The 60,948-nt window shown below is 38.3% G+C and overlaps 1 protein-coding gene across 1 annotated transcript; it reads left to right on the top strand.

Annotated features, from left to right (window-relative positions):
* Positions 1–984: 984 nt before the first annotated feature.
* On the top strand, positions 985–24,768 carry LOC128666070 (protein phosphatase 1 regulatory subunit 12A). The gene is made up of 24 exons (XM_053720452.1): positions 985–1,309; positions 3,119–3,249; positions 4,987–5,105; positions 5,501–5,660; positions 7,730–7,874; positions 8,134–8,208; positions 8,929–9,014; positions 9,380–9,528; positions 9,725–9,801; positions 9,908–10,075; positions 10,262–10,344; positions 10,460–10,678; positions 10,853–10,927; positions 11,019–11,109; positions 11,433–11,591; positions 12,808–12,937; positions 13,781–13,911; positions 15,761–15,814; positions 16,072–16,091; positions 18,453–18,537; positions 18,851–18,955; positions 19,405–19,455; positions 19,608–19,658; positions 20,704–24,768. Exons 1-24 carry the CDS (start codon positions 1,043–1,045, stop codon positions 20,788–20,790), a joined length of 2,718 nt encoding a protein of 905 aa, XP_053576427.1. The 5' UTR covers positions 985–1,042; the 3' UTR covers positions 20,791–24,768.
* Positions 24,769–60,948: the final 36,180 nt, after the last annotated feature.

Genomic DNA, 60,948 nt, shown 5'->3' with positions numbered 1-60,948 from the left:
GGCACCCCTTCCTCTCCCTTACTCCTCCTGGCACCCCTTCCTCTCCCCTAGTCCTCCTAGCCCTCCTGGCACCCCTTCCTCTCCCGTAGTCCCCCTACCCCTCCCGTAGTCCCCCTACCCCTCCTGGCACCCCTTCCTCTCCCCTAGTCCCCCTACCCCTCCTGGCACCCCTTCCTCTCCCCTAGTCCCGCTACCCCTCCTGGCACCCCTTCCTCTCCCCTAGTCCCTCTACCCCTCCAGGCACCCCTTCCTCTCCCCTAGTCCTCCTACTCCTCCAGGCACCCCTTCCTCTCCCCTAGTCCTCCTGGCACCCCTTCCTCTCCCCTAGTCCTCCTAGCCCTCCTGGCACCCCTTCCTCTGCCCTAGTCCCTCTACCCCTCCAGGCACTCCTTCCTCTCCCCCTCCAGGCACCCCTTCCTCTACCCAAGTCCTCCTACCCCTCCAGGCAGTGCAGGCACCCCTTACTCTCCCCTAGTCCTCCTACCCCTCCAGGCACCCCTTACTCTCCGCTAGTCCCCCTACCCCTCCTGGCATCGCTTACTCTCCCCTAGTCCTCCTACCCCTCCTGGCACCCCCTTCTCTCTCCTAGTCCTCCTCCCCTAATCTTGATACCCCTACTGACACCCCAGTCTCTCCCCTAGTCTCTTGATACCCCTCCATGCACCCCTTTTTCTCCCCTAATCCTTCTACCCCTCCATGCACCCCCTTCTCTCCCCTAGTCCTTCTACCACTCCTGGCACCCCCTTCTTTCCCCTGGCACCCCCTTCTCTCCCCTAGAACCCCCTTCTCTCACCTAGCCTCTTGATACCCCTCCTGGCACCCCCTTCTCTACCTACTCCTCCTTCTCTCGTTCTCCGCACCCCCTATATCCCCTCTTCTTCCTGTCACGGTCTTTCTTTCACAGTCATCCAGCCCTTGTCTCGTTCTCTCCTCCCACCGTTCCTCTCCTCCTCTCTTTCTCCATCTCCTCCCCCGGCCTCTCCCCGGTTCCCTCCTCTTTCACTCCCGCCTCACCCCCACCTCTCCGGGCAGGACTCGGAAGATGGCGGCGGACGATCGGTGCCGGTCGGAAACGGCTAAGGAGAAGCGGCGGGAGCAACTGAACCGATGGCTGGGATCGGATACGGAGCTAAACTCTTCCTCCGGGGGCTCGGGCACCTCTCGCCGCCCGCCCCGGGTCCGTTTCGCCCAAGGAGCCGTCTTTATGGCCGCTTGTTCGGCAGGAGACCGAGACGAAGTTCGCCAACTACTTTCGGCCGGAGCCCCAATCAATGGCACTAACGTGGACGGACTGACAGCCCTGCACCAGGTACCTGACTCCGCACCCCAGTAATTCCGGGGCACAGCTGATAATGGGGTACCCACCTGCTCCTTACTATCTGTCATCCCTGACCGGCAATCGCGATATACTGGGGTACTACCCACCTCCTCCTTACCCAGTAGCTGTCATCCCTGCCTTGTAATCGCGATATACTGGGGTACCCACCTCCTCCTTCAGCAGTAGCTGTCATCCCTGCCCGGTAATCGCGATATACTGGGGTACCCACCTCCTCCTTATCCAGTAGCTGTCATCCCTGCCTTGCAATCGCGATATACTGGGGTACCCACCTCCTCCTTATCCAGTAGCTGTCATCCCTGCCTTGCAATCGCGATATACTGGGGTACCCACCTCCTCCTTCAGCAGTAGCTGTCATCCCTGCCTTGCAATCGCGATATACTGGGGTACCCACCTCCTCCTTATCCAGTAGCCGTCATCCCTGCCTCCTTGCCCATTATCTGTCCCGTTGCCTGGCACAACAGTACCGGGCACTCCTAATCAGCTGTAGCGATATATCGGGTACCCACCTCCTGCTCCTCAGTATCTGTTTCCCTGTCTGTCCCGGCAGTACCGGGCACCCCTGATAAGCAGCCTTTTTGTAATGAGATAATCCCTCATAATACCCGGTAGCCCCAGCTATGAGCAAGCAAGGTCAGCACCCAGGTATCCCCTGTCAGTAACTTTTTACACTGGGGTATTTACTGCTCACTAGAATGCACTATCCATCTGACAAGCAAATAACCTGGCACAGCCAGTCCATAGCTACACTAGTTACTTTTCCCTTAATACCACATAACCCCAAAGACCAGTTTAATGCTACCAAGTAATACCAGCTAACCACTACCAGTTTATGCCAAGGTAACCATCTCCCCACTAGAAACCTGAGCAACCCCAGTGACCAGCACTTCAGTAATACAGGACACCCCTGATCAGCAACGACACCCCTGATCAGCAAGTGCTTTATTGTACCAGCTCTAGTTCCCTAACCCAGCACCCCAGTAATATTCTAGCACCCTTTTATTTACATTATAACTTGGTTCCCATATTCCTCTTACTGCACCTCCATTTGTCCCTCTGAACCTTTGCATTGCTGTGTAACTCCTACCCTGTTATATCAGGGTACCCATCTGTCCTTTAGTGCTTCAGTAGTAGCTCCCCTGCCTGTCTCTCAGAGCCAGAAGCTGATATTTCCCAGACACAGAAGACCAGGGACTCTCAGATTAGAATGGGGGACTTTATTTGTGATAATTCATGTTTCTAGGATTCCTTCTGTATTTTATGTTAAAAGCAAGTTGGTAGTAATAGCCATACCCCATTTTACAGCTCTTATTCTTTTTCCAAGAGTCCCCCATGTTAGCAGAGGCCCAGGGCACATTCTGTAAAAGGGATTACATAAATATCACTATATAAGGAGACTGCAGAGCAGTGCTAAGGCATGATCACATACTACTAGGGAATGCACTTAAGTGCTGTGTACAAGTGATACCTTTTATACTCTACTGATGGAAGTGACAGCTTAATAATGTCATTACTGTTTATTGTCCCTCAGATGTCACTCACAAGACAACAACTTCATAGGGGTCCTACCAATAACCACAACTCCATTATCTATTACATTGTTCTCTTCATTAAACCTAAAAGATTTCTTCTTCATCTCACTCCATCACTGATGTCACTTTCTGTATTTTCATGTCACTTTCTCCTTGCCCTGTCCCTTCTGCTCGCTGTATTATGTAGTTTTGTGGTGTTACCATACAATATCTCCCTATTTCTTCACATTAATCCTCTGCGCTACCCCAGGCCTGTATTGATGAGAATATGGACATGGTTCAGTTTTTGGTGGAGAATGGCTCTAACGTGAACCAGCCGGATAATGAGGGCTGGACCCCCCTTCATGCAGCAGCGTCCTGTGGATTTGTAAGCATAGCACAGTAAGTTGTGACCTATCTACTCCCACGCATTTGCCAAGCAAGGGTCTAGTCTCTCTCTGGCCTGTTTTTATTTTCTGATACCTGGGATCTCTGTATAATTTCTTTTTTTTTTTTTCATTTCTCATTAAATACTTTTCTGTTTTCTTTTAGACACATCACATGCAATTTCATATTGCTATATTATCCCTGCCAGTTATAACTGCAGACATAATAGTGTATGTTAAAAAAAACTAAAAACACACAGTACAATGCAGTGTGACTGGAGTCCCATATTCTATATTTTGATACAGATTGTTGCATTGTCTAACGCTATTAAAGGGATATGAAACCCCAAAAATGTCTTGTGATTCAGACAGAGAATACCATTTTTTAAAAAAAAGTTTCTAATTGACTTCTATTATCAAATTTGCTTGGTTTTCCACACTATTCTTTGTTGAGGAGATACCTAGGTAGTTGTTTGGAGCTCCACATGACAGGAAATAGTGCTACCATCTAGTGCCTTTGCAAATGGAAAATATTCTTGCAAACCTGCTGTCATATAGGGCTGCAGACACGTGCACGCTTATGAGGCTGCATCCCTGCTTTTCAACAACAGATACCAAGAGAAGGAAGAAAATTAGATAATAGAAGTAAATTAGAAAGTTGTTTAAAATGTATGCTCTATCTAAATCGTGAAATAAAAGTTTTGGCTTTCAATTCCCTTTAACAAGCAGAGAAAGCTCAGTCCTGAGTTATGTTTAAAGGGGCATCTTGAAGCTGTAATGTTTGGCTCTCCCCTATTGCAGAAATTCCAGATAAGAAATTGTTTGATGGCTAAGGGAGAATGTTTGTTTAATCTATTTAAAAACTGTAGACTAAATAAATCCTTGGCATGGTTTTGTGCACATCACATGTTTTATTGAGTCCCTTAAAGGGGCATTCTGTTACAAAAAAATCAATGCTTTAATTCATTAGAGCATCTCTTTATTTTTTTTAATGACCTAATATAAATGTGTTTAAAATCCTCCCCCACAAAGACGTTAAACACATAGATAAAATCTTGCTTGGTAGCTGCAAGAACTGCAGCTTCTTAGCAGGAGACTGCTAGTGATTGGTGGGTACTTGCAGCTGATGCTCCTGATTGGCTCAACAGCAATAGTTGTGACTTCAGATGATTCCCTATGTGTTTAACCCCTTTTGTGGTGGGCAAACACATTATTAACTAGTTAGTAATGCAGACATTTTACATGCTTCAATGAATTAGATCATGTAAACTCTGCATTAGTATGTCCCTTTAAAGGGATAGTCTAGTCAAAATAAAACTTTAATGATTCAGATAGAGCAGCATTTTCAAGCAACTTTCTAATTTACTCCTATTATTAATTTTTCTTCGTTCTCATGCTATCTTTATTTTAAAAAGCTGGAATGTTAGCTTAGAAGCCAACCATTTTTAGTTCAGCACCTGTGTAGCACTTTCTGATTGGTGTCTAAATGTAGTCACCAATCAGCAAACAATACCCAAGTGCTGACCCAAAAATGGTCCGGCTCCTAAGCTTACTTTCCAGCTTTTTTAAGTTAAGATACTAAGAGAATGACTAGACTATTCCTTTAATATAAAAAGTTTCTTTCTATAACGATACTTCTACGAGTTACTGCTCAGTCTTCTTACTTCAGATGATTACATCTTGCTACAGATTGCCTCTCTTTCTAGGGGAAAAATCCTTGTTGACTCTCCCATGACTTTAACCTCTTGCCTAGGTACCTGATTTCCAAAGGAGCCAGTGTGTCTTCTGTGAACAGTGAGGGGGAACTACCAATAGATGTATCACACGAGAGTGCGATGGAAAAACTCCTGAAGAGTGAGATAAAGAAGCAAGGTGAGAGGGTCTCTATGTCAGATACAAATATGTAGCATTTACAAGTTGTCCTGACCATACACTAAGGAATTGTGTACTTTGTTTTGCTGCAGTAATAACCTGCTGGTAGTTGTGCTGTAATCCTACAGAAATGCACATAATGTTTATTCTATAAATGGGTTAGATGTGTTGGCAGATAGATGTGAAGTAAGAGACGCATTTGTTCCCACCATAACAAAAGCCAGAGGAACTATAGTTCCTCTTTAAAATAATAAGCAAAATAAGTTGGCAGAACAAGGATAACCCCATAATATTTTCAGGGATAGACCGCTTTTTACGGTGTAGCTTGGCAATGCATTGTGTTTGCTGTAGTGCTATTGGTGGATGGACTGAAGTACGTGCGTATGTTGTCTTAGGTGTGGATCTGGATGCTGCCCGTAAAGAGGAGGAGCAAGTCATGCTGCGAGATGCACAGCTTTGGCTCAGCACTGGGAAATATGAAAATGCTCGACACCCGACCACTGGCGCTACTGCTCTGCATGTGGCGGCTGCCAAAGGGTACACGGAGGTCTTAAGGTGAGGGGACAGCTTTTGGGCAGGATGAAAGAGTGACACAGACTTAAAGGCACAAGAAATCCAATTTTTCTCTCTTTCATGATTCAGATAGATACTGTAATGGTCCACAGCACTGTTATAAAATTTCCTTTATTGGCACAAAAATAAAACAAACCAGTGACATTTTGTGGTATCCCCCTTAATCATACATGATGTATGATTAAGGGGGATACCCCAGAACGTTACTGGTTTGTTTTATTTTTGTGCCAATAAAGGAAATTTCATAACATTGCTGTGGACCATTACAGTGTTTTCAAGATTTTTGGGGGTATTGGTAGCTACCCTGGTCTTCAACGTTGCACTATATGCTACTGTCTGCTGTATTATCCTGTATATGGCATGATTCAGATAGATCATACATTTTCCAATTTACGTCAGTTATCGATTTTGCTTCATTCTCTGGGTATCTTTTATTTATGAAACAACAATGTACTCCTGTGAGCTAGCTCAAACATTTGTAAGCCAATGAAAATTGGAATACACATTTAGCCACCAATCAGCAGCTAGCTCCAAGTTCCTGAGCCTATCTAGATATGCTTTTCAGCAAAGGATACCAAGAGAATGATGTCAATTGGATAATAGAAGTAAATTTGTTGAAAATTGTATGCTTTATCTGAATCATGAAATAAATGTTTTGGGTTTCATGTCCCTTTTAAAAGGGCATTGCCTTTCAAAATTCTACAATGTTTGTGAAAGTGCAGCAGCTACATGTAAAAAATTTTGTTATATGAAAAAAGGTGAAGTAAAAAGCTGTTAAAATTGAAACAAAAATGAATAGATACCTAGGTATCTACTAGCCACTGTCTTATAAAGGTAACTGCCACAAAATGTGGTTTATTACACACAGGGATATTCAGTCACCCCCCCCCCCCCTCCCCACACACACACTTCATAAAGAAAGAAAATATAAAATCTAAGCATTGCAGAACATTTTGAAACATTCTATTTTCAGTTGAACAGAGACTATTTTTGATGCAATGTCTATAACGTTACAGGCTATGGTTATGTTATCTTGGGTAACACTTTGATACAGAAGTTTTATTAATTTGCTGTGTACATTTTGTGTGCTGGGCCCTTGGATAGCTTGCTACTGAAATGCAGGTGTAACTATAAGACAATAGGATAAATAGCATCTAGATTATAAACTAATTGATCTATTATGGGGGAAAACTGTGAAATTAGCAGCTTTTGTGCACATAATAAGGTATAAGAAGTACAAGAAGATATGAGGGGGCGCTCTATCAATACTACATATGAATAAGCTGTATATATCAAATATATAACAAATGTCAAACATCAAATATGTGATAGATAACAAATATCAAACCATATAGTCTGATAGATTCAGATAATGAAAGTCCCAATTGAGGTATTGAAATGGGAACTGTGAATATGATCCAACTATGCTTGTAGAAAGGAATGGCTGCCCTCCTCCACACAGGCGTATCCGAGTGTAGCTATGAAAAAAATGAAGAACAGAGGGGCGCCTCATGTGTGCATCAGCATATCAATAGTGAATGTAACTTGGGATGTACCAGCTAATGCTATGCTAGACAGAGTACACATTGTTTATGTCCTCTGTAATCACTGCTTGTTATTTGTTTTTAGTAAACAAATTGTTTTAATACAAGCACTGTGAACGCACCTTTTTGAGTGGCATAGCCACTATTTCAAGACATCTGAATATTGGGATGAACCCGCACACCGAGTGGGTTGGACTGCACCTGTATCATCCACTTTAATCCTGGAGAGGGTTAGCTGGTACACCCCAAGTTACTGCTACATAAGTGTACTTGGATCATATGTGAGTACCCATTCGACTTGAATTTTGTTACATTCACTAATAATATGCTGATGCACACATGAGGCGCCCCTCTGTTCTGTTTTTTTCTAAGGTATAAGAAGGTTGTTTTTCTGTACCATTGATCTGAATTCATCTCTCTATTGTTGCATTTTCCCTTGGTCTTCTCACTCTTCTCTATTTGCCTTTCACCTCTTCCTATTCCCTTTTTAACCCCTTTCGGTCTCAGGCTACTACTGCAGTTGGGGATTGACGTGGACTCCCGTGACTACGATGGTTGGACTCCGCTGCACGCGGCAGCTCACTGGGGCCAGCAGGACACCTGTCGTCTGCTATGTGAGGCTCTCTGCGACATGGAAGTGCTCAACAAAGTGGTGAGGGGATCGGCGGTCTCCTCACACAATGCTCAGTACTGCTTCTGCTTCCCTGCTGGCCCTATGCACCTTTGCATTGTCTCCCGTATGTGTCTAGTCTGTACCCTCAGCGGACATCTGCCTTGCTTTTGCTTCCTTGTCATTGTGTTTGCTTCATAGAACTGCTCTGTATTGGCTGTAAGCTCCTGCGCTTTTCTTGCTGCGCCTTCCGTTTCTTTCTTTAGTATAATTTGTCCTGCAACCTCTTGCTTCCTTACAGGGTCAAACGCCGTTTGATGTGGCAGATGACAGCGTAGAATCCTTGCTAGAAGAACTAAAGAACAAACAGAGCTTGGTAAGTGTGAACGGCATTTTCATGCATGTCTTCGGATTGAATGTTTTAAAGGGACATTAAACATTTAGAGATGGTAATATAAAATTATAAATCGCATATATTTACTGTGTGTGTATGTATGTATATATGTGTATATATATATATATATATATATATATATATAAAATAATATAATATAATATAATGCATGTATATAAGTCGGTAATTTGCTTTCATTATTTATGTCCCTTTTTCCTGTAACTCCATTCTAAAATTGTGAGCTTTTCAGTTCCTGTTAGAAATGGAAGTGCAGAACACTGTTATATTCCACACAGCCATTGGCTGCACACTCTAGTGACCTATTTATAACTGTCTCTAATTGGCCACTGCAGCGAAGGTAACCTAAGTTACAACATGGCAGCTCCCTTTGCTTTATACACTATTAAACTTTACACTTATTTTGTCAATATTTAAACAGCTAATACAACTTTAAGAATAACATGTAGATGTATCTTTTAGACTAATCTTTTCTTTGAATGCATCATTCTATCTAGCATTTATTGTTTAATGTCACTTTAAGTATCTTCTTCTGGAGCTTGGGTAGCTGTTTTTCATTAATATTCTAGCATTCTCATTTGTTGTTAGTTTTTATCTTTGCTCATTAAATCTTTTCTCATTACTGCCTACACGTTATGACCCTGTATGTCTTTACTCTTATTCCTCTCTATTTCCTCTCTTTAGTTGCGTGTAGAAAAAATGAAAAATGCCACCCAAATTCTTTCTCCGACAAGTCCTTCCAACCAGAATGCTACCAGCCGGACTCGCAGGTTTGTTGGTGATGAGACCCATGTATGACGTGTGTGTGTGAACCTTTTTTGTTAATATGGAATACAGAGATAAGTGCTACATTATAAGTGTGTTGTATTTTCACATAGTCACAAATAGGCGTGGTGTGTGTTATGTGCTGTCACGTAGGATAATGCGTTTGTCACTCCTGAAGTGGGTCACTTTATGGTGTATGGTGCTGCAGTGGGACTGGTTATGCTGTGTGCTACACACAGATTTGTGTCACATTGGATTTTGTGGTACACAGTGATTTTCTTGCACAGTGTGGTGTGTTGGCCCAGGCACGCCCTGCACACCTCGCACTGATCCCTGCACGTCCCCTTCCCTTCGCCCCTTTTTCAACCAGGAGTTCTATTTCTCGCCTGAGCAGTCAAGAGAAGGTTGCGTTACGTGTGCAGGACAAAGAACGCCGTGCACAGCCTACAGCCACAACCGGAACCACCAACCCACCCATTGGATCAGGCTCTGATGAATCTGGGTCCGATGAGGAAACTGGTACGTGGACCTCACACCTCTTTCCCTTGTATTACAGCTCCTTCCAGTCTCCCTATCCTTCAACAGTGTTTCTTCTTGTTCCCATGGACCTTGTCTTTAAAGATGGTTCATATAATCCTTTCTTTGGTCTTTTCTTGCTTTTGATTTAAACTATGAGTCCTTCCACTTGCAATTTAATACTTTTCTTATTTTGCAGAAAAAGTTAAAGCTCAGGAAAGAATTAACAATTTGAATAATCAGTTGAAGAGTCTTCCAAGCACAGCGGTGAAAAAGGTGATGGATTCTAGTGGTGGAGTCATTTTGTTGTTTATTTTATGTTATTGCTCCTTTGACATCTCCCAGTTGCACCACTTACATTGTACCTTTTGCCATATTGCAGGCCCCTGTTGTGCCAGAGCCAGAGAAGACAGAACCAGCCTTGGGTTCATGGCGGGCTTCTCTGAGAAAAACCGGAAGCTCTGGCACATTAAGCTCTGCAACAAGTTTTGACGAGGGAAAAAAAGCAGCATTGCCAAAATCGGCATCAAGCTCCCAACTAGCAGATAGAGTGAGTGATGTTGTCTGTGATGTCTGAAGTACTTTTTTTTTTTTTTTTCCGTCTTATAACAAACTGCTTAGTCTTCTTGGTTTGACCATTGTCTTTTTCCTTTCTCTACAAACACTTATGTACGACATGAATGACCCTTCCAAATATCTCCACCTTTCCTTAATCCGCTGACAAATATTTTTATAGGATAAGGCAGGCTCTGAGCTCCGTTTGGCCCGAGTGCCCCCCAACCAGACTCAGAAACTTTTCAGTAACCAGGACAATGCACGGTGAGTTTTATGGGCAATACAATTTGCTAATGTAATCTAGTGAGAAGTGATGTAAACCAATTAAAACCATAGTCTTTCAGTGACTTAAACCTTACACCATTTATTTGTCCCCCAGAGACAATCAGTTTAGTCGTAGTTCATTTACTCGACGTCAAGAAGGTGATGACACATTAAACATCTTGCGCAGACAAAGGCAAGAAGCCCTTGCAGCCAAAATGGAAACTATTTTGCCAAAGAAGGAACTGCCAACAACTAAATCAGAGACTCCAGCTCCGACTTTAGACACCTTAACCACCAAAAAAGACTCCACCACTGCAGTCAATTCCCTTGGGAGGTAATGTCCTTCATTTGTCTGTTTCTGCGTGTTTCCTTAATCCTAGAAATTAGATGGAGATTTCTGTCATACAGTCTAGCTTAATCCAAGCCCAGATAAACTAGATACATGTGCCCTTGCCAAAGGGACCTGTTGTTCTGCGTACACTATAGCGCTGTTCCCCTTTTGTTCTAGACAAAAAGAAACAACCAGTACTACTGCCACAAATTCCGAGCCAGCAACCAACACTGAAACTAAAGAGAGGCGCAGGTAAGTTCAATGCTCAGCAGAGGGAATTTGAGGACTAAACTTTGGAGGGTTCTTTGTATGAACGGATTTTATCTCATTCTTTATTTACCAGATCATATCTAACACCTGTAAGAGACGAGGAAGCTGAGGCTCAACGAAAAGCAAGGTCTCGTCACGCTAGACAGTCTCGCCGATCCACTCAGGTGGGTGCAGAATCAGCCCCCTGTGCAGACAGTGTTTCATGAGCCTTCTCTTTTTAAAGGGACATTAAATACTAAATACCACCTTCTTTTTTTTAAGCATAGTATTGAGGTTATTTCCCACCTCCCTCTAGTCATGGGTGTCGCCATGTTGAAATCTAGCTCTCACTGCATTCCAGTGCTGATGTGTTTACATGTGCTGTAACTCTCCTTCAGATACCTCTAGTGTAACCTAAGTTCCAACATGGTCACCCCCATAATTGGAGAGAGGTGCATTGAATGTATTTGTGTATTGTCTCTTTAATATCACCACTCTCTTCCTCCAGGGAGTAACTCTTACGGATCTGAAAGAGGCTGAAAAGGTAATCAAAGGACAACAGGAGAACAAAGTGGCTGAGCCGGAACCTGTTAAAACACAAGAGGAGGAGAGTAGCAAAGATAACCAATCAAAAGCCAGGACTGCCCGAGGAGCAACAGATGATGGGGTAAGGTTGGTTGGGTTTTATTGAAACTGGTTCTTTTTGTGTGGGGGGTTAGTTTTAACAATACAGAGGTATCAAAGTAAACACATGACCAACAAACAAGATAATTTTCCATACACATAAATATTAATACTTAAAGGGACAGTTTACCTTAATTGTTTCTCTCCTTTAATTTGTTCCTAGTGATCCATTTTAGCTGCTGGAGTGTATTAAATAGCTTCTTCACCTTTATTTCAACATTTAAATAGATGATTTTGCCTGTGGTATCCCCACCTGTACTAAAAGTTTCTATATTTAAAGGGACAGTTTACTCAAAACATTTCTCCCCTTTAATTTGTTCCCAATGATCCACTTTACCTGCAGGAGTGTATTAAATTGTTTACAAGTATTTCCATTGCTCTTATATTGGCATTTGAAATAGTTTATGTAGCCTGTGGTATCCCCACCCATCCTTAAAGTTTTTGGCCTCGAGGCCAAGCTGTGTTAACACAGCTAGTAGAAGAAATTACCCTCCCAGTGGGGTATAAAAGAGATAAGGTAATAAAATGTTTATTTTCCATTGTTCTCTCCAAGCATTAGTGATTGGTTTATGCACAGATACAAGATAAAGAAGCAGGTATATGTACACAATGTGATAATGTATTGAGATCTGATTATACCTACAAGCTCAACCCATTTATTAGGTTGTGGCTTCAAAACACAAAATCAGCTAATTCATATACACAAATAAGCCTTAAAAAGGCAAATCTCGTGCATTTTATACTCTGCAGCTGGTAAAAAAAATAATTGGAAACACATTAAGGGAAAAACAATTTTATAGTATACTGTCTCTTTAAGTATAGGCTATTGACAAGATATGTAAACACAGCCAGCAGAAGAAATTACTCTCCCAATTGTTCTTTCTAAGTGTTGTACAGAGATAAGAAAAGGGAAGTGTTTGAGTGATAAGATAAGGATGTTTGATCTCACTATTTTGATAGATTGTGGTATCAAAGAGCAAATCCAGCTATTTAATTTACAAAAAGAAACATAAAGGGGCAATTTCGTATACATTTTTTTTTTTATACTCAACAGCTACCAATTTTACAGTAAACTGCCCCTTTAAATACATAATTTAAAAAGAAAGCTGGTTATTTTCTATTTACTTTAGGGGATGTGCAACACTGATTGGATCTGTAACAGATCACATGATCTTCTGTTTTGTTTTTAATTGGTGCAGACGGAAGTCAGCTGGAGAGCTCGTATCGCTAGTTTGCAGAAATCTGATCTTTTAGGAATTACCACTCCAGATCCACCTCCAGCCCCATCAGGATCTCACAGACGAGGAGGACAGTCATTGGATAGCAAAGGTAAGCCAGTGGATTGGAAAAGAGTTTAATGCTTTGTATAAATTTAAATAGTCCGAGAAAACACTGGAATGGATAATAATCCACTGTGCTTCATAGAGAACTAAAATGCCCCTTTAACCTTTTATCACCGTTATGACCTTCTGTTTTGTCCTAACCGTGCTGGGCTTTGGTGCTGTTAGGACAAAATAGAACGTCCTAACTGTTTGGCTGTCCTGAAGCCAACGGCGCTTCCAGGATGTGATCGCGGTCTTGAGGGCTTGCCTAGCGTCATAGGGACGCCCCCCTGACCCGTTCCCAACTTAACCCTGTCATCAAAGGGTTAAATAAAAATTAAACTTTCATGGTTCAGATAGAACATACAATTCTAAACAACTTTCTTATATACTTCCATTAACTCAATATGCATAACGGCTCCTACTGGGCATGTGCAAGAATACCCACAATATACTTATATGTATTTTGTGATTGGCTGGTGGCTGTCGCATGATGCAGGGGATGAAAACGTAAGTAACTTTTAAATGTATCATTTGAAATTCAAACAAAGTGCTTTTACATTGTCTTTGTATTATGTGTTTAATAATCATGATATTCTACTGTGTGTCTTCAAACACTTGCTATGTTATTAAAGACCTTTTTGTCCTGCCAGGAGTTTGGTCAGCAGTTAAGTAAATTTATAAAGCATGTGCACCAAATGATATGAAATCTAATTATATATAATTTAAGTACATGGTTTATGATGTAGATCTACAAATCTGCAGTTTAGATTTGTAATATGTTATAATTCTCCTGAGTTACCGATTGCAATGCATTAGAACTCAGAAGTTTATTTTTTTATTTATTTAGAGCAGCAAAAGTCCCAAGAGGAAGAGAAAGAAAGCGATGAAAAAGGTGGAAGGAATAAAGCAGGTGTGCGAGACCGAAGGAGGCCGCGAGGGAAGCGGAGGTCTACTGGCGTTCCCCTTACCACAAAAGATGTAAGATGGCGGGTTTAGCTGCTCAATAAAAGCGAGTTTGTTTGTGTGAGGGCGCAGCTGATATGCTCAGGTGTCTGTGGTTTTGGCGTTTTTTATATTTTTTTTATTTTTTTAAGATTTGAAAGTGACAAACTGAACAAGAGATTAGATGATGAGAATGGGGTTAGACTTTGGGCTTGATTTATCAAGTGATTACGGACAGGGGCGTACATATGCGCCGCTGTCCGCCCCAGCTTGCCTCTGGCGGGTAGCAATCCGATGGCGGTATTCAGCATGACCACTACTTGATAAATACTTGTGAGAACCTGCAGCCATAGCGAGGCGAAGGGCTTGATAAAGCGAGCCCTTGGAGTTTTATCTGATGAGAGAGGGCATTGTATGATGCTGTAACAGACGCCGTGTGTGGCGTAGTTTGGGGTTTACAGCTTGAGATGGTGTTGGAGTGCACTTTTAACAAAATCATAACTTTAAGGGATATGAAACCCAAAATTTACTTTTTTGATTAAATAAATTAAACAAATTTTCTAATTTGCTTCTATTATTATATTTTCTTTGTTCACTTTGTATCTTTTGTTAAAAAGCAGGGAGGTATGCTCAGGAGCGTGCACGTGTCTGCAGTACTATATGTCAGCAGTTTTGCAAGAATGTTATCCATTAGCAAGAGCACTAGAGGGCAGCACTGTTTCCTGCCATGTATGCTCCAGACACCTACCTAGGTATCTCTTCAACACAGAAAATCATGGGAACCCAAGCACATTTGATAATAGAATAAAATTTGAAAAAAAAAAAAAAAAAAAAAAAAATGGTATGCTCTGTCTGAATCACAGAAGAACATTTTTGGATTTCATATTGGTCTAAGGGACAGTCCGTTCCAAAAAAACTTTCATGTTAAACAACTTTCCAATTTACTTTTATCACCAATTTTGCTTTGTTCTCTTGGTATTCTTAGTTGAAAGCTAAACCTAGGAAGGCTCATATAATTTCTAAGCCCTTGAAGGCCGCCTCTTATCACATGCTTTTTTATTTGCTTTTCACAAGAGGGGAGAGCCATATAGATAATATTGTGATCACGCCCGTGGCTTGTGGCAGACACTGCACTAATTAACTAAAATGAAAGTCAATAGATAATAAATAAAAAGTCATGTGATCAGGGGGCTGCCAGAAGATGCTTAGATACAAGGTAATCACAGAAGCAAAAAGTATATTAACATAACTGTGTTGATTATGCAAAACTGGCGAATGGGGAATAAAGGGATTATCTAACTTTTTAAACAATAGAAATTCTGCTGTTGACTGTCCCTTTAAGTGGTTACCTCTCTGGCAGAAGTGTATATGGTGGCCAGTAAGGAAGCGGTTTTGCTAGATATGTGATTTATAAAGACTTTAGATGGATGATAAAGGGACGGTTAGGTGTTAGAAAGCTGTAAAGAAATTTTAAACAAAGTATTTTTTTAAGATCTTGTTTAAAGTGCTGAAAACAATAATGTTCTGTTTGTGTGCCATATAACTCTCCACCAGTAGAGAGATAGGCAGTGTCCTCCTCAGCCAGTAAGCATTCTGTCCCCAGTTATGGGTTGTGCAGTTTAAAAAATCTGTTTAAACTGCTTTTAATGGGGTTTTTTTTTTCTTTGAAAATGCACTTTCATATGCCTTATAGACTTTCTTTCAGTTTTTTTTATGTTCGTGTGTTGCCTAAGGGTCCTGGCCCAGTTAATTGTATGTGTGCACATGTATGAGCCAAGAGACCAGTGTGTGTGTGATCAGGAAGCGCAGGAGGCAGGTTTGGTCTGTAGCGTTGTATTTAGTCTGGCGCTCTATTGGCGGTAACGTGAATCTTCTGCTTTCACAGAGCGATGGGGAAGAATCTGAGGACGACGATGGATCGGAAGAGCAACCTGCACAGGTGCTTGACTGCAGAGGAGGGAGCAGTGTGTTTTATAGTGGGGGGGTGGGGGTGAGGACATTTGCGGTCATCTTAGAAGATCTAGTTTTGTAATCTTGCTTTATTTCTACCGTTGCTTCATGGCTACTGCTCGCATCTGCCTGTAATGGTGAGTTGCTCTATCAGTGACAGCCACTTTACTTGAGGTTTCCTGATATAAGCTTATTTCCAGCGATTCCAAGTTATGTGACGCAATATCTCTTCTTTCTTCCTCCCAGGTAGATGGGCTCAGCTCTCGGTAAGAATTGTTCTTCTTATATTATATTCTGATTTATTTGTAGAGGGCCAACAGATTCTGCAGCGCTACAAATCTTTAATATGTTGGCAAAGGCTTATTATAATCTGTAGATCCAGATAATTATCTATGATAAAGAACATTCATATGACAAACAATACGGTTTAGTTTGTCAGTGTTTGAATGTTGAAATTGGAACAAATAAAATTAAAAAAACTTTAAAAAATGTGAGTTAGTTGTGCTGCTATATATTTATTTGATTACTTTAAGAGCCTTTGTACAGCAAATTAAAATTAGTGGACTATTTTTCAAAAGGATTTTGGTTTTCAGAATATATTTATATATATATATATTGTACGTATTTGTATGTAATCATGACTGTAAAGGATCATTATCTTTCCTTGAGTGATTGAATTTACTGGCTGCATTGTATTAAATCCATCTAGACTAAACATTTCAGTATTGGCAATGGGAAAGCTATGTTAAAAAAAACATTCTGACAAATTTCAAAGTTATATCTATTTCCACTCCCCATGTGACAGCCATCAGCCAATCACAAATGCATATACTTATATTCTGTGAATTCTTGCACATGCTCAGTAGGAGCTGGTGACTCAAAAAGTGTAAATATAAAAAGACTGTGCACATTTTGTTAATGGAAGTAAATTGGAAAGTTGTTTAAAACTGCTGCTCTACCTGAATCATTAAAGTTTAATTTTGTCTTGTGTGCCCCTTCTTAACAGCCTTTCCTTGCTATGCTATTGATTGCCTTTGTGTTTAACTATTTCTTTACTCACTTAGCAAGGGTTAAAGTGAACTCCTGGTAGTAGCAGTATACTGCTGAACTTGGCCAGTAATTAGCAGATACACACATATACCCCCCCTCATTGGCTGAGGTGTCCCTTTGTGGGTGTTAACATCACAAATATAGGCATACAATACTGCAATAAGAAAATGCATTAGAGCACTTTACTATTGCAGCTTTGTGTCCCTTTAAATGCTGTATTTTTGTTGAGCTATTCCATTAAACCAAATTATCAGTAAATTTAATAGTGAATTCCTTCTATCTTTGTTGACAGTTCACAAACAAAATAAAATGTGAATAGACTACAAAGCAATGTTACGTTGTAGTACACAAAAACCATAGCAGGTGTGTAAACAGGACTGGCTGACAGATTTGTTACCGGATAGTTGTCTAATGACCATTGGTGAAATTTGTACAATTTGTTTATATGAATCTTAAAGGGACATGAAACTAAAATATTTTCTTTCAAGTTTCAGCTAGTGCACATACTTTTAACAACTTTCAAATGTAATCTATTATCAAATTTGCTTCATTCTCTTGGTATCCTTTTGTTGAAGAATAAAAATGCACTACTGGGAGGTAGCTAAACACATAATCTTAGCCAATGACAAGTGGCATATATCAGCAGCTTGCTCCCAATAGTGCATTGCTGCTCATGAGCCTACTTGGATATGCTTTTCAACAAAGGATACCAATAAAACAAAGCAAATTAGATTGTAGGTGTAAATTGGAAAGTTGTGTAAGATTACATACTCTGATTCATGAACGTTTATTTTTTTTTACCTTACTGTCCCTTTAAATTCATAAAGGAGATTAGCAAAGGTTTTTGATGAGTCAACCAGGCCAGGTGTGTGTTCTATTTCTCCATGTGACCTGGAAGTAACTTGATCTCATTTGTGTAAAGCTGAGCAATATCATGGAATTGTTATTTATTTTGTGCTCATTATTGCTTTAGAAAGTGTTTAATTCAGAAGTGGGAATGTACTGCACTAAACCAATAAGTATTAAGAAGATATATTAAAGGGACAGTCTACTCCAGAATTGTTGTTTAGAAAGATAGATAATCCCTTTTTTACCCATAACCAACACAGTTATATTAATACACTTTTTACCTCTGTGAATACCTTGTTTATAAGCCTCTGCAGACTACCCCCTTATTTCAATTCTTTTGACAGACTTGCATTTTAGCCAATCATTGCTGACTCATAACATTGTGCTCACTACCGTGAAGTTATTTATCTATATGGCGCACATGTACTAGTGCTGTCTGAATTTTTAAACTGTCAAAATGCACTGAGATAAGAAGCGGCCTTCAAGGTATTAGAAATTAGCATTTGAACCTACCTAGCTTTAGATTTCAACAAAGAATACCAAGGGAACAAAGCAAATTTGATGATAAAAGTAAATAAGAAAGTTGTTTTAAAATTGCATGTCCTATCTGAATTATGAAAGTTTAATTTTGACTAGACTGTCCCTTTAAGGTTATGAGATTTATATTTAATAGGGAAGTGCAGTTATGTGGTACATCATCCTTCAGTGTTTGAAAATCTTTCTCTCAGGGCAAGTACTGTATCCAACACACACACAAGCCGAGGGGAAACCACGCTAGCGTCCGAATCCCGAGAACCTAAAGATTTTAAGAAGGTAAAAGAGTAACGTCTTTAACTTCATGGTCTTCGTATTAAGTTTCAAAGAATTTAGGATTATTAAATATTTCATGCAGCTAGCCACTGGCCAAGTCAACTAAATATCATTATGTTCTAGCATTTATATTGGTGTGTACGTTGGTAAGCCATTACGTTTTCCTGATGGCTGTATCGCCAATTCTTATGGTGACGTGTAGGCTCAAGAGCTTATGTTGGGGTCCTCTCTTTATTCTTCCATTAATACTTTTGTAGCGAAGTTGCAGTTGCTGTGTGATTGAGTATTCCCTGATCAGTTTGTTTTCTTGATCCAGCTATACATCGACCTGATGAGAGACAATGGGCGCTTACGCTCCCAGCTGCTAAATACCCAGAACCTGGTGAATGAGACCAAAGCTGAGCTAGAAAGAGCAACACAGGTGAGAAGGACATGAAGAGACAACTGCTTAGGTGGCATTAAAACCGAGAGATGGGTTAATGGAAGTATCAGAAGGTCATACAAGTAAAAAAAAAAGTTCATCTGCCATTATAAAGAGGTTTATTTTTGATCAGCCAGCTCATGTATTAGGCTTTGGTGGTTCCTTGAGTTTTGGATACAAGAGGATGAGCCAATAATCTGATTGTTATTGCCCTATCCTGTAGGGTTTTGGAGCCATTTTTACCATCATATATTTTTTATATAATTTATCATTTGAGGGAAAATACATAAAGATGTAGGAAACAGGGAACTAATGTATCATTTCCAGGGCAATTTGAAATCTATGTTTGGCACAGATTGTGGTGGTGGGGTACCTGGAATGAGGTTCATCCAGAGATAAGAAGTCAAATCTAATCTCCTGTTTTTCTCATTTTTGTCTCCCCCTGTTAGAGGCAAGAAAGAAGTGTGGACAGATCGTTCTTGATCGACACAGAAAAGAAGGTAAAATATGATCTTTTCTTGTACAAAAGTTTATTCTGTATTTTTTATGTTAATTGAGAAATGACTGACAATATTATCAATGACCTCTTGGCTAATATTTGTTCTATACAGTTTTTACATAACTTCATTAAAACTTTTTTTTTTTTGTGTAGGAGAAGGTTATATTAGAGCGCAGAGTGTCTGAGCTTCAGGAAGAGTTAAAGGTAAAAGACTGTCCTATTACTATTCTCTGCTGTATTGAACATTGAGTTTGGGGGATTTACCTGTTTATGTTGTTCTTTTACAAACTTGGTTTGGACTAAAATTATATTTGAATTTATTCGATCTGCTTTTATTTGCACTTGAGATACTGGAGTGGATCCTGCAGGATTCTAATCTGCATTTCTTAAATACAATGACTGCATGATCAGTGCAGGAGCCACAGCAAAGATAAGATAAACTATACGAAAGAAGCTATGTCCCTGGCCAGGAATACAATGAACGTTTTACAATGCAGTGATTAATTGTTGACTTGGGATAAAAATAATAACGTTTGTCCCTTTTTAAGTTCTACTGCTCTGATTTTGTGGGTTTTAATTTCATCTATATATATTTACATTATAATGCTTCCTTTAGAGGGACAGCCTTCTTGTTTTTTATTTTTTTAAATTGTTTAAAAAGATAGATAAGGACTTCCCATTCCCCAGCTTTGCTCAACACAACCAACATTGTTATATTAATACACTTTATAACATCTAAATGTCTGCCTGTTTCTAAGCCCCTGCAGGCCGCCTCCCACCTTAGTGCATTTTATTAGCTTTTCACAGCCAGACAGTGCTAGTTCATGTTTGCCATATAGATAACACTGTGCTCACTCCTGTGGAGTTATGCAGGAACCAGCACTAATTGTCTAAAATGCAAGTTTGCAAAAAGCACTGAGATAAGGGGCAGTCTGCAAAGGCTTAAATATAAAGTAATCACTCACAGAAGTTAAGTGTATTAATATAGCTGTGTTGGTTATGCAAAACTGGGGAATGGGTATAATGGGATTATCTAACTTTTTTTTTTCAAACAATAAAATATTTCATGCAGACTGTCGCTTTTAATGCAAGGATTTATATTATAAGAGTCAGGGAACAAATCTTGTATAGATAGAAGAAAGAAACTTGCCAGCTTTATGAGCCACGGGTAAGCATTTAGGAGCATTGTCTCCTTGGTTTATTGGATTTGTCAAGCCTTGTTATAACAGTTCCTGCCTTCTTTCCATAGGTTCTCGGAGACCTGAAGGCTGATAACCAGCGTCTGAAAGATGAAAATGGGGCTCTTATCAGAGTCATCAGCAAACTCTCCAAATAGGCAGCTGCCCTCTGTCTCTTCTGTCAGGAGCTGGGATTTCCTGCTCTCCCACCTTGCACATGCACTGGGAATGACCATTTGGATATTTCTACTATTTTCGAGTGCCAGGAAAAAGTGGTTTACGACCAGCTCCTCCTTCTCTCTGGCATTTACATTTTCTTCAATTACATTCAGCCACCCCTGAATCTGTTCACATCAGAGACCATCTCTTAGTCCTGGAGCTTTCCCGAGACCTAAATGTGGCCATTATCAGAGGGGATCTCTGCTGTTGTTTATGAAACACTGCACACAACAAGATGCATTTGAAGACCATTGTTTGTTGTTTCCTTGGATGTCAATAATAGAACCTTTCATCAAGGCTTCTTACTAGTACTTCCAAATAAATAAAATGAAGCTTGGTATAACCCTAACCAGGTCATCAACTCTCCTCTCAGTTCTTACAACTAATAATTATCAGAAAAAAATATTTTTGTAGTGTCTTTTTACATTCTTTTGAAGATGTGCAAATACTTCTTGAAATGTTACATTTCCAGATCCGCAACTTTTTCTCATCTGATGTTTGCGCACAAGGAATTTCTTACCTCTGCTGTAGATCTCGGGCCAAAAAATGATTTAATGCTCTAAACAGATAACTGGACAGAAAAACAAGAACAATTTTATTTTTTTCCTTGATATTATTGTCTCTTCATTTCCCTTGGGCCTTGTTGGATTCTGGGAGAGCAACGCAGGCCGTGGGAATCTAGCTTGGATTATTTGAGAAGTTTGTAAGCTCTTGAGACCTATTTAAAAGGGGTGGCTGATGTAATTTGTTCCAACCACTGTGTCCCACTTACCATGCGAAAGTCACAGTACGATGCACAGATTTCTGCGTGGGGAGAGCACAGTCTGATCTACAGATTTTTTTAAAATTTGTTTTGTTTTAAGGAAAGAGCACAGTTTTGTGTACAGCTATATGTTTTCCTTTTGTGTCACCTTTTGTTAAACAAAGCTGAAGGGTAGGAGTTGGCATCACCTAAGGTTCTCCATTTCTTGAGCACACTTGAGACACTAAACAGGACGTGATGTGACATTTTGTCACTTTTTTTTTAATATCAATTCCCCCCCACTGGTGTGAACTGAGTTTCTTGTTTAACTGGGAGAGTGTTTTATTTAATATATTTTTAAAATACATATGCATGGGGGGAGTGGAGAGGGAGAGTCATAAGGACGCTAATGTTCTAAATTAACTACAATTGTACATGAACATTTCTTATAGCCATTTTCTACTTTAGTGTTACTAATCTCCAACCCCTAACAAACTAAATGTGATGGGAATCCCTACCTGATCATGTGTGTATTGCAGTGTTTAAACCACTACTGGGTACAAACAACACCTGCTATAGGGGCTTCAGTAGTGGGGCTGAGAAATACAGTAACAATAAGCTTAAATAAGTGCCATTTGTTCCAAAGCAGAGTCTAGTCTTCTATTTTTATAAATATTATATATATATATATATATATATATATATATATATATATATATATATATATATAGTTGCAATTGTAGGAAAAAGCCTGGTTCCTTACTGGCCTGCTTCAGTTTGTTGCTGGTTTAGCACTTGTGAAAATTTTAATATATACATTATTTTTTCTTAAAAAAAAACTTTTTATACAAGTTTTCTGTGTTTGCAACCCTGTCTCCTTTTTTGATATAGTTTTCCCAATAGGAAACATTGCCTTAAGTCACAGGGCAGTAAGAAATTTTACACCCCCCCCCCATTTTTTTATTTAAATATTAACTAAATTATGCGTTTGGAATATAACTGCTTTGGAAATATCTTATTGTCTCTCAGAAGAACGGTGATAGCGGCGCTGTGTGTTATCTGTTTCTTGTTCTACAAAGGTCATACTATCCTTTTAGTCATGTATATTAGCTGCAATGTCCTCTTCTCCTGAGTCAGAGGCTGGCAGTTGTGTGAAGGAAACATTCCAGGTTTTAAAACCCCACCCTGGGTGTTAACTTTCTGACCTACTAAAGAGTGCTGACCTTAAAAGTAGACGGATATAGTTTTATTTTTGTTTTTAATACCAGGAACTGGCACCGGCTGTAATAATTGAGTGTAGTGTTATGTTAACAAGATATGCAGTCTAGAAATTCACACCTCGGATGCCAATCATTAAGAAAACAAAACAACTTAAAAGCCAAAGATAATGTACTATATTTTATGGATATCCTAGCCATTTGTAAATCGCCAAGGAGGCAACAAAATGTATTGTGTTTTTTTTTCTTTGTGGGGGGATAAGACTGCAACCTCAGTTTTTATTTATTTTTGAATCTCTGCATAGTACTGCAAAACACTGCCGGTTGATGTGCACAGAAATGTGTTGCCGAGTTTCTGGCAGCGAATCCGTTATCTTGTGACACGACAGAAAGCTGTCCTTGTTCCCAGAACGTAGAGAGGAAAGACATACTTTACACTGCAGCAGGAAGCAGAGCAGTGAGGGAAAAAAGGCAAATTTCCTGGCAGGGAACCAGCAAAGCAACATCAAAAATCAGAATCTCAGGCCACAATCTAGTTAGGAACATGAGATGCCAAACCCCTCTATATGTCCTAAACGCTGACGTCTTCCCCCTTTTCTTCTCCTGCCTGTGTTACTTTACACTCACGTCTTTATTATTAATATTATTTTGTGCAATATATTATATTTATAAACGGTTTTACCAAACACTGCGTTCTGTTCAAGCTGCAGTACTGCCTTCTGCTTTAATAATGTTTATATAATTTATAAATGCACTGTTTTCAAGGCACTAATTTGTGTGTTTGTGTGTGTGTGTGTGTTTGCTAATTTGCCAACTCTGTGACTTGCTGTCATGCCCTGTGTGTCTTGTCACTTTCTGTTACTATTTCCGCCCTCTGTTTTTTTTCTTTCCCTATTGCAGTTCATTAAGGGACACTTTTATTGTCTAAACAACTTAAAGGGATATTGAAACCATTACTAATACAACACTAATACCTTTAAGTTAAGTTAAAACTTTTTTTTTTTGTCTCTTTAAATATGTTTTGCTCAAGATTTAAAATCTTGGTTTATTTTGCTTCCCTTGTGCTATATTTGTGTTTAATGAATCATCAGGGAATTCTATTTAATGGCTTGGGCCTAGTTCATATTACAGTCGTTAATTTTACTGCCTGATTGTAACAACAAAGTATTTTAAAAGATTTGTCATCCTTTCTGCCAGGTAGTAAAACGTATAAATGATACTCCATATTGGTTTGCAACGCCCCTCATAGTAATAAAAACCCATGAGAATGTTGTCTGTCTTGTTGTCTGTTTGTAAGATTCAAACAAGACATGACAGGGGGGATGTGCAGTATCTCATGAGCTTCTGTATGACGTTATAACATTTACTTTTTTTTTTTTTTTTTTTAAAGCTTGAATGAAGAAAAAAGTTTTAACCTAATTTTAAAAGTAATAATTTAGCAATTATTAAAAATAAAAAATGTCTACAAGGGTTCTAATCTGTACTGAGTGGCCATTTTAAATGTGTCTGTTTCGAGCAAAGTGTTGGCTTTTTTTTTTAATTGTTCCGTTCTTGATTTATAACAGCGTATATTTCTGGTTGTTTTTTTGATTAATTTTTTCTTTTGTTTTTTTTTTTTTCTGTTTTTTATTTTTTTTTTCACTTTTTTCCACTTTTTTTTTTTTTTAACTTTTTTTTTTTTTTTACTTTCTTGAAAATTCTAGCTTTTGTCATTTACCATGAATGGAAAGTATGTGATAAATGAAATAAATGATCAGAATGCTGCAGGACTAACAAACAAAATAGCCACTCAGCATACATTTTTTTTTTTTTTTTTAAATATAAGTAGTTGTTTTTTCAGCTTCCATTCAAACCCATGTGTACATCTTCCATTATCAAATCCTTACTGTGTCCTATTGGTGATTGGATGCGATTCCATCGCCACAGAATTGCAAACAATAAACTCACTTTGAAACATGTCTCTTTGTTAACTCTCTTGGTGGCAAATATTGAATGTTAGTTTAAAAACATCACCACTGCTATTTTGTATTTTCCTAACATTCTAAATGTAATGCTGGCGCTATTGGTTTTGTAATGTTTATACAAAGAAACTCTGCGAAAACAATTGTGACAAAAAAATGCAGTAAAATGCTCTATATTTGACTCTAAATAGTGAAGGTAATGGCTATTGTGGGTGGAGACGGAAGTATTAATTTCCATCTATATATATATTCCGCTTTGCCGATATTGCATATTATTTTTTTTTTTTACAAATATTGAAGATTTGTGGTAATCCTGTGTCAACAGGCCCGGATTTACCATTAGGCAGAGTAGGCATGTGCCTACAGGCGCCTTTTATAGAGGGATGCCTGTCTCTCTGCTCCATATGCCTTTTCTGCACACCTCTGCTGCTCTGACCTCACTTCATAGTAGATAATAACTTTGCCCTAAACAAAGATGGCCGCCACTCTCTCCGGTCTGTAAATGTGTGGGGGTTGGTTCTTTTATGGGGAGTGAGATTGAGTGACTATTTGTGCGTTATTACAGAGCGCCCTGAGTGCACGGTGGACATGTATCAGCCACGCTGGCTGCCACGCTGTCTGGTCTGTTTCTCAAGTGAATGCGGACAGAGCGGCCTGAGAGTAAATATGTGGGGGTTGTTTTTTTATGGGGAGTGACATTGAGTGACTATTTGTGCGCTATTACAGAGCGCCCTGAGTGCACGGGAGGCATGTATCAGCTGCACCGGCTATCAAAATCAAAATGACAGATTGTACAGTCAGAGGGCAGGGCTGTTGCACAGGATAAACACACTTTACAAAAACAACTGACCCTTGGTTGGTTGTGCACATTGCAGGCTTGGTCAGCAAAGCTTTTAAATGAAGCCCCAGTCTAGACAACTTGTATAAATTATATATACATAAAAAAAATACTGTTCTGACTGGAATCTCTTCATACTGGGCAAATTCTGGAGTGTTTTGTTATAGATCATGGACTGCCTTTTATGTGGCAAAATTAGCAGCTGCTGTAAAAAAATAAATCCTAATTCTATAAAGTTTTAGGCTGTATCTATAGGTTCATACATGTGAACCGGGAGTACGTGGGGTACGCTTTTGATTTTGGTGCCTACAGGCACCTGGGCTGTAAATCCGTCCCTGTGTGTGAAACAAAGTCTATTGGTGCCATTTTTCTAACACGTAAATGCATGTTTGTACACACGCACACCCCACCAGCAGATAGATTAAGACTCGCTGAAGGCTCAGATGATGGTCAGCATTATTTAGCAATAAAGTTTGTTTTAATTAAGGTGTGCACATTTTTTTAGACATTATGCTATTGCACACTTGATAGGCTACAGTATCGTGTAAACATAACTTTTAAATGCACTGGGAAACAAAAACATTTGTGTGACTCGCGCTATATATCTATATTTATATTCTAATAGAATTCATACATTGCATATTGGCTTTGTAGATAGTGTGTGTGTTTTAACAAATACATAAATAATAAAATAAATTGTGCACTATGGGTTAAATTGTTAGATTATATCACCAGTCTTTTTATCAAACTTATTTTATGAAAGAGATATATCCTGTTTTTTTTGTTATTAATACGTATGAAACAGTAGCACATAAAAGCTTTAAACCTCTTTTACATAACATTGTTTGTTAAAGGGACACTAAACCCAAATGTTTTCTTTCATGCTTCAGGTAGAGAATATAATTTTAAACAATATTCAAATTAACTTCTATTATCTAATTTGCTTTATTCTTTAGATATCCTTTGTTGAAGAAATAGCATTGCACATGGTTGAGCCAATCACTCGAGGCATCTGTGTACAGCCACCAATCAGCAGATCTAGATATGCTTTTCAGCAAAGGATATCAAGAGAATGAAGCAAATTGGATAATAGAAGTAAATTAGAAAGTTGTTTTAAATTACATGCTCTTTCTATATCATAAAAGAAAAAAAAAATATATAATTATAATATATATTATAATATATATAATTTAATTATAAGTTACTGTTGCATTTAGAACTTATATTGCAGGTATTTATATCTCACAGACTTATAGGTCCAGATCTTGCAGCTTTTGTTGGTGGAGAGGACCAACCTACCACAAATATGTGCTGACTCATAAATAACTCCGCTGGAGTGAGCACAATGTTATCTACTGTATATGGCACACCTGAACTAGCACTTTATAACTGTCAAAATGCACTGTGATAAGAGGCGGCGTTCAAGGGCTTAGAAATTAGCATATGAGCCTTCCTAGGTTTAGCTTTCAACTAAGAACAAAGCAACTTTGATGATAAGTAAATTGGAAAGTTGTTTAAAATTGCATGCCCTATCTGAATCATGAAAGTTTAATTTTGACTAGACAGTCCCTTTAAGCCACACAGGAGCATCAATGAAAACATTTATAAAATCAGTTTATACAATCTAGTGCAGCGGTCGCCAACCAGTGGTCCATGAGAGGATGTTGGTGGTCCTTGACACCATAAGCAGGAATTAATCTCCTCTGATGGTGTCAGCCCCATCGCGCCGCAACTCCCTGCAGTGCCTGGCTGGACATCAGTGAAAACCGACGAAGGAGGAGTTAAATTACAGTCTCCCTACGCACGTTGTGTAGTACTGCGCAACTTGCATAGCTAGATTGTATTTTTAACTTCTCCCACCCGGCGCGCTGCTCAGAGGAAGATGCTTCCATTCTAAAGCCAGCAGAGGTTGGTATAGTCTTGGCTTGAAATAGTGGAATTAAAGTATATAAAAAAAGAAAATCTTAAACATTTTTTTTCTCATATTTCATTTATTTTCTTCCCTGTTTCTTTGTAGTAGTTTTCCTAATTCCTTCAGATGGACTTACATCACTGTTTGTCTTCCTCCCCTCCATCTTCTTTTTTTATTAAATATTAATTATTTTTAATTCTAATAATTTTATTCCACCTGAATTCCAGTAATTGCCATCCAGCAGATCAGCCATATCCCACCAGTATTATAGTAATTGCCAGTAACATCAGTCGTGGTTAGCTCACATTCATATTGAGAGCTTTCTGATATAAATTTAATTAATGACTCCAATGTCTGTCCATGATCATAAGTAGTTTTGAATAATTCCTAACTGGGTAGGTAACTTGGAAGTCTTGTGGTCCTTTTAAACAAATTATTTTTTCCCCACTTTCTGCCTCTCTGTTTCCAGCTCAAAAGTTGGCACTTACCCTTCATTTGTCATTTGGAAGTATTCTCTCAGTTCAGTCATTCAGTTAGTTAATTTCAAAAAAGAATTCTTAAAAATGTGTAAATATATACATAATGTAAACTTAGTTATGGTTATACTAGTTATGTACAGTATGTATAAGTGTATATATATATATATATATATATATATATATATATATATATATATATACACACACATTATAGAGGTTTGTACCTTTTAAAAAAAAATATCATGTTAGTGGTCCACGGGATTCAAAATTGTGCGTTTAGTGGTTCTTGAGGTCCTAAAGGTTGGTGACCCCTGATCTAGTGTGATGCCCCTTTAACTATTTCTCGTCGTTAAGATGTTCCATGCTGTCCTAACTGCGCTGGGCTGTACTCAAGCCATAGCGGCTAGGTAAATGGGATCACTGCTGGAGAGCATTTCTAGTGTCACAGGCACTCCCCCCTGACCCGATCCCAGCATTGAAATCCTGAACAACTTAGTTCCGATGTAGACAAATTAGTCCAGACGGGAAAGGGTTAAGAAAGCCAAATGGATTTGTTAAAAAAACAAACAAACAATGAAACGTTGAGGTTTGGAAATGTATGGCGCCACCTATGAGAAGTTCTTTTAAAAAAAATGATATACAGTATTAATATAATATAAGCACTTAAAGGGACAGTGACACTTTATTACTTGATATTCCTGCTATCTTGCTATAGGGTAACATATAAGCACTTAAAGGGACAGTAAGACTTTATTACTATATATTCCTGTTGTCTTGCTATAGGATAACATATAAGCACTTAAAGGGACAGTAAGACTTTATTACTATATATTCCTGTTGTCTTGCTATAGGACAACATATAAGCACTTAAAGAGACAGTATGAACTTATTATCACTATATATTCCTGTTGTCTTGCTATAGGATAACCTATAAGCACTGAAAGGGACAGTAAGACTTTATTACTATATATTCCTGTTGTCTTGCTATAGGATAACCTATAAGAACTTAAAGGGACAGTAAGACCTTTTTATCACTAGATATTCCTGTTATCTTGCTATAGGGTAACATATAAGCACTTAAAGGGACAGTAAGACCGTATTATCATTAGATATTCCTGTTGTCTTGCTATAGGATAACATATCACCCAAGTTTTTAAATATTTTTAAAACAATTAACCTCTTGTTTCCTGCAATTGATTCTGCTAGCCAAACCCCACCCACCATTTGCCTTATTTGAAGGAGCCAATCTAGGCTTTAGTCTGCAGACGGCTAGCCACAATCATAATGTTAGTATAAAGTGCATTGTTTTCGCGCAGAAGCCAATATGTACCGGTTTTAGCCTTCATAAAGCAGCAGGGAGCATTACCAGCTCTGACAATTCATAATTCTAAATCTACAATTTTCAGAGCTAAATTACATTAAAAGGGGGCAAAATAAATGATGAAATTATATTACAAAGTTATTTAATGTCACGTCAAAGGTTGATAAAGATGTTTAAATTGAAACCAGTAAAAAATAAATAAAATGTTTGTGCACAAATGATACTGACGTATACCTAGTTTGATAACAGGCAGACACTTATCTGCATTTTATGTAAATATTGCATAGGTTTATTCAGCACAGGAACTCTGGTTTACGTTTTCAAATATTCTCTTTTACATGCAACAGAGAAAAAAAACTTGCCCTTTTAACTGATTGGCTGCCTGCTGGTACAACAACACATACTGGCATCCAAGAAACTGGTATTTGTAAGGAAAGCTAATAGACAAAATGTGCTATTTAAACACCGGGTACATTTTAAGCAAATGTCGTCATTTTTTTGCCCAATTTGCAGTGCATATTCCCCCCTTATATAGACCAATTAAAAGGGACTTATTTTGACCTAGATAAACTAGGCTTGTGCCTAAGGCAGTACACTTTTGTGGGGGATAGGGAGCAATTTTGAGGGCTAGTTCTATGGGGTAATTACTTCCTATTTTCACAAGATATTTTATTTACTCATTATATTACAAATCAATGATTCCTGGTTGTGTTGTAGGGGTAAATAGCATGACCCCTCTATACTTCACAGGTCCTTGGTTGTGTGAAATACAATATATGAGGCAAATAGAGAATTACATTATTCAAGCAAATTCTATGCCGTATACCTAAACCTGCCTGATTCTGCCCTCCCCAACATACTTGTCTCATTTCATTTTCTAATAAATTGTGCACAGAAGTGTTTTGGTCTCTCTGTACAATTGTTACTAATCTTGGTGTATTTAGCAGATAATGGCTGCATGAGCTTCCTGAAATGTCCTTCAGTTCAGATATGACAGAAACATTAACTCAGAAGAGAGAGGGAAAGTGCCAAGTTACTTTTCCATTTTACAATATAGTTTTATTTATTTGTATTAATAAAGTAAAACTGATACTTCCATAATTCTTCCAATATACTTTCAGCCTCAACCTTGAGATCTTCGAACCTACATACCTACTACACCTTGAGAGTTTTGTATAAAATGTTAATGTAATGAAACAAGTTGGATATTTTTTTTTAAATTGTTCACTCTATCTTAACTGGACAGTAAACACCTGGTAAATACAAGACATTTCTGTTGTGTTGCTATATAATAGCATATCAGACTTAAAGTCTTAAAGGGACATTAAACACTAAATAAATCATTGCTTGAATGGTGTATTTAGAGCAAAGATTACACTGAGAATAATTTGTATAGGTATTTAAAAAAATATATTAGTTGTTTAAATTATTGAAAAAAATAAGGGTAAAGATAATGTGCATAAAGCAGTGGGTGGCGCCATATTGTAACTTAGGTTACCCTTTCTGCTGAGGCCAATTAGGAATGGTTATAAATGGCTTACTAGAGTGTGCAACCAATGACTGTGCAGGATGTAGCTGTGTCTGCACTTCCATGTTTTACATGAATCGGAAAACCCTCAATATTCAGAATTATATTACAGGTAAGGAGAACAAAATAAATAATGTAAGTATATTGCAAAGTTGTTTTACTACATGTAATTAAACAATTTATATTAATATCTTGAGGTGTTTAATGTCCCTTTAATGTTTGCAATAGAAAATAACATCAGTTTTACAATTATTTATCAATAGCCAAACTCCACCCACCATTTGACTTATTTGGAGAAGCCCATCTGAGCTTTAGTCTGCAGACAACAAGGCTAACCACAGACATAATGTTAGTTTAAAATGCATTGTGTTTTTTTGTTATCTGATAAAGCCATTAGAGACTGATATGTCGCAGGGTTAGCCCCAATAAGTCAGCAGATGTTCTCCTTGTTGAAGAGCACACTCAGGAGTGCACAAGTATCTGAGACACTATATGGCAACAGTGTTTACAACAATGTATAACATTTCAGTAGTGGACCTACTCAACAGAGTCTCCTGATACAAATCCATTTTTGCCCCCTCCCCAAAGGTAACTTAGTAGTAGGTAAGTGCATTAGTTTTTTTGTTTTTCCGTAACTAATGCAGAAGTAAGCTGACGCCAGCCACTTTCGTCACTTATCAGAGCCGCAAATATTCTTGTAAAAGTGCAACACACTGAGATCTGGATTTGCACATACCTGCTCAGTAGTAAGCAATAGTAATATTATACATGCTGCTCTGTATAATGATTGTGAGGATCGATAGATAGACCCACAACCTGCACTAATAAACGTTTCCCCTGCATTAGGATTGCACACATTCTGCACACTCCTATTGTATAGACTGGCTGCTATGTGCCCTGGTGGCACCGCATCTGTTGCACCAATGGTAGTTCCGCCCCTGTAACCTTTGCAAATTTTATTGCAAAAACTGCGGGCATATAATGGTCAATAGTTACGTGTATTTGTTGTGAGAAAAAAAATATGATAAATGAGAGATTCTTTTAATGAGTTAACAAACAAGTGCATGTTGCAAAAAAATCAATTGGTTTATTCATTTGGTTAAAACTGGTGTTATTTGTGTTTTTTCTGCAGAGGGGAAATCTTCACATTTACACTATTTAATAATTGGCCAATCCTGATCCTATTACAAAAAATAAAAATAAAAACTTATCTTCTGTTTGTGCTGCTGTTGGCTTGTAGCTCTAGCACTAGCTAAAATGTAAGTCTAAGCTGCTATCTAGCTGCTCTTTTTTTGTTCTGAAGAATTTCCCCATAGGAAATAGCAAGCGAACGGATTTCGGAATTCTGAATGACTCCATAAGCAAATATCGGGTGAAACAAAATACTTTTTTTTCTGTCACCATTGATCAGTTTGAGATGAATATTTTGTCTGTGCAAATGTTTAGTGATACGTACACACTCCTAGTCTACCTAAGTACAATTTTATATACACTTTCTATTTATTTCAGTTATTGATCTGATTTCTTTATCTGGGCCCCCTTTCAGCTTCGCTCCCTTCCATGAGAGCATACTGAGGTAGGCAAAGGAGTGTGCACATGGCTTGAGCACTATATGACAGCAGCCTTCACAGCAATGTTTTGTAACAATGTTATACATATAGTTCTCAAGAAATGTACACACTCCTCTGCCGACCTCAGTATTACTTTGTGGGGCAAAACGTTTTGGATAATTGAGAGATTCCAATACAATGGGGCCATAATACGGATGGGGAACTGAACCCCAACAATATTTTTAACTTTGAAAGATCATACAAGCCAATAGTATCCCGAGACTACACAGCCCACGTTACTGTTGTAGCATAGTTTAAAGGGACACTCAAGCCAAAATGAAACTTTCATGATTCAGATAGAGCAGCAATTTTAAACAACTTTCCAATTTACTTCCATTATCAAAATATGCACAGTCTTTTTATATTTACACTTTTTGAGTCACCAGCACCTACTGAGCATGTGCAAGAATTCACTGAATATACGTTTATGCATTTGTGATTGGCTGATGGCAGTCACATGATACAGAAGGAGTGTAAATAGACATAACTTTGAAATTTGTCATAAAAAAAATCTACTGCTCATTTGGAGTTCAGACTAAGGGGACGATTTATCAAGGGCGGAATGGCCCCTGATGCGCCTGTTTCTGTGCTCGCCGAAAATAGAAGTTATGAAGCAGCGGTCTTATAACCGCTACTCTTTAACTGGTCTGCTGCCTTTGAGGCTGTGGACATCAATCCGCCCGATCCTATATGATTGGGTTGATTGACACCCCCTACTAGCGGCTGATTGGCCCCAAATCTGCAGGGGATGGCATTGCACAAGCAGTTCACCAGAACTGCCTGTGCAATATTAAATACGGACAGCGTATGCTGTCGGCATTCAGCGATGTCTGTCCGACATGATACGCTACAGTGTATCATGTCGGACAGACATTGATAAATCGGCACCTATATGCTATTGCATTGTCTTTTTATCATGTTTGTTAATTATGCAAATCTACGGTATTTAATTTCCGTTTAAGATACAATGTTTTCCTTTTTTCACTACATGCCCTGTCTGGTGCTGATCTGCTTTCACAGATAGTGATGGGTGGGAATGAGTCATGCACTAACTTGTCTGTCAATCAAACTAGTGCACAAGGGCGTATCTGCCAATCAGCAGCTACGTGCACACTCAGGTCAGCACCTGGGGGCATAGAGAGGTGCTTCTTGAGGTTAAAAACATTTTCTTTTCCTTCTAAGCACATATTGTATCTTAAGGTGTGCTGCAATAATACGCTAAAGACTGTGCATATTTTGATAATGGAAGTAAATTGGAAAGTTGTTTAAAGTTGTGTAGCTCTGTCATACTATTGTCTTGTGTATTCCTTTAAAGGGACATAATACCCATATGCTAAATCACTTTAAAGTGATACAGCATAACTGTAAAAAGCTGACTTATAAAAATATAACCTGAATATCTGTATGTAAAAAAGGAAGATATTTTACCTTAAAATGTCTTCAGCTCACCAGAGTAAGTGCTCTGTAAACAGTTTTATTTTAGCTGCTGTTCAACTGCAAGTTGGTAAAAAAAATAGTAGCCAATGTTTCTGCTCATCCTGGCTTCCCAGCCCCTTTCAGTGGGTGTCCCATCCTAACCTCATCAACAGTGCTAAACTGGGAGCTTCTAAGTACGTTTTTAAAAGGTTTTATACTGGATTTTTAGATTAGTATCTGTGTATATTATTGTTTATAGTAGTGTCTATCACATGCAGTTATATGAAAATTAGTGTACACTGTCCCTTTAACTTAGCAGTTTAAAGTGTAATACAATTATAATTCTTAATACACTTTTACAGTTTTAGGAAAATTAACAGCATTGCCAGTTCTGAATCAGCATATAACCTTTGCATATCTATGAAGTGCTAGAATTAACATTAGAATTTGCTGCAATTGTTTTTTAATCACCAGACTCCACACATCCATTGCTTTATTTAGAGGAAGCTATCTGGGCATAATTCTGCAGCTGACAAGGATAGCCATGATCATTATGTTAGAAAAAAGTGCATTTTTGCTTTTGTTATTTTTAATGCCAATTAAGGAAAGATATGTAGCAGGATTAGCATTGGGGCATCTTCCAGTTCTGAAAATTAGAAAATTGACAGTTTTCAGAGCTAAATTACATGAGAAGGGGGCAAAATAAAAAATTTCAGTGTACACAAAACTAAACATTGTATAATGAAATCACAAGTTGTTATAATTCAGTCTAATTAAAAAAAAAAAAATCTTGTATAACCTTATCAGAGGCATAGCAGTTGCACAGACAACTTTGCATGTGCACATTATAAACATTTGAGATTTAAATGGACAGAAAAGCAAGTGTAACATTCACAGAATATACATTGATTTACACATATGCTTCTAAAAATTCTTATTAACATGACCGAAGACCACATAGATGCTTATTTTATCTTCATGCTGGCTCTGCAACGTATTGATGATGGCGTGATACACGTGAAATCCCGGTGCCAGCACAAGATGGGAATATGTGCGCTTGTGTACGCCAGACACACACAGTATGAGTTTTCAGAACAGCTGTAATAACTCTTACTGAAATCATTCTTACATTGGGTTGCAAAATGATTTGTTCAATTTTGACTTTTTTGGCGTGCTTATCTTCCACAAATCGTCAGCACTAATCGTAATATTTTATATCAGGGATGCCTTATTCTTTACAAGGGCTGGCAAGCAGATTTTCAAAATTCTACCAATTTGTCAAAAGTATCTATAAATCGTCCCTACGTCATACATATGAGTGTTACATTGTGCAGGGCCAGATACATACAGCAGTGGGTCTTCACTACAATTGCAACAAGTTTTACTTAAAGGGCAATATAGTGATAACATTCCATGCACTGTTACCACAGAGTTCTGCTGGGCCTGAGTGGTAACTGCTGCTAACCCAATCAACAGTGCTAATTTCACAGTTGGGTCGTTTGAGACCACCAGTTCTCTGCAGCTCCCAATTGGTTCTTTAACTCTGTATTTAACAACTCTGCAGTGGGGGAGGTGTTAATTCATGGATTTGCAGGTCCAATAATGATAAAATGCCCTTATAAATAAGAGCATGCAAATTGTTTCACCATAACTGCCCTTTAAAATAATTGCAATGGATCAATTAGAAAATATTTTATAAAAGAGTCAAATTTTAGTTAAAGCTTAAAAAAAGAAGCTTCCTATATATATCTGTTATTAAACTGAATGCTTCATGTTCATCTTTTATGTAAAAACGTATCTTCTTTACATACTAAGGTGGGATCAGGGGCGTGCATGTATCTTGGGCACTATCAACCCTATTTAAAGCATATAAACAAAAATATACATATGTGTGTGTATGTATATATATATATATATATATATATATATATATGCATTGGAGCCCTTTACAGTTAAGTAGATGAAAACATGTAAAAAACATAATTTATGTAAGAACTTACCTGATAAATTAATGTCTTTCATATTGGCAAGAGTCCATGAGCTAGTGACATATGGGATATACAATCCTACCAGGAGGGGCAAAGTTTCCCAAACCTCAAAATGCCTATAAATACACCCCTCACCACACCCACAATTCAGTTTAACGAATAGCCAAGCAGCGGGGTGATAAAGAAAGGAGTAGAAAGCATCAACAAAGGAAATTTGGAAATAATTGTGGTTTATACAAAAAATCATAACCACCATAAAAAGGGTGGGCCTCATGGACTCTTGCCAATATGAAAGAAATGCATTTATCAGGTAAGTTCTTACATAAATTATGTTTTCTTTCATGTAATTGGCAAGAGTCCATGAGCTAGTGACATATGGGATATCAATTACCAAGATGTGGATCTTCCACTCAAGAGTCACTAGAGAGGGAGGGAATAAAAATAAAAACAGCCATATGCCGCTGAAAAAATTAATCCACAACCCAAAAAAATAAATTTATTTCCATTTTTGAAAGAAAAAAACTTAAATCAAAAAGCAGAAGAATCATACTGAAACAGCTGCCTGAAGAACTTTTCTACCAAAAACTGCTTCTGAAGAAGCAAATACATCAAAACGGTAGAATTTAGTAAATGTATGCAAAGAGGACCAAGTTGCCGCTTTGCAAATCTGATCAACTGAAGCTTAATTCTTAAAAGCCCACGAAGTGGAGACCGATCTAGTAGAATGAGCTGTAATTCTCTGAGACGGGGCCTGACCCGACTCCAAATAAGCTTGATGAATCAAAAGTTTAAACCAAGAAGCCAAGGAAATAGCAGAAGCCTTCTGACCTTTCCTAGGACCAGAAAATAAAACAAATAGACTGGAAGTCTTCTTGAAATCTTTAGTAGCTTCCACATAATATTTCAAAGCTCTTACCACATCCAAAGAATGTAAGGATCTTTCCAAAGAATTCTTAGGATTAGGACATAAGGAATGGACAACAATTTCTTTACTAATGTTGTTAGAATTCACAACCTTAGGTAAAAATTGAAAACAAGTCCGCAAAACTGCCTTATCCTGATGAAAAATCAGAAAAGGAGACTCACAAGAAAGAGCAGATAGCTCAGAAACTCTTCTAGCAGAAGAGATAGCCAAAAGGAACAACACTTTCCAATAAAGTAGTTTAATGTCCAAAGAATGCATAGGCTTAAATGGAGGAGCCTGTAAAGCCTTCAGAACCAAATTAAGACTCCAAGGAGGAGAAATTGATTTAATGACAGGCTTAATACGAACTAAAGCTTGTACAAAATAGCGAATATCAGGAAGTATAGCAATCTTTCTGTGAAATAAAACAGAAAGAGCGGAGATTTGACCTTTAAAGGAACTTGCAGACAAACCCTTATCCAAACCATCCTGAAGGAACTGTAAAATTCTAGGAATTCTAAAAGAATGCCAGGAGAATTTATGAGAAGAACACAATGAAATGTAAGTCTTCCAAACTCTATAATAAATCTTTCTAGAGACAGATTTACGAACTTGTAAAATAGTATTAATCACTGAGTCAGAGAAACCTCTATGACTTAGAACTAAGCGTTCAATTTCCATACCTTCAAATTTAATGATTTGAGATCCTGATGGAAAAATGGACCTTGAGATAGTAGGTCCGGCCGTAACGGAAGTGGCCAAGGCAGGCAACTGGACATCCGAACCAGATCTGCATACCAAAACCTGTGTGGTCATGCTGGAGCCACCAGCAACACAAAAGACTGTTCCATGATGATTTTGGAGATCACTCTTGGAAGGAGAACTAGAGGCGGGAAGATGTAAGCAGGATGATAACACCAAGGAAGTGTCAATGCATCCACTGCTTCCGCCTGAACATCCCTGGACCTGGACAGGTATCTGGGAAGTTTCTTGTTTAGATGAGAGGCCATGAGATCTATCTCTGGAAGACCCCACATCTGAACAATCTGAGAAAACACATCTGGATGGAGAGACCACTCCCCTGGATGTAAAGTCTGGCGGCTGAGATAATCCGCCTCCCAATTGTCTACACCTGGGATATGCACCGCAGAGATTAGACAGGAGCTGGATTCCGCCCAAGCAAGTATCCGAGATACTTCTTTCATAGCTTGGGGACTGTGAGTCCCACCCTGATGATTGACATAAGCCACAGTTGTGATATTGTCTGTCTGAAAACAAATGAACGGTTCTCTCTTTAGTAGAGGCCAAGACTGAAGAGCCCTGAGAATTGCATGGAGTTCGAAAATATTCATTGGTAATCTCGCCTCTTGAGATTTCCAAACCCCTTGTGCTATCAGAGATCCCCAAACAGCTCCCCAACCTGAAAGACTTGCATCTGTTGAGATCACAGTCCAGGTTGGCCGAACAAAGGAAGCCCCTTGAACCAAACGATGGTGATCTATCCACCATGTCAGAGATTGTCGTACATTGGGATTCAAGGATATTAACTGTGATATCTTTGTATAATCCCTGCACCATTGATTCAGCATGCAAAGCTGTAGAGTTCTCATGTGAAAACGAGCAAAAGGGATCGCGTCTGATGCTGCAGTCATGAGACCTAAAACTTCCATGCACATAGCCACTGAAGTGAATGACTGAGACTGAAGGTGCCGGCATGCTGCAACCAATTTTAAACGTCTCTTGTCTGTTAGAGACAGAGTCATGGACACTGAATCTATCTGGAAGCCTAAAATGGTGACCCTTGTCTGAGGAATCAAGAAACTTTTTGGTAAAATGATCCTCCAACCATGTTTCCGAAGAAACAACACTAGTCGATTCGTGTGAGATTCTGCATTATGTAAAGACTGAGCTAGTACCAAGATATCGTCCAAATAAGGAAACACCACAATACCCTGTTCTCTGATTACAGATAGTAGGGCACCCAGAACCTTTGAAAAGATTCTTGGAGCTGTTGCTAGGCCAAATGGAAGAGCAACAAATTGGTAATGCTTGTCTAGAAAAGAGAATCTCAGAAACTGATAGTGTTCTGGATGATCGGAATATGAAGGTATGCATCCTGCAAGTCTATTGTGGACATATAATGTCCTTGCTGAACAAAAGGCAGAATAGTCCTTATAGTCACCATCTTGAAAGTTGGCACTCTTACATAAAAATTCAAAATTTTTAGATCCAGAACTGGTCTGAAAATGTTTTCTTTCTTTGGTACAATGAATAGGTTTGAATAAAACCCCAAACCTTGTTCCTGAGGAGGAACTGGCATGATTACCCCTGAAGACTCCAGATCTGAAACACACTTCAGAAAAGCCTGAGCTTTTACTGGATTTACAGGCATGCGTGAGAGAAAAAAATCTTCTCACAGGAGGTCTTACTTTGAATCCTATTCGATACCCCTGAGAGACAATGCTCTGAATCCAATGATTTTGGACAGATTTTATCCAAAAGTCCTTGAAAAACCTTAATCTGCCCCCTACCAGCTGAGCTGGAATGAGGGACGTACCTTCATGCAGATTTAGGGGCAGACTTTGGTTTCCTAAATGGCTTGGATTTATTCCAATTAGAGGAAGGCTTCCAACTGGAAGCAGATTCCTTGGGAGGAGGATTGAGTTTTTGTTCCTTATTTTGACGAAAGGAACGAAAATGGTTAGAAGCCTTAGATTTACCCTTAGGTTTTTTATACTGAGGCAGAAAAACTCCAGTGATAGTTGAAATAATAGAATCCAACTTAGAACCAAATAAATTATTACCTTGGAAAGAAAGAGATAGTAATCTAGATTTAGATGTCATATCAGCATTCCAAGATTTAAGCCACAAAGCTCTTCTAGCTAATAAAGCTGAAGACATGGATCTAACATCAATTTTGATAATATCAAAAATGGCATCACAAATAAAATTATTAGCATGTTGCAGTAAGCGAGTAATGCTAGATATGTTAGGATCCAAATCTTGTTGTGCTAATTTCTCCAACCAAAAAGTCGAGGCAGCCGCAACATCAGCCAAAGAAATAGCAGGTCTGAGAAGATGACCTGAATATAAATAGGCCTTCCTTAGATAGGATTCAAGCTTCCTATCTAAAGGATCCTTAAAGGAAGTACTATCTTCCATAGGAATAGTGGTACGTTTAGCAAGAGTAGAAATAGCCCCATCAACTTTGGGGATTTTTCCCCAAAACTCTATAGATTTTGCTGGTAAAGGATACAATTTTTTAAACCTTGAAGAAGGAATAAAAGAAGTACCTGGCTTATTCCATTCCCTAGAAATCATATCAGAAATAGCCTCAGGAATAGGAAAAACCTCTGGGGAAACCACAGGAGGTTTAAAAACAGCATTTAAACGTTTATTAGACTGAACGTCAATAGGACTGGTTACCTCAATATCCAAAGTAATTAACACCTCTTTTAATAAAGAACGCATATATTCTATTTTAAATAAATAAGTAGATTTGTCAGTGTCAATGTCTGAGGAAGGATCTTCTAAATCAGATAGATCCTCATCAGAAGAGGATAAATTATTATGTTGCTGGTCATTTGAAATTTCCTCAGCTAAATGAGAAGTTTTAAAAGACCTTTTACGTTTATTAGAAGGTGGCAATGCAGACAAAGCCTTCAGAATAGAATCAGATACAAATTCTTTAAAATTTACAGGTATATCATGCACATTAGAAGTTAAAGGAACTGCAACTGGCAATGCACTATTACTGATGGAAACACTATCTGCATGTAAAAGTTTATCATGACAACTATTACAAATGACATTTGGTGGAATTATTTCTACACTTTTACAACAAATGCACTTAGCTTTGGTAGAACCGATGTCAGGCACCAATGTTCCAGCAGAAACTTCTGAGGCAGGATCAGATAGGGACATCTTGCTCAATGTAAGAGAAAAAAACAACATATAAAGCAAAATTATCTATTTCCTTATATGACAGTTTCAGGAACGGTAAAAAATGCAAAAGCATAGGCCTCTGATAGAGAAAAAAGCAAGAGGCAAACATCAATGGCGCCAAAAATAACCGGAAATGACACACTCGCGTCACTAATGACACCGCCGTGTGGAAGGTCTCGGCGTCACCTATGACGCCGGAAATGATGAATTTGCGTCATAAACGTCTTTTTCCGCTGCAAAAAAAAAAATGTTGCGCCAAGAATGACGTAATAAAGTTTAGCATTTGACGCACCTGCGGGCCTAATACCCACAATAGCAAGAAAGTAGTCAATTGAAAAAAAGATTAAACCCCAGGTAAGAAATATTTTTCTTAAAATGTTTAAATTCCCCAAATATGAAACTGACAGTCTGCTGAAGGAAATACATGAACCTGACTCATGGCAAATATAGGTACAATACATATATTTAGAACTTTATATAAATGCATAAAGTGCCAAACCATAGCTGAGGTGTCTTAAGAAATAAAAAACACACTTACCAAAAGACACCCATCCACATATAGCCAAACCAGTACTAACAGTTATTAGTAGAGGTAATGGCAAATTGAGAGTATATCGTCAATCTGAAAATGGAGGTAGGAGATGAATCTCTATGACCGATAACAGAGAACCCATGAAAAAGACCCCCGTTAGAGAAATCATCGTATTCAATAGGTGATACTCCCTTCACGTCCCTCTGACATTCGCTGTACTCTGAGAGGAATTGGGCTTCAACAATGCTGAGAAGCGCATATCAACGTAGAAATCTTAGCACAAACTTACTTCACCACCTCCATAGGAGGCAAAGTTTGTAAAACTGAATTGTGGGTGTGGTGAGGGGTGTATTTATAGGCATTTTGAGGTTTGGGAAACTTTGCCCCTCCTGGTAGGATTATATATCCCATATGTCACTAGCTCATGGACTCTTGCCAATTACATGAAAGAAACATATTTATGCAATTTTCATTTTAATAAAGGTTTTAACTATGTATTTATATATAATGTACCAAAATACCATCTGATATATGTATAAATATTAATTTATGAATAAATAGAACATATTCTGCTATGTAAAGAACATTGAAATGGGAAATATTCATATTTTCATGTCGGGTTAATGCACATGAGAATATGGGATTGGGTTTGTGTGCAAGTTGGGTGTTACGTGTCCCCCCCACTTTTTTGCTCTATTTACTTCTATGGGGGAATAGGTTATTGTGTGATATTCTAAGTTCGGCATTTTGCGCTCGTCAGGTTAGCGCGCAAGGGAAAACAGTTTATTTTCAACTTGTAATACGAACACAACCCAACACATGCAAAATGTTTACTTCTAGCACAGTTTATTCTCAAGAGGGAGCATTAAAGAACTCTCTACTTATAATCTAGCACATTGTTTATACTTGGTTCCATCCCCTCACCAAACTGTCCCATTTTATAGTCTTGCCCACACAACTCTGCACCTAATCACGCTACAAATATTCCCTATCCGATGACAAAGTCTATTTCTAGCAATTGGGAGTAAAAGGACCACGAGAGCAGTGTACACAGAAAATAGTATCTACCTGTGTTTTATTCAAATGCTATCAATGGAGACAGCACCCATCTACCTGAGCATGAATTCATCAGAGACTGCCAATCCCAGTATACACAATGGAATCCAGCCTCTTGTCAAAAATAATAATAAAACCTCATTATTGCTTCAACATCATGGAAAAAAGGACAACGTTTAACCCTTCGTGTGCTAAGCAATTTCCCACTTGGTTGCTAAGCTGGATACAGGCTTCTAAGCAGCATGCCCCAATTTTTCTATACTGTTCATTGCAATTTTTCAATAAAGTTGCGCATTGAAAGCGTGAAGCCCCGGCGATGCCTATTACTATACAGGCCCGATTGCCAGGGGTGGCAGTCCATGGGAGCCCCCAGATTTCCCTTAAGGCGGGTGAGTGCTAGCGACGGATCTGAGCCATCGTCAGCACCTGACTGGGAAAATGTGCGACGGCTCAGAGCCGTCGTTAGCACTCAAAGGGTTAAAGCTATATTGGGCCCTTAGTCATGTCCTCCTTACTTATGTTTTATGGTACTAATTCTTCACCTGAGCACCCTGCAATAATAATTACAAATATATGATGCATAGATGAGAGCAATATCACATATGTGTAAAGGAAGTTTGTATAACAGATCTGACAAAATACAAATGTTCCTGTTGTTTACATACAAGCAAATACAAATTAGCTGTAAAATACCCAGTAGTATTTGTGCAGAATACGTTTATCATCACACAATAATTTACACAAATGTTTTAGCTGTTATCATGTGTAAACCAGGTTTATAACTACAGAGCTATGTAAATCCATTCATGTGAATTACAGGTCCCGTATTCTGATGCATTTTTTTTGAATACGCATGAAAATACACTAACGGCTTGAAACTTAAAGGGACAGTCTAGTCAAAATTAAAGTTTCATGATTCAGATGGGGCATGCAATTTTAAACAACTTTCCAATTATCATCAAATTTGCTTTGTTCCCTTGGTGGTATTTTTTAAAAGCTAAACCTAGGTAGGCTCAAACTGATTTCTAAAACTGTTGAAAACTGCCTCTAAGCTCAGAACATTTTGAAGGTTTTTCACAGTTAGACAGTACTAGTTCATGTGTGTCATATAGATAATATTGTGCTCACTCCTGTGTATTTATTTAGGAGTTTACACTGATTGGCTAAACTGCATGTCTGTCAAAAACACTGAGGTAAGGAAGCAGTTTGCAGAAGCTTAGATACAAGGTAATCACAGAGGTAATATGTGTATTAAAGGGACAGTCTACACCAACATTTTTCTTATTTAAAAAGATAGATAATCCCTTTATTACCCATTCCCCGTTTTTGCATAACCAACCCAGTTATATTAATACACTTTTTACCTCTGTGATTACCTTGTATCTAAGCCTCTGCAGACAGCCTCCTTATCTAAGTGCTTTTGACAGACATGCAGTGTAGTCAATCAGTAAAGACTCCTAATTAACTTCACGGGAGTGAGCACAATGTTATCTATATGACAAACATGAACTAACATTGTCTAACTGTGAAAAACTTTCAAAATGCTCTGAGCTAAGAGGCGGTTTTCAACAGTTTAGAAATCAGTTTGAGCCTAGCTAGGTTTAACTTTTCAAAAATACCACCAAGGGAACTAAGCAAATTTTATGATAAAAGTAAATTGGAAAGTTATTTAAAATTGCATTACCTATCTTAATCATGAAAGTTTAGTTTTGACTTTACTGTACCTTTAATATAACAGTGTTGGTTATGCAAAACTGGGAAATGGGTAATAAAGGGATTATCTATCTTTTTAAACAATAACAAAATCTGGAGTAGACTGTCCCTTTAAGGATGTGACTTGTGTGAATATATTTTTGCAAACACATGCTGCCATATAGTGCACAAGAAACATGCACTCTCAGGCCTATCTCAGTATGCTCTCATATGAAATATACCAAGAGAAAAACATAAAAACATTTTTTTTAATTGCTTGCTTTATCCAAATCATGAAGTTTGGAGGCTTTTAATAATGTAATGTTTAGTGATTACAGCATATAATGAATGAATGAACTGTTAAGTTTGCTACAAGAATGGAGATAGGGTTTTACAGCTGGAGTATTCAGTGGTGCTGCTGTGGGGTGTGTATGGGGGGGTAATGTATAGGCTTTTCTCTTCCATGGGACATTTAGTACCATTTTGCTAGAGATGTTTTACATTCACCCCCCTTAAGGCAAAAAAGAGATCTTCCCCCTTCGCTTCCTCTCGCTGGCAGCCACCAAAGAAACAATAAACAGCTAACCACTCTATGCCTTAAAAGGCCGCAGTGCAGGGATGAGGCTGTGCTTTCACATGAGAAGAATCCGGCCTGGCCTGGAGCAGGCTACAGGGATCCTTATAAGGTTAAATTCCCAAACACTAAAGAAGCAGCATTAGACTGAAAATAAGATGTACTAGTAAACTGGCTCCATGACCCACCTAGTGGCACGAGAGGCAATTACAGGCAGGCACTCCAGCAATCTCATATGATATACACATATGTGATCAGCCCTCCACATAGATAATATATACTGCACATATATCATTTATAAAAGCAGGGAACTGAACTCTAGGGTGTCAGTTTTACTTTTCCCCTCATAAATCATTTTTATATTTTGCTGTGTGATGAAGATTATTTGAAAGATGTTAAATGTTGCAGTTTTTCTTCCTATCTGCTGTGCCAATTAAATAAAGAGAAAGGACTCCAGAAGGTGTTACCTTAGAACCATTGTCCCCCTGCTAATAATAAACAAATACCTGGTTTAGGTAGAAAAAAGTGCATATCAGCTACTGGCTGCACTGGAAAATACGGGGCTGTCCCAGATATGGAATTTAAGAGGATATGAAAATCAAAATTAAACTTTCATGGCTCAGACAGAGCAATTTGAATAGACTTTTCCATTTACTTCTTGTATAAAATGTACTTTTCTGTAGCTGTTGAAAAGCATACCTAGGTATGCTCAGGAGCGGCATTGCACTACTGGATGCTAGCTGCTGATTGGTTCATACACAGAAACACATGCCACATTTTGGACCTTATTCTTTAACATATGATGCTGGGTACCCACTGTAGGAACCTGCTCATTGCTCCTTCAGTAACCCATAGCTACCAAGGGATGTGCAATATACTTTGCAGTCTTATTAGAAAAATAATCACACAACTTAACCCCTTGAGTGCTAATGACGGCTCAGAGCCGTCATTAGCACTCAACTACTTTTTTCCAATCTGGGGGCCCCCACCAGCTCCCACGGCGGCGATTGGGCCTGCATAGTGACAGGCATCGCCGGGGCTTCCATTACGTGCGGTGACATCACGCGCAATGACGTGATGACGTCACCGTGCAACTTTATTTAAAATTGTCCATACAAAGTATAGGGAAAGGGGGCATACTGCTTAGAAACCTGTATCTCAGGGATCTAAGCAGCTACAGACCCCCAAGACCTACCATTGGAAAAGTAATCACCTAACCTTTCCAATGGTATAGTCTTGGGGATCTGGGGGGGAAAATAAAAAAGTTAAAAAAAAAAGATTTTTTAAAATAGTAAAAAACAGAAAAATATAGAATTCAGCTTAGCACTCAAAGGGTTAAAGGTACTTTAAACCCAGAATGTAATTCTACATAAAATGTCTAATTATGCACAGAGAAGGGACTTTGCAATGTACTTTCATTGCTGATTTTTCCTGATTTTGCTTTAAATTAAGTAGGAAAAAGAATAATTTTTCCACTGCTCTGAGAGAGGCTATACTGCATTACGTGAGATTCAGAGCTCTGACCTTTTAACATGCTGCAAAGAGATTGGTTTGCAATTATTTTTATACTCAATAGACTTTTCAAGGGGTATGGCCATGGTCTGCAACACAATGCAAATGCTGCTATCAAGATATCCTAATGCTTTTAAAGGGACACTCAAGTCAAAATAAACTTTTATGATTCAGATAGATCAGCAATTTTCAGACACTTTCCAATTTACTTGCATTATCACATTTTGCACAGTCTTTTTATTTTCAGACTTTCTGGGGAACAAGATCCTACTGGGCATGTGCAAAAGCTCACAGGGTATACTAGTCTGTGATTGGCTGATGTCGGTCACATGATCCAGGGGGCTGGAAAATGGGAGAAAATTTTTTTTTTTGTCAGAAGAACATCTACTGCTTATTTGAAGTTCAGAGTAGGTGTTTTTATTATGCACTTGTTAATTATGTAATTCTACTGCATTGAGTGGTCCTTGCTATGCAGACATTGAGCAACGCAGTGATGACCTTGTGGTATTTGTGGTGATGATTTGTATGTTTGACCTGACAATTAACTCTAACATCCCCCAATGGAAAACCCTCTTTAGTGATCTCTTGTCCCATTGGCCAAAACCCCCTACTTGCCCTAATTTCACAGAAAAAATAAAAACATACTGAGAGAAAGAAACCACACAAGATTGCTGATAGGCCAGGAGAAACTAAAGACTTAGTGTTTTTCAAGAACAATAAGATTATGGGCTTTTTATTGTTAACTTTTTGCTAATGTAGCTTTGGGCAGATGGATGGTTGGTGGGTTAAATTCAGTATGTGGGGTTACCAATGGAAAGGTCATGTAAAAAGAGTGACTGAAGTGTGTGGGGTTAGAATTCAGCGAGGGGTTTATGGTAAAGGGATATGAAACCAAAAATGTTTCTTTCATGATTCAGATAGAGTATTCAATTATAAATAACTTACCAAAATGCTTCTGTTATCTAATTTGCTTCATTCTCTTGCTATCCTTTGTTTAAATACCTAGGTATTCTCAGGGGGCAGCAATGCATTACTGGGAGGTAGCTGCTAATTGGTGGCTGCACATATATGCCTCTTGTAATTGGCTCACCCATTGTGCTCAGCTAGCTCCCAGTAGTGCATTACTGCTCCTTCAACAAAGGATGAATCAAATCATATACTAGAAGTAAATATGAAAGTTAAAGCAGAGTAAAAAATGTATGAAAATTAGCGTTTTAAGGTTTATTTGTGTATATTAAAGCTCTGATTTTGTGTTTTGGAGCCACAACCTAATAAGATGGTTTGAGCTTGTAGGTATAATCAGATCTCATTACTATATCACATTGTGTACATATACCTGCTTCTTTATCTTATATCTGTCTATAAAACAGTCACCAGTACTTGGAGAGAACAATGGAAAATGAAAATTGTATTACCTTATCTCTGCTATATCCCACTGGGAGTGTAATCTCTTCTGCTGGCTGTGTTTACAAAGCTTATCTATAGCTTGGACCTGCGGCCACAAATTTTCAGAATAGGTGGGGAGGCCACATGCTAAATCAACTATTTCAAATGCAGATATAAGGGTAAAGGAGCTAATTGTAAACAGTTTAATACACTCCAGCAGGTAAAGTGGATCATTGGGAACAAATTAAAGGAGAGAAAATTTTTGAGTAAACTGTCCCTTTAAAATTGTATGCTCATCCGACTCATGATAAAAAAAGGGGTTCATGTCCCTTTAAGATTTAATTGTGATGGGGGATCAGGTCAATGTGGTTAGGGTTAAATAAAGTCTGATGGGAATTGGGACAACACGAGTTTGAATGTTCTGGGGAGGTGTTGGTAAGGGTTAATGTGTGGGGAAATGTATGGTTTGGGTTAATAGGCGAGTACTTATTTAATATAGGTGCAAGTTATATAGAACTTCCCTTGTAGCTTCTCATAGTGACCGACTGTGAAATGCTGCTATATTTAGTGACATATAATTCATCAGTAATGATACACAGCTCTGTAATACACAGTCAACTAGTTTTAGATTTCCACTTTCATTTAAAAACAAATAAATACACACAATTGTATATTATATTGCAATAAAAGTTAAAACATTATTTGAAAGGACAGCAACGTTCCCAGTTATTTATTAAACATTTCAAAGAGATGTTTTTATTTTTACTTTGCTATTTTTTTTATAAACTGCCAGTGACATGATATCTACAAATCTTCCTTGTTATGTTGCAGCAGAAGTTTATCTTTGCATATATTGTCCCCCTTTTCAGCAGCCTTTTTATAAAGGTTTAACTTTTACAGAAATGCCCAGCTTCCTTATAGATTGGATAGCACTGAACTGTTTAATGGATCTGAGACACAGCAGTAAATTGTGTTGCTTTTGCTACAAAATATATTTTCTCATCATTTATCCTTTTTTTAATTAAAGGAATAGTCTAGTCAAAATTAAACTTTCGTGATTCAGATAGAGCAGCAATTTTAAGCTATTTTCTAATTTACTCCTATTATCAATTTTTCTTCGTTCTCATGGTATCTTTATTTGAATGTAAGCTTAGGAGCCGGAACCATTTTTGGTTTAGAACCTGGGTAGTGCTTGCTGATTGGTGGCTACATTTAGTCACCAATCAGAAAGCTCTACCCAGGTTCTGAACCAAAAACGGGCCGGTTCCTAAGCTTACATTCTTCCTTTTTCAAATAAAGATACCAAGAGAACGAAGAATAATTGATAATAGGAGTAAATTAGAAAGTTGCTTAAAATTGCTGCTCGGAATCATGAAAGGTTTTTTGACTAGACTATCCCTTTAACGTTTGGCATTTTTTTGTTCTGATATTGACAGTTTGTTAAAGAAAATTTGGTAATTATGATTTTTTTTAGCTACTTTGTGTGATGCAGTATTTATTGCATCTATAAAGAAAATAAAACAATTTGTAATTAAAAGACTTTTCTTCAGCCTACCAATACATTAACATGCCAGCCAAATGTGAAAACATTCTGAATAGTTTAGCAGTGTGTTTACTGAACTTGTTTTCAGAGGGCAACTCCCCCCTCCTTATTTGGAAGGGACAATCTGGACTTGTTATCAGAGAAGACAAGGCTGGTTACTGTCACTGCCACTGCTTAAAAAAACAAAATATGCATTATTTTTGGTGTCTTATCTTATCACCCTGCACAGATATATAGCAGGGGCGCGATCAGATAAAGATCGTAGTTTGCGGCGCAAGCGAGGGAACCCCCGCCGCCCGTAGTTTCAGCTCGCAACTCGAGCTATCCTATATACGGCGCCGTCAGATGCTAAAGTGCCGTAAGTCGGATAAACCAGCGATATCCAGAAATCTGCGTAAGTACAAATTTCTGGAGTCGCCAGTGACTTACGGCACTTTAGAAACTGCCGGCGCCTACAAAACCTGACTAAATTATTAAATCTCCCGTACTGTCTAACACGCCTCCCAAACATAGCTCGACACGTCTAACCCTCTATCTGCTATCCCCCCTCACTATCCTAACAATAAAAAATGTATTAACCCCTAAACCGCCGCTCCTGGACCCCGCCGCCACCTAATAAAGTTATTAACCCCTAAACCGCCGCTCCCGGACCCCGCCGCCACCTAAATTATCTATATTACCCCCCAAATGTGAGCTCCTACCCCGCCGCAACCTACATTAACTACCCCCTAATGTGAGCCCCTTACACCGCCGCCAGCTATATTAAAATTATTAACCCCTAATCTAATCCCCCTACCCCGCCGCCAGCTATATTAAAATTATTAACCCCTAATTTAATCCCCCTACCCCGCCGCCAGCTATATTAAATTAATTAACCCCTAATCTAATCCCCCTATACCGCCGCCAGCTATATTAAATACATTAACCCTTAATCTAATCCCCCTACACCGCCGCCAGTTATATTAAATATATTAACCCCTAATCTAATCCCCCTATACCGCTGCCAGCTATATTAAATACATTAACCCCTAATCTAATTCCCCTATACCGCCGCCAGCTATATTAAATACATTAACCCCTAATCTAATCCCCTTACACCGCCGCCAGCTATATTAACTATATTAACCCTAATTATATTAGGGTTAATATAGTTAATATAGTTATTATATTATATATATTAAACCTAATTATATTAGGGTTAATATAGTTAATATCGTTATTATATTATATATATATTAAGCATAATAACCCTATCTAACTCTAACATCCCTAACTAAATTCTTATTAAAATAAATCTAATTAATATTAATATTATTAATTAAAATATTCCTATTTAAATCTAAATACTTACCTATAAAATAAACCCTAAGATAGCTGCAATGTAATTAATAATTACATTGTAGCTATTTTAGCGTTTATATTTATTTTACAGGTAACTTGGTATTTATTTTAACTAGGTACAATAGCTATTAAATAGTTAATAACTATTTAATAGCTACCTAGTTAAAATAATTACCAATTTACCTGTAAAATAAATCGTAACCTAAGTTACAAATACACCTACACTATCAATAAATTTAATAAACTACAAATATCTAAACTAAAATACAATTAAATAAACTAAACTAAATTACAAAAGAAAACAAACACTAAATTACAAAAAATAAAAAAAGATTACAAGATTTTTAAGTTAATTACACCTATTCTAAGCCTCCTAATAAAATAATAAAGCCCCCCAAAATAAAAAAATGTCCTTACCCTATTCTAAATTAAAAAAGTTAACAGCTCTATTACCTTACCAGCCCTGGCCTTTTGCGGGGCATGCTCCAAAGAAATCAGCTCTTTTGCCTGTAAAAAACCCCACAATACCACCCCCCAACATTACAACTCACCACCCACATACCCCTACTCTAACCCAAACTCCCCTTAAATAAACCTAACACTACCCCCCTGAAGATCTCCCTACCTTGTCTTCACCCAGCCGGGCAGAACTCTTCATCCGATCCGGGCAATGTCTTCAATCAAGCGGCAGAGAAGAAGTCTTCCATCCGGCGATGTCTTCATCCAAGCGGCAAAGAAGAAGTCTTCCATCTGGCGATGTCTTCAATCAAGCGGCAGAGAAGAAGTCTTCCATCCGGGCGATGTCTTCAATCAAGCGGCAAAGAAGAGGTCCTCCATCGGGGCAAAGTTTTCTTCCAAGCGGCATCTTCAATCTTCTTTCATCGCTCCTCCAACGCGGAACATCCATCCGGCACAACGACTTCCCGACGAATGGGGTTCCTTTAAATGACGTCATCCAAGATGGCATCCATCGAATTCTGATTGGCTAATAGGATTCTATCAGCCAATCGGAATTAAGGTAGAAAAATCTGATTGGCTGATTGAATCAGCCAATCAGATTCAAGTTCAATCCGATTGGCTGATTGGTTCAGCCAATCAGCCAAGTTCAATCAGCCAATCAGATTTTTCTACCTTAATTCCGATTGGCTGATAGAATCCTATCCGCCAATCGGAATTCGACGGACGCCATCTTGGATGACGTCATTTAAAGGAACCTCATTCGTCGGGAAGTCGTCGTGCCGGATGGATGTTCCGCGTCGGAGGAGCGAAGAAAGAAGATTGAAGATGCCGCTTGGAAGAAAACTTCACCCCGATGGAGGACCTCTTCTTTGCCGCTTGATTGAAGACATCGCCCGGATGGAAGACTTCTTCTTTGCTGCTTGGATGAAGACATCGCCGGATGGAAGACTTCTTCTCTGCCGCTTGATTGAAGACATCCGGATCGGATGAAGAGTTCTGCCCGGCTGGGTGAAGACAAGGTAGGGAGATCTTCAGGGGGGTAGTGTTAGGTTTATTTAAGGGGGGTTTGGGTTAGAGTAGGGGTATGTGGGTGGTGGGTTGTAATGTTAGGGGGTGGTATTGTGTTTTTTTTTTACAGGCAAAAGAGCTGATTTCTTTGGGGCATGCCCCGCAAAAGGCCCTTTTAAGGGCTGGTAAGGTAATAGAGCTGTTAACTTTTTTAATTTAGAATAGGGTAGGGAAATTTTTTTATTTTGGGGGCTTTATTATTTTATTAGGGGGCTTAGAATATGTGTAATTAGCTTAAAAATCTTGTAATCTTTTTTTATTTTTTGTAATTTAGTGTTTTTTTTTGTAATTTAGTTTAGTTTATTTAATTGTATTTTAGTTTAGATATTTGTAGTTTATTTAATTTATTGATAGTGTAGGTGTTTTTGTAACTCAGGTTAGGATTTATTTTACAGGTAAATTGGTAATTATTTTAACTAGGTAGCTATTAAATAGTTATTAACTATTTAATAGCTATTGTACCTAGTTAAAATAAATACCAAGTTACCTGTAAAATAAATATAAACCCTAAAATAGCTTATTTTATTTTATAGGTAAGTATTTAGATTTAAATAGGAATATTTGAATTAATAATATTAATATTAATTAGATTTATTTTAATAAGAATTTAGTTAGGGATGTTAGAGTTAGATAGGGTTATTATACTTAATATAAATATAATAACGATATTAACTATATTAACCCTAATATAATTAGGGTTAATATAGTTAATATATATAATATAATAACTATATTAACTATATTAACCCTAATATAATTAGGGTTAATATAGTTAATATAGCTGGCGGCGGTGTAGGGGGATTAGATTAGGGATTAAAACATTTAATATAGCTGGCGGCGGTGTAGGGGGATTAAATTAGGGGTTAATATATTTAATATAGCTGGCGGCGGTGTAGGGGGATTAGATTAGGGGTTAATACATTTAATATAGCTGGCGGCGGTGTAGGGGGATTAGATTAGGGGTTAATACATTTAATATAGCTGGCGGCGGTGTAGGGGGATTAGATTAGGGGTTAATACATTTAATATAGCTGGCGGCGGTGTAGGGGGATTAAATTAGGGGTTAATACATTTAATATAGCTGGCGGCGGTGTAAGGGGCTCACATTAGGGGGTAGTTTAATATAGCTGGCGGCGGGGTAGGAGCTCACATTAGGGGGTTATACATTTAATGTAGGTGGCGGCGGGGTCCGGGAGCGGCAGTTTAGGGGTTAAATACTTTATTAGGGATTGCGGCGGGGGATCGCGGTTGACAGGTAGATAGACATTGCGCATGCGTTGTGTTAGATTTTATTTAGTAGATCACGGTTGACAGGTAGATAGACATTGCGCATGCGTTAGGTGTTAGGTTTTATTTAGCAGCTAGTTTAGAGAGTTACGGGGCTCCAATAGACAGCGTAAGGCTTACTATGGCTGCATTTTGTGGCAAGGTGAAAATGGAGTAAGATTTCTCCATTTTCGCCACGTAAGTCCTTACGCTGTATATTGGATACCAAACTGCGCGGGTTTGGTATACCTGTCTATGGCCCAAAAAACTACGGGCGAAGGCAGAAATATACGAGCGTAACTTCTAGGTTACACCGTATATAGGATACCAATCCCGCGCAAATTTTGGCGTCGCCGGCTTCTGCGGGCGACGCTGCATATCGGATCGAGGCCCAGGATTGTAGTCTGCAGTGTCCACTTCTGATTCTCAGGTTTTGGAAAACTCACAAATTTCAAAGTAAATTATGGGAAAGAAGGACAGAATAATTTGTGAAAGTATATTGCAAACTTTTTCTTTTTTATATACATATAATTAAAGGGACATGAAACACAAAATAGAGCATTCAATATTAAACAACTTTCCAATTAACTTCTATTATCAAATGTGCTTAATTTTCTTGGTATCCTTTGTTGAAGGAGCAATTATGCACTACCGGGAACTAGCTGAACACAGGTGAGCCAATCACAAGAGGCATATATGTGCAGCCACCAATCAGCAGATAGCTCCCAGCCTACTTAGGTATGCTTTTCAACAAAGGATACCAAGAAAATAAAGCAAATTAGATAATAGCAGTAAAGTGAAAAGTTGTTTTAAATTGCATGCTCTATCTGAATCATGAAAGAAACCATTTAAGTTCATGTCCCTTTAAGTATTTTATATTACAATCTCAAATTGTGTTATGTCCCTTTACAATACTTTGCCCATAAAACATCCAGATTCCTAAGATATAAGAGCAAGCATAAAAAGTATGCAGTGCTTCTGAAAGTAAACACTAACAAAGCTTTTAAGGAATAATTACTGCAGTGCAGGTGCTGGTTTTATTTTCTTATAATTTGAAGATTAGTTTCCATGGTAACCTAACAATAACATGACAGCTGTAACTTTCACTGCTCAGTGATATCTGCCTTTTATGGCTGTGCACATTAATATCTATGCAGCCTCAGGACCTGCATGACTTTGCCTGGATATGCGTCTATATAAACATGTAGCGTAACAGAAGATTAGGGTAAAATATGATCATATACGATTCCCTAAGACATAGGAATTGTTACGTAGCTGCTCAAGCAGAAATACATTGATGTGTAAATGACAGCTGTACTTTGTGCTTTACTGACCCTACATAACAATGTGTTTAACCTTGCAAAGGCGATTGCAGCTTCTGAGCACATTTTACCTTTGCGGAAGTTAAACACATAGTAACGTAGGGGCAGTAACACAAATCAGGCATGCTCCAATAATTACAGTTAACCCCACAAATATGTTAAACACATAGGTAAAGTCCAGAGCAGCAATGCACTACTGGGAACTAGCTGAGAACATTTGGTGAACCAATAACAAGAGGCATATGTGTGTAACATGATTAAGGACATGTAGTCCGAAACGTTGCTGCTTTTTTGCTGATGCTGCAATAAATTGGTAATTATTTTTTACTGGAGTGCTGCTGTTTTCTTTGTACCTTATATGTGTGTAGCTGCCAATCAGCAAATAGCTCCCAGTAGTGCATTGCTGCTTCTACCTAGGTATGCTTTTCAACAAAGCAACTCAAGAGAACCAAACACATGTAAAAATAGGAGTACAAAAAAAATGTTTCTTAAAATTGCATGTTGTGTCTCACTGCTGAAAGTTTAATATGGAAATGTTTGTCCCTTTCACTTGTATAGTGCTTAATACAGTGGTTCCTAGACTGTATGATGTGATGGGCAGTCAGGATTCTCAATAAGCTACAATGTATCACTTCTGGTCATCAATTCATGTAAATGACCTTGTGCCCTGACCCAATCAATCACTGCGTAATTCACTAATCCGTGTGTCCAGCCTCCCCAGCTTCTCCACGTGCTAAGTTATTTTATTAACACAAACATATTTCAGTAAATCTACTGTTAGAATAATATAACTATCATCTCAGGAACTCACTATTAAACAGATTTATCATGGCGCTGACAGACAAGGTTCACCGGTAATAAAACTGTCTGCCTGAGATTGCAGGGCACATTCATTCCCCACAAGAGTACACTACTGCAATGCAGCCCCTGCACCCACCATACCAATCTGCCTTGGGGTATTTAATCCACCAATTCTAAATTGGCAGAGAGGAGTTGTTTAAAGTGCTGCTTAATAAATATCAGTTGCAGGCTCACTATCTATCTATCTATCTATCTATCTATCTATCTATCTATCTATCTATCTATCTATCTATCTGTCTGTCTGTCTATCTATCTGTCTATCTGCCTGTCTGTTTATCTATCTATCTATCTATCTGTCTATCTGCCTGTCTGTTTATCTATCTATCATCTATCTATCTATCTATCTATCTATCTATCGTCTTTCTGTCTATCTGCCTGTCTGTCTGTTTATCTATCTATCATCTGTCTGTCTATCTGCCTGTCTGTTTATCTATCTATCTATCTATCTATCTATCGTTCATCTGTCTGTCTATTTGCCTGTCTGTTTATCTATCTATCTATCGTCTGTCTGCTTATTTGCCTGTCTGTTTATCTATCTATCTATCTATCGCCTGTCTATCTGCCTGTCTGTTTATCTATCTATTGTTTGTCTGTCTATCTGCCTTTTTATCAATCAATCAATCAATCAATCTATCTATCTATCTATCATCTGTATGTCTATCTGCCTGTCTGTTTATCTATTTATCTATTGCCTGTCTGTTTATCTACCTATCTATACTCTATCTGTCTATCTGCCTGCCTGTCTGTTTATCTATCTATCTATTGTCTGTCTATCTGCCTGTTTGTTTATCTATCAATCAATCAATCTATCTATCGTCTGTCTGTCTATCTGCCTGTCTATCTATCTATCTATCTATCTATCATCTGTCTATCTGCCTGTCTGTTTATCTATCTATCTATCTATCATCTGTCTGTCTATCTGCCTGTCTGTCTGTCTATCTATCTATCGTCTGTCTATCTGCCTGTTTGTTTATCTATCAATCAATCTATCTGCCTGTCTATCTATCTATTTATCTATCTATCTATCTATTGTCTGTCTATCTGCCTGTCTGTTTATCTATCTATCGTCTGTCTATCTGCCTTTTTGTTTATCTATCTATCAATCTATCTATCTATCGTCTGTATGTCTATCTGCCTGTCTGTTTAGCTATCTATCTATCTATCTATCTATCTATCATCTGTCTATCTGCCTGTTTATCTATCTATCTATCAATCAATCTATCTATTTTCTGTATGTCTATCTGCCTGTCTGTTTATCTACCTATCTATAGTCTATCTATCTATCTATCTATCTACCTATCTGTCGTCTGTCTATCTACCTGTCTCTTTATCTCTCTCTTTCTCTCTCTATCTGTCTATCTTGCTAAAGCAGTAAAATCCAAGGATGGGCACAACAAGAACAAAACTTAAAATACAAGGTTATCCTAGAATAAAACTTCCCTCCTGCTCTGACAATGTTCCCCAACTCTGAGGATTGGTTTTTCCTGCAGGACAATGCCCCATGCCACACAGCAAGGTCAATCAAGGTGTGGATGAAGGGCCACCAGATCAAGACCCTGTCATCTCCAGACCTGAACCCCATTGAAAACCTCTAGAACAAGAGGAAGATGGAAGGTCACAAGCCATCAAACAAAGCCAATATGCTTGAATTTTTGTGCCAGGAGGGGCATAAAGTCACAAAACAGCAATGTGAAAGACCGGTGGAGAACTTGCCACGATGCATAAAAATCAGGGTTATTCCACTAAATAGTGATTTCTGAACTCTTGCTAAGTTAAAACATTCATATTGTGTTCTTTAAAAATGAATATGAACACTGTATTTTTTGTTACAAGTTTGTCATTCTGCAAACAAATGCTCTAAATAACAATATTTTTATTTGGGAGAAATGTCAGTAGTTTATAGAATAAAACAAAAATGTTAATTTTACGTAAATACCTACCTATAAATAGTAAAAACAGATAAACTGATTTTTTTTTTTATTTTTTTTTTATTTTTAAAGAGAGCTTTATTGAAAAAATTTGCAAACATTATACAGCAAGATCATAAAACAAGCAGATTAAGGTACAAATTGAGAGCAACTCTTGAATGAACAAAGTTTAGCAATCTTTGGTCATCGTGTGGATCCGTAGCACTAGTTGCAAGGACGCTTTGTGACGTATCCTGTGACGTATCCTGTGACGTATCCTGTGACGTATCCTGTGACGTATCCTGTGACGTATCCTGTGACGTATCCTGTGACGTATCCTGTGACGTATCCTGTGACGTATCCTGTGACGTATCCTGCCAGTTACAGCCCACTAAGAACAGCCGGGAACTTTTTGTACTGTTTGAACGCTGAAAGCTTATTCAGATTGTCACGGACGCCGCTACATTTCCAATTTTGGACTATAACTACCAGTCACTTTATGTTGAGGCCCGTTTTTAACTGGATTCTAGTAAGTGGCTTTACTAGTGTGTGTCATTCCCTATCTATTAAAGTTATACCTTGAGTCGGAGGTGCGCTGTCTTCTTTTTGTTGCAGTTCTTTTGGCTATCCCTCCGGTGGACAAGAAACCCATCATTTGCTGTTCAGCTGCACTCCGCTGAGATCCTCTACCAATCTTCTGTTCAAACACAACCTGTTGTTTAAGTTTGTTTTCCTGCTTCTAAAATACTCCAGGATACACGTTGCCCGGTAATGTAGCGCAGTTCTCTTGTCTTTCGTCCACTTTAGCAATCTAGGGGACCTTCTACACACAGTGTCCCGATAAACAAATTAAGAGCGATCAACAATCAGCCATCAACCTGTTATATGCTATAGACAAAAAGAACAATTAGCTCTCTACTTACATTTTCTGATAATTTTCCAATCACCTATATCATGTCCTTCCAACAAAGACATGATGCTTAATTATCAAATATAAACATGAACATAACAGGTCCAAAGAAGGTGTACAATTAAATTCAATAAATCCTGGCGTGCTGTTATGCATAAACGATCCAGTACCAGCCACCCTCCAATTTTTACACAGACAGGGGGGGGGGGGGGGGGGGGGCTGGATATAGACAATAATAGGGTGAGAAGGGGGGAGAGGGGAAAAGAATATGGAATGAGAAAGAGGGGAACCGGAAGAAGCAGAGAAAGGTGTGAGAAAGAGAGAGAAAAGGGGGGAAGAGGAGAGAAGAAAAAAAAAAAAAAAGGGGAGTTACCAACTACCTAAAATACAGGATTCTCAGGTCTACTGTTTACCCCTCTAGTCCAGTGCCCTCCCACATCTGCATTAATTCTACATATACCTCCAGTTTTGCGGTTTTAACATAGTGGTATTTTTCCAGGAGAAGAATATTTTGCACGTTCTGCCTCCAGTCCACTAAGGTGGGTATCTGGAGTGTTTTCCAGCATTGGAGAATTAGGTTCTTAGCTCCTGTTAGCATCAACATCAAAAGGGTCTTTTTTAACTTGTTTTTTATTTTGTTAGGGAAATGAAATAATAGGGTTTCTGGAGTTTTGTGGATCACCAGATCTAGTAACCTCTGAATCTCCTGCCAAACAGAGGACCAAAAGCTCTCCAAGAGAGGGCAGTCCCACCAAATATGCAAAATTGTACCTGTGCCCCCGCATCCCCTCCAGCATTTTTCTGAAGCCCTAGGGTAGATTTTCTTGAGTCTAGATGGTGTTAGGTACCAACGGCTTAGGAACTTGTAGTGTGACTCCTGCATGCGAGCAGAGACCGAAAGTGTTTTAACAGCACGGAAAATCCGTTGCCATTCCTCTCTGGAAAACTCAATGTCCAGTTCTTTGTGCCATGCCCTAGTGTAGTTTGGAAGAGGGCCGTCTCTAGGGTGTAAAAGTAGAGTGTAGATGATAGATACTAAGTGTCTAGATGTTGTACGTTGTATACCAGAGATTCAAAGGGGGTAGTGTCCCTCAGAAGTTGCAGCCTATTTTTACGGGTGTTAATATAGTGCCCTATTTGCAAGTAGGTAAACCATGACAAAGGAAGGTCTGGGAAGTCCATCAGTATCTCTTCTTTCGTCTTTAGTCGCCCCAGAAGGACAAAATTGGCCACATGATTTCCAAAGAGTTTATTCTGTTCCGAGGTCAGCCTGACCTGCAAGGGCGATAAACTGATTTTTATATATATATAAAAATAAAATAACAAAAACACATACAAACAAACAGATTGTGTAACCCCCCACCACCATACAACTTACTTGTAGTAAGTGCCCTCAGGAAGCTGGTATTGTAAGTTGCATCCTGTCATCTTCTGGGCATGGGCAAAACTCACTGATTGTTTCTCTAGTATTTACTGAATAGTAAACCAGCTCATGTTACTCTAGAAAATTTATGACATAAAGCTAGATATGCCTTCCTGTAGAGACCCCAGCCCCCTTGTGGGGCTATGACAGGAAGTAATGGACAATGGAAAATGAAGTAAAAAAAGAAATAAAAGGTAAAACCCCTTTTTAAATGATAAACAAAACATTGTGATGATTTCTATTAAATGTAACCCACTGCTTAGTTCTTTTTTTTATTGCAACAATGTTTCATTATCCCTTTAATTCTTGTTGACACTTGTCTGGACCATATAAAAACCACTTTATTAAAATAATTGACAAACAAGAGACTTTTGAGTCCATATGAAACCAGAAATGACTGGCAAGGAAGATAGCTGAACCTTTTAGAGCACTGGGAACAAACCACTACAAATTCCATGTAAATCACAAGGATATGGCATAGAAATAAAGTGCTTCCATATATAATAGGCATGCAGAGATAGCATCTCAAACTAGAGAATTGGTTCATGTAGATTATTTGCAATTCTGGAAAAGTGTGTCCTTTGTCTGATCAGAAAGATTAACCAAAATTAAGATTATTGCTCAGCTTCCAAGTTATCAGATGCAGCTGGTAGATCTGAATGAAACAGGGGACCTTTTATTCGTAGCTCTGGCCATAGAGACAGAATCTGAAGAATGTTGACAGTTATTTTCTTCAAATCTTGCAGTCCAGAACAGGCTGCCAGGAGTCTCCTTTATAGGACATCTGGCAGGGTAAAGAGGAGAACTTAGTTTATCATTGTCAAAATACACTTTTATGATTCAGAGAGAGCAGCAGTTTTAAGACACTTTCCAATTTACTTCCATTTTGCACAGTCTTTTGATACACACTTTCTGGGGCACAAGATCCTACTGAGCATGTGCACAAGCTCACAGGGTATACTAGTCTGTGATTGGCTGATGTCGGTCACATGATACAGGGGGCCAGAAAATGGGAGAAAAAATCAATTTGCTAGAAAAAAATCTCCAGCTTATTTAAAATTCAGTGTCATTGCATTGTCTTTTTATTATGCACGTGTTAATTATGTAATTCTATTGCATTTAGTGGTCCTTGAAGCCACAATTGTTTGTCAGTTGTACAGAATCTGGGTTGCAGGTTATTTTACCTCATTTTCCAGTAATTTAAAGGGACAGCAAACACCTTGAGGTTTTTATATCAAATGTTTAGTTATGTGTAATGAAACAACTTATTAGAAAATAATGAGCTATTTTATGCAGTGTTGAAATATAAAGTTTAATGGTATTTTAACTGATAACAACTGCACAATAATGCACTTCATACTAACATAATGATAGTGGCTAACCT

Source organism: Bombina bombina, chromosome 7 (assembly GCF_027579735.1).
Source record: "Bombina bombina isolate aBomBom1 chromosome 7, aBomBom1.pri, whole genome shotgun sequence".
NCBI classification, from domain to species: domain Eukaryota; kingdom Metazoa; phylum Chordata; class Amphibia; order Anura; family Bombinatoridae; genus Bombina; species Bombina bombina.
Note: the sequence above shows the minus strand (reverse complement) of the source record. Positions and strands in the feature narration are given on the sequence as shown.

Bases quoted from the DNA above. Each gene is read 5' to 3' on its own strand.
- LOC128666070 (XM_053720452.1), top strand. From the start codon at position 1,043: ATGGCGGCGGACGATCGGTGCCGGTCGGAAACGGCTAAGGAGAAGCGG. The intron at 7,875-8,133 runs GTGAGGGGATCG...GCTTCCTTACAG, and splicing joins TGGAAGTGCTCAACAAAGTG to GGTCAAACGCCGTTTGATGT. The intron at 9,802-9,907 runs GTGATGGATTCT...GCCATATTGCAG, and splicing joins CAAGCACAGCGGTGAAAAAG to GCCCCTGTTGTGCCAGAGCC.